At 32.7% G+C, this 72,089-nt stretch overlaps 1 protein-coding gene and 3 long non-coding RNA genes across 4 annotated transcripts; 1 reads left to right on the top strand and 3 right to left on the bottom strand.

The window, feature by feature from the left end:
- Positions 1–17,944: 17,944 nt before the first annotated feature.
- On the bottom strand, positions 17,945–18,785 carry LOC105775879 (uncharacterized). The gene is made up of 2 exons (XR_001127762.2): positions 18,502–18,785; positions 17,945–18,402 (listed from the first exon to the last, which is right to left on the bottom strand). It is a non-coding gene; the product is annotated as an uncharacterized LOC105775879 (long non-coding RNA).
- An 8,178-nt stretch (positions 18,786–26,963) lies between these two features.
- LOC128033913 (uncharacterized) lies at positions 26,964–27,536 on the top strand. The gene is made up of 2 exons (XM_052622414.1): positions 26,964–27,214; positions 27,356–27,536. The coding sequence occupies exons 1-2, from the start codon at positions 26,964–26,966 to the stop codon at positions 27,534–27,536; spliced, it is 432 nt and encodes a 143-aa protein (XP_052478374.1).
- A 16,348-nt stretch (positions 27,537–43,884) lies between these two features.
- LOC128033604 (uncharacterized) lies at positions 43,885–44,502 on the bottom strand. Its single transcript, XR_008189573.1, has 2 exons — positions 44,292–44,502; positions 43,885–44,191 (listed from the first exon to the last, which is right to left on the bottom strand). It is a non-coding gene; the product is annotated as an uncharacterized LOC128033604 (long non-coding RNA).
- A 13,070-nt stretch (positions 44,503–57,572) lies between these two features.
- LOC128033698 (uncharacterized) lies at positions 57,573–58,378 on the bottom strand. The gene is made up of 2 exons (XR_008189677.1): positions 58,266–58,378; positions 57,573–57,938 (listed from the first exon to the last, which is right to left on the bottom strand). It is a non-coding gene; the product is annotated as an uncharacterized LOC128033698 (long non-coding RNA).
- Between the last annotated feature and the right edge of the window lie 13,711 nt (positions 58,379–72,089).

The raw sequence follows: 72,089 nt of genomic DNA, 5'->3' as shown, positions 1-72,089 counted from the left end.
CATGAAGGTATGGAAAAGACCACATTCGTAACCATGTGGGGAACATTTTGCTAGAAAGTAATGCCATTTGTACTGAAAAATGCAGGAGCAACGTATTAAAGAGCCACGGTAACTTTGTTTCATTATATGATGTAGAAATAAATTGAGGTTTATGTTGACGATATGATTGCAAAATCCTGAATAGAAAAAGAGCATATACAAGTCCTGAGGAAATTGTTCTTGAGGTTGAGAAAATTTAAATTAAAGCTTAATCCAGCAAAATGTACCTTTGGGGCTAGGTCGGGAAAATTGCTAGGATTCGTAGTCAGAAAAAAGGGAATCGAGATCGACCCAGACAAAGTCAATGCTATACAGGAGTTGCCTCCATCGCACATTCAAAAGGAGGTTCGGGGTTTCTTATGGAGATTAATCTACTACATCACCCAGTTCATTTCACAACTAACCAAGAAATGCGACCCTATATTCCGTCTCCTTAAGAAACATAATCGAGGTGTATTGGATGAGGAATACTAGAATACTTTTGACAAGGTCAAACATTACTTGTCCAATGCCCCAGTACTGATGCCACCTAGTCTAGATAAGCCACTGATACTGTACTTGGCAGTATTTGGGAATTCTATGGGAAGCGTACTGGGCCAACTTGATGAGTCTGGAAGGAAGGAAAGAGCAATATACTACCTCAGTAAGAAATTCCCTGAATGTGAGACAAGATACTTGGAAATACGAAAATTTATGTGTTTTTACATACCCTTTTTAACTTAAAATCACGCTATTTCAGTTAAATTCTTGTCGAAAAATAATTAAATATTATAAAATAATTAAATTATGTTAAAAATATGGACATGATGAATTTTAATTAATTTTATAGTTAATTTTGATTAATTTTTACTATTTTCGACAGATTCACACAAAGGGCGAAAATTTGCTAGGCAGACAATGCTCGAAGAATAAAACTAAGAAGCAATTTGAAGCATTGAGGAAAATTTATTTCCAGCCTAAGATGGTCCAAAAATATGTGTTAATTCATAATATAATTAATTTTAATTTATTCCCAATTTAATTTGGGATAAATAAATTATTATTAATTAATTATGGAAAACAAGGGTCCAGTTGAATCGCATTGGTTGAATCGAATCTAGTGAACCGAACCAGCCACCAATTCGGCTGCCTAGAACCATCCATATGCTGACACAAATAATCATTTTAACTGACTAAATAAGCTTGCAAAGAAGCCCTTGAAGAACTTTCAACCTTGCATTCAAACCCCTCCAAAAAATGTGGCTTTATGGATTTGCCCTAGGCTATTTTTAGCAAAGTTGAATCTCTCAACTTTGCCATGTGTGTGGCAGGCCAAGGGGGTTCTCTTTGGCTGATGGAATTTTATATTTTTAGCAGTATCAATCAGTTATAAAAGCCACCCCTTGCTGATCATTCAACTCATCCCTCACACTCTCGTTCTCTCTTCTCCTCTCTCATTTTCTCTCAACTTTTCCTTCCCATTTTCCCTTTTGTTCAAGTGCCGATTTCTTCTCTTGGGAAACAGGTCATCATCAGCCATTTTCGAGCATCAATTAAAGTGTTCATAAGCTACCTTGAAAGCTAAGGACAATGGAGAACGAAGAACGGAGCAATCAGTGAAGCCACGGAGAAACACCGAGTTTGCTTCTTGTTCACTATCTCTTTAAATTTTTTTTTTGTTTTGACAAACATGTTTATGAATATTTATGCTATTGAAATGGTTATTTTAATCAATCTAGCTTGAACTTAATCCGTGTTGGGTTGATTATTATTTGTCTGCTTGAATTATTGAAATTGTGTTTGTGCTGTTATAGGCTTCGATAAGATGCTTGATTAAGTAAAATCATGCCTAAGTTATTCTTGCAATATTAATTGTTAGATAACTAATGAATTAATTATTAAATAGTATTGAAATTGTAATTAATCGACACAATACTTAATCAGTGTATGTTTATTCTTCTAAGGTAGCTGAAGTTAATTTAGCATTGTATTTGGCGATACATATGTCTTGCATAACTTGCAAGATTATTCCGAGCTCTACTCCCAATAAATTTCAATCTTGTCCATTGTTATGATTTTTTTCAATCATTTTTCATTGAAATAAAGATTAATGGAAAAATAATATTCAAGTAAAAGGATTTTTGCATATTACTCTGAAAGATACCAGCTAAACAAGAAAGTAGGGTAATGCGTCAGTGATATAACCTTGATGAACAACGAGCAATGTCAACCTAAGCATTAAAAGGGGATCATTCTCGAAAATGACATTCTACATTCATGCAAATATTATTCATACACATCTAGTTAGGAGCATTTGAATCATTCTGATCATATCATCCTAATTGTTTGGCATAAATATAGGCCTATGAAATGGACTCTACAGGTCATGTTCCCTAGAGAACGATGTAACGTATCAGTGAAACCACAAATTTTATAACCCCGAAGTTACAGTGGGACGGATTGAATTCATCATGGAAAATCTTATCTCCCTAAAGTTACAGTGGAGTAGGTTGAAGCCATAATTCTTCTCTCCTTGAATTTGCAGTGGAGCAGATTAAAGTTACAAACCTTATCTCCCTGAAGTTGAAATGAAGCAAATTGAAACTTCAAATATTATCTCCCTAAATTCATAGTGGAGCAGATTAAAGACACAAATCTTATCTCCCTAAGTTGCAATGGAGAAGATTAAAGGCACAAATCTTATCTCCCTGAAGTTGAAGTGGAGCAGATTGAAAAATAGCTACAAATCTTATTTTCCTAGAGTTTCAGTGAAACAAATTAAAGCTACAAGTTACAAATATTATCTCCCTGAAATTACAGTGGAGCAGATTTAAGCTACAAATCATATTTCCCTAAAGTTGCAATGGAACAAATTAAATCTACAAGTTACAAATCTTATCTCCCTGGAGTTGCAGTAGAGCAGATTGAAACTACAAATCTTATTTCCCTGATGTTGCAGTGGGACAGATTAAAGCTACAAGTTGCAAATCTTATCTCCTTAAAGTTACAATTGGTAGATTGAAATAATAAATCCTATACCCCTGAAGTTGCAGTGGGTTAGAATGAAGTTACTTGAAAAAGAAGAGCACCAAAGAGGTTAAGATTCGGCGAAACTGGAGAAAATTGGTCATTCTTAAAAGTCTTTGCTCCATTCTCGTTCATGACAACGAGCAAAGAGGGGTAGCTGTAGAAGCCTAATTTAGCCTGAGACCAAATTACAAAAAAAATTCAAATAAAGTCTAAATTAAAAGCAATCCAGATACAAAAAATATCAGGCCTAAATTTACAAGCCCAAACGATCCAAGTACAAAAACCCTAAGGCCCATGACCTAAAATTTTTCAGAAAACTAAACAAAAACCCTAGCCTCGTTGTTGCTCCTATGCCTTGGCCACGTCAGCACGCTTGTATCCCGAGGTCTATCACTGTCAACTACCTTTGTCCCGTCGTTGACTCCAGGGCCACCTGTAAGAAAGGAAGAAAAGACAAAAAACACAACAACACGTAAGAACAATAGAAAAAAATGTAAAAAGAAATAGTGTATAATGGCTATAAAAGCCATAGGAACAGATTGTAAAAGGAACTTTTTTTGTGAAAAAACTAGAAATTGAAAGCGAAAAGGCCATAAAAATAGAAATCAGATACTAATATTAAGCAAAAAGAAGGTGATTTATTTTCTTTTTATTTTCTTTAGATTCGAAAGTAAAAAATATAATATATATAAAAAAACCTTTTACCTGGCTCTGTTTTGCGCCGCTGTCGGAAGCCTTGTCTTCTCTGATCTCGAGAGCCGTCGAACCCATTAGGTTTTCGTTTTGGGCTTCAATACAGGAATAAAAAAGGCGAATCAGAAAAGAAAAAACTGGAAGCTTTTTTTTACCTTTTTTAGGCTTTTAGCCCTCAGATCTAGACTTCGGAAGCCAAAAGGCCAAAAAAAGGAAACTTTTTACGTTTTCCAGCCACCGGTGATTGGTGATTGGTGGTCGTCATGGGATTTGCTAGACCTCAAAGGCCGGACTGAACAATTGAGAGAAAAAAAAGATGGTTTTCGAATTTTTTTTAAAACAGTAGACATAATGATTTTCTTAAAAGAATTTTTTATTTTTATAAGATGGGTTAAGCAACGCCATTTTGGTTGGCATTTATAAGTCCCAAAACGACGCCGTTCTGGAGACCAACCTGAAATTCGACTCGTTTATTCAGCAGGATTCGTGTGTTTTCGTGAAATGGTCTAATTTCCGCTTGGGTCCTTCAGCTTTTTCACTATTTCTCAATCTCGTCCTACTGCTGTTTATTATTTCTTTTAATTTCACCCTTTTATCCTGGTTTTTGTGCAATTTAATCCCCCCCGTTTGTTGAACCCCTGGGGAAGGACACGTGTCTAGGAGCTTTAGGATAATTTCCCATTTAGTCATTGCTTATTTTAGCGTGTTTCATTTTGGTCCCCTATTCTTTTTTTTATTACGCCCCTAAATTTCATTTACATTTTGATCTAGTTCTTATTTATTTATTTTATTACAACTTAGCCCATTTATTATTTATTTTATTTTGATTTATCCTTTTAATTTCATTTAAGTTATGATTAAGTCCTTTATTTATTTTAATTCTTTTGTTTATTTATTTACTTATTTACGCATCTATTATTCCTTCATTTTTTAGTTTCTTTTTATCGAAGTATTTTTTCTTTTTCTTTTATGCCTTTATTATTATTATTATTTATTTATTACTCTTTATATATTTAAAATAGATGGTTTATGCCTTTTATTTACTCATTTGTTGTTATTGTATTATTGTTATTATTATTATCGTTATTATTATTATTTATTTTTCCTATTATTATTTAATTAGTATTAGAATTGGTGATCATAATAAGATTATTGCCATTGTTATTATTTGGTGTTTTATTATTATGGTTATATTATCATCATTTAGTAGTATGATACTTTTATTTTTCGTATATCATCGTTTCAATTTTATGTGTTATCATTTTATTTTATTTTACTGTAACCATGTTGTGAATCATGTTTAAACATACTTACACATTTTTGTACTATGTCCAAACAAGCTAAATACACATTACTTTAAATATTGTGTTCGTCTTTGCACGGTGCAATTTTTTTTTAAATCAAGATAATGTTCATTATTTTGGAATTAGGAAAGTCGTGTTCTTAACTTACAGAATATGACTTCTTTCTAAAACTGAGATAGTCAAATATCTACTTTAAAATTAGTATAAAAACAAGATTTTGGCATTCATTCTTGTTCTCGAGGATCTAGGGCATTGTGTCCTAACATACGAGACATGATCCTTTCTTCTCGATTAACTTAAAATAAACCCCTTTTCGTGAAAATTAATTTAGTTAAGTAATGTCTTAATAAGGGATCGTATTTTAAAATCTCTTCAAAATTTCAATTTTCGACATTAAAGACATCAAGTTATCAATTAGATACCAATTTTGGGCGTAACGAGCGTGCTAATCCTTCCTCGTGTGTAACCTACTCCCGAACCCATTTTTGGATTTTTGTAAACTGAAAATCATTGTTTTAGTAAATTAAACCTTTTATTAAAACGGTCAAATTAAGAGGTGATCCGATCACACCTCATAAAAAGAATTGGTGGTGACTCCCTTTTTCATTTTCAAAATATAAGTAAATTTTAAAGAAAAGGTTTCGACAAAAATCATATACAGCTATTTTACAATATATAATTTTTATTGCATGAAAATTTCTATTGCATGAATTAATGGGTTTTTTAATGTTTAACTGATTTAATTGCATGAAAACTTTTAAACTTTCCATTTTTTAATGTTTAAATTGTTTAATTGCATTAATTAATGTGATTTAATTACCATAAAAATTTCATTCCAAATTCTTCAATTCCTTAAATTTTTAATTCCCACATACAACATTTTTTTAGATAATAAAATATCTTTTATTTTTCCTTTTCTTCTCTTCTTTTCATTTTTCCTTTTCTTCTCTTCTTTTCATTTTTCCTTAGCTTTCTTTCTTTCTCTCTTTTTTTCATCGATTCCAGCAATCAGAGCACGCTGAAATTTTTTTTCAAAAACCACACCAATGCCGACAAAGAGAACATTGGCACCAAAAAAGTAAAAAAAAATCAAGTTTTTAAAAATTTGAACCAGTGAAAGCAATGAGTACACCGACACCTATTTTTTTCTTTTTTTTAATCTTGGAATATTGATATTTTTATGTGTAATTGAAAAAAAATACATACTAGTACTGACGAACATAGTGCTGATACAAAAAAATAATTTTTTTATAGACTTGGCAATCATCAAGCAATCATTAAGGGATGATGAAGGGTGGTGTTGGTGATAAGATGGTCAGCACCAACATGCACTGTAAAAAACATGTCATTTTCATAAATAATCAATTTATTTGAGTCTGATATGACAAAACTCTCTTTTCTAAAAAGAGAAAGAATTTATCATAATAAAAAATGGAAAAGAAAACAAATAGTTATTAAGTGTTAGATGTGTCAATATATTATTGGTTTGAGAATGCTAGCTCATCAAAATTTAAACCGTGTTAGCATTTTTGGTTTAAGTGTTTAATAGTTTGTAAGTATTTATATTATGTAGAAAGTCTTTTAATGAATTAGTAGTACTCATCAATTGGATCTTAACCTAGTTAGGGAATTACCAAAAACTAATTTATTTGTAAAATAAGTTATATAATTATGTGGATGCTTTTGACTTTTATATTTTTATAAATAAATAAAAAATTGTTCATAGTGAGATTTGAACCAGGACATCATTCATATAAAACTTTTTTATCAATTAAACTAAAGAAATTTTAATATTTATCTGAAACTTTAATAAAAATGATGTCCACTAAACTAACTAATAAATTGACTAAAGCAAGTGCACCTATCAATTAATAGTATAGTTATTATGAGCACAAATATCGTTCCTTCGAGGATCTGTAATTACTAGAAATTATCACATTTACATTATTTAACCTAATAATTTAAAAGATGGTTAAAATTAATTCAAACTATCTAAATTAACTAACAAAATGCACCAAAGAATAATACTCAAGAACAATCAAATATCAACCAAGTGACAAAACAATACCTAGGTAAAAATCCACCTAAGTTTCATCTATAATTCTCAATCTAATTTATGCAATTTCTTTTCTTAGCTCTTTGATCCGTAGAAATCTCTAATTTATGCTAATATCTCTTTCGAGCATAAGAGCAACTAACCCTAGATTGATTAATTAAAATTTCTTTCTAATTAAAACTCCTATTATTGCATTAATCCGCTCTATAGTTCCCCCTATTAGATTTGAATCTTATTCGGTAAAGTTATGTTATCCTATTTCTAGGATTGCATGCAACTTCATTCAATTATGCATAAACTAATCACAAAAAGGATCTATTCAACCTTAGACTTATGAACATCAAACATGAATCGACACTCTAGAATTATTAACCCAAGAACAATTAACCACTCATAATTGAAAATAAAGAGTAAGGTTTTATTGCATAAAACTAGAAATCAAATAATAAAATCCATCCTAGGGTTCATCTCCCCTAGATATTAAGAGAATTAGTTCATAATTGCAAGAAGAAGCACGAAAAATACAATATGACCACTAAAATAAAAGAAATCCACAATATCTCGCTTGGAAATCAGCTTGGACTCTGGAATCTTGATGGAGAATTGCTTTGAAATAAGCTTCAATGGTGTTATTTGAGTAATTTTCGTGCTATCCTTTGACGACTGCTTTCCTCCTATTTTATTTCCTTATTTTTACCATCTTAAAGTGCCAAAAAAAAATCCTAAAAATCATCACTTCTGGTTGTTAGTGCACATGGCTCCCGAAATCCACACGCCCTGGACACATGCCTATGTGGGTCACATGGCCTTGTGGTTTGCCCGTATGAAAGTCCACTACATGTGTTCAACTTTCGGACTGCTCCAATGTTCTAATTTCCACCCGTTTTTCACTCCTATTACTCCCAAACACTATATTAAGCATCCAAATATGATTATAAATGATTATGAGTATATTATTCACAATTAATACAACATAATCATCCCAAAATACACTAAAAGTGAGGCTAAAATATGTTTATTTTGACACTTACCAAAAAACATTTGTTATATATTTGCATGTTATTTTAATCGACCTCTGTATTTTAAATATGTGGTTTTCACTGCTGATAAATAATTAACAAAGTGGACATATGAAATATATGATAATTATTTGAATAATATATTGTTAAAGGTCCTTATTAATTTCCATGCAAAATTACATAAATAATTAACAAAGTGAAAAAAAACAACAATATTATTAGTTAAATTAATACCGTTGTTAGTTATTATTTGATATAAAAAATTATTAACTGTAAATGTGAAATATGTTACAAAATTGGATGATGTGCATATAAGAATATTAATGCATGACCGGGACCAATCAGCAAGACATATAAGAAGAGAAGCGGCGTACAAGTATAATAATTACTATGGATTATAGTCATTAGAGCTACTAATACATTATACGATTATAGTTAACCAGAAAAAGAAGGATTTTCTTTTCTTCTTTTTTACGGAAAAGGAAAAATTATATAATAAGAAGATTTTGACTCTACTAAACATTAATTATGACCTTTGCCCGAGTCAAGTTTTCCTTCTCGCTATAATCAGCAGCAGCAGGGGGTTCGGGTGTACCACCTCCTCCTGGGCCTATGCCTACCAGATTTCTCCGAATCTCTTGCTTCACCTTGTTTCCTATAGTAGTAACCCAACAATAAAAAACAAAACACTGAAAATTAAACCAAATAGATGTGTATATATAAGTAATTAAGAAGGCTTCAGGCGGGCTTACCAATTAAGTGGGTGTTTTTGGTTGAAATTAGAGGTAAGAGTAGCGAAAGTGATAACATTAGAACAAGTATTGACAGCACAGGGATCGTCTTACACCCCATGTTTGGTTGAAGTCAATGTTTGGAAGCTTTGATCTGATACGGGTACTTAGTGATTGTCTTAGAAGGGGATTCTTAGTGCTTACTGCACAATATGTTTAGAGTTTCATCCACCAATCATGAACCACAAAAATTTGATCCCATTTGTGCTTTTCAACAACCGGAGTGTCGTTGAAAGCATAAAAAATAACCTATCCCTATGAGATAACGAAAAGAATAGTAAAAAAGTAGGGCCAGATCCTCAAGGTTTGGATTGCTACAATTTCTTGTTACTCGAAATCCTAGGCATAGTTGTGCCCAAGAAAAATGGCGTACTTGGAAAAATAAAAAAGACAAAATTAAAAATATGGAAAAATGGAAAGTGTGAACCGAAATTGAAATTGTAAAAAGAAACAGAATTGAGGAAAATAATTCTTCAGTTTAAGGGATTCCAGCCTCCGGTTGTCTCAATCCTCCTTGGATTCACTCCTTGGCTTTTAGATGATCCTTCTCATAACAGAATAAGCCAGTAGTGAAAGAGGACACCTACGACCACCAGCTCCACTTAGATTTTAGAGTTACGATTTAGAGGAACTTGACTCTAGCCAACCATCACTTTTGTGGGACCGTCTTATACTAGATCATTATTTCTCAATGGCGAATGTCATGCCATTTCATCTCCTAGGCTCGACAACCACTAACACAGTAAGTTAGCGAACCGACTATACAACCTTCCCAAAACATACAAAGCGGTCGTTCCTTTCACAAGATGAAAAGATCACTTTTGGAAGGACATGGACGGAAGCGTTTGTCCTGTAATGCGGAGAAATGATGAATACTCATTGAGAAGGCTAAGTGTGGGTTTTAAGCCTCATGAACCTGTTCTGGGGAATCTCGATAACCTTTGGCTAGATGAGTTTATTGGCTCATGCTTTTCGGAAAAAAAACAAATATGTTTAACAAAATGAAATTTTATTGAAAAATAAGAGGAACAAAAAGCTAATAGCTTTAGGGAGAAGGAGTTTTTACAGAAAAGATGAGTGCGTATTCAGGTTACTCTTTCCCGTATTTATAGTATATAGAAAACCTAGTTTGTTCCTATTTAAACTCTAAAATATAAATAAAGATATAATCTAAAATTAAATCTAAATAATATCATAATAATCCTAACAATAATCCTAAAAATAAAGTTCGAATTTAAATAGAGTCTTCTGTTCATAACTATCTTATTTGAATTTTTGTCCCAAGTCTTTTGCACTTTGTATTTTCAGCACCATTTCTTCCTTATGTCGCATGCTGATCCATTTTGTCTTTAAATTCATGCTTTTTCCCCCAAACTTTCTTTTGCCTTCAATTTAGTCCCTACAAGATAAAAACCCATAAAAGCCCAAATTAATAGGATCATACTCAAAATATATATGCAATTAACACATAAAAGTATGTCATTTTAGAGTATTACCATATTCCCCATACTTAGCCCATGCTTGCGGTCAAGTATGGTTCCTAACCCACTGTGTAATTTAGATTTTACCATGAAAGAAGTATCACTTAAAAGTTTTATAAAAATTAGGCATAATGCATATGAAAATAAAGAGAACCTTTAGCTTGCTCTAAGTAAAACGAACAAGTACTCCAATTGAAACATACAAAAGTTAAACCGACTTGGATTATCTCATGAAAATTAGGTAATTTACTAAATCTACCAAGACACCCTATTTGTTCCACCCTTAGCCCCCCAGTGCAATTCTTTATTATATTTTTTACTTGTTTTTCCTTCTTTTTTTTTTTCCTTTTTTTTCTTAAGAATGTATTGAACCTTTTGACACGAAGAGGGATGACAATCAAGCACCCCACCCCGGTTACTCAGCCTAACATACTCCTAATTTATTATTTAAGAATGTAGCGGCCTTTTTGACGCGAAGTGGAATGACAACCCAAACACCCCACCCTGGTAACTCAGCCCAACACACTATTAAATTTTATTTTTGTTTAATTCTCGTCAGCAGAGTTTTACCTAACAGGCCACACAACCTTTTAACACGAACAGGGATGACAACCAATCACCCCACCCCGATTACTCAGTCAGTTACGTTTTAAGCTATGCTCATAACCACGGAAGCATCAAAATTTATTATTATTATTATCATGAAACATAATTATAATTTTGGAGGACTAGAAAAAAATACAATCAAGTGTCAAAAATAAGTTTTGGAAATTATCTATCAGTCGTGAAAATAAATTTAGCATACATTCGTATTAAGTGTCCTATTTGCATTTAGACTTAATCAATTCTACTACAAGCAAGTTAAGGTTAACTTCACTAATCAAAATTATTTTAGCCTAATAGAAATAAAATAGTAGAGATGAAATCAATATAGCAAAATCATAACTAACTCAGTAAACAAGAATCATGCTCGTAAGTCAAACAGTGGGCAATAAATCTTCGGCATGAAAAGAGGCAGGATATACTAAAACAAATAAATGTAGGCAAAAACAAGCACAAGGCAGCAAGAACAATAGCACAACAGTAAAAACAGTAGATAAAACAATAGAAATAATGAAGAATGTCTCCCTCCTACTTAAATCACATTTCCCTCAATGTGAAAAATAATATTAACAAATATGATGAAAAAGAAAGGGTTTAGAACACTCCCCATGTAGTTTTCGTTATTGTTTTCACTGCTCATTTCCAAATTTAATATTTTGTTTCCTCGATTCTCCTAAACATAAGAAGAAAGATAAAATTTATTAACATGCAAAAAAATAAAGAAAATAAAATAGAAAATAAAAATATAATATAATATAAAATATATAAAAGAATAAAATTAGGTTGCCTTCCAACAAGTGCTTGTTTAATGTCGTTAGCTTGATGCCCCAACTAGTATTGGGGCTGTTACAGGTGAATTCTTTCAATCGTATGGGCTCAAAAATTCTCATTTTTTACCACATCCAACATATTTGGGTTCAATCGTCTTTGCACCTCTTTCTTTGGTTTCGTCTTTTCCTCCAAGAAAATCTTATGTGTGCATGTCAAGGGGTTAATCCCTTTTAAATGGTCTCATCATTCTCCAAAAATGTGCACTTGAAATGCTCAGGAAGTGGTTTTAATTCCAGATTTGGTGCCTGCACAACAGAAGGTAGAACTTTAGTGTTCATAAAAGCCGATAATTCATTATCAGATTTGCAAATAGCTCTTGAATCGAAATTATCATCAAACAATATTTCAAGTCTAACTTAATAAGGTGACTCAAAAGTTTCTTCTGCTAATGAGTCAATTATGTCGACACAGTTTATGTTCAAGATTTCACTCGGGTGACTAATAGCGTCATAAACATTAAACTTCATGGTCTCTCCATCAAACTCCATCGTGAGGGTTCCGCTACACACTTCAATCTTAGTATTTGCAGTACTAAGGAAATGTCAGCCCAACAAGATATTTGAAGACCTAGGAGCGTTATCCTTTTCCATTTTTATCACATAAAAGTCTGTAGGAAAGATAAGTCCATTGGCTTTCACTAATACGTCCTCAAGAACTTCTTAGGGATGCATAATAGACCTATCTTCTAATTGAATGATAACATCTATTTTCCTCAAAAAACCCACGTTAAGTGATTCATAAATAGAAAAAAACATTACATTTATGGAGGCCCCTAAATCACACATAGCTTTTTTAATTCCTAAGTGGCCTATTTTGCATGGTATTGCAAACATGCCCCTGTCTTTACATTTTATTGGCATCCTTCTTTGTAACACTATAGATACATTATCACCAACACCTACTCTTTCATTTCCAGTGAATTTTTGCTTGTTGGTGCAAAGCTCCATAAGGAACTTAGCATATCGCGATTTTTTTTTGATGGCATCCAACAATGGTATGTTGATCTCAACGTTTCTGAATGTTTCAAGAATCTCTTTTTCCTCCTTACCTCTTCAATGTTGGTTTAACCATCCTGGAAATGGAGGTTGAATTATAGGCAATGGAAGTTTCGTTCAGACCTGTTCATCAGTCTCCTACTTTTTCTACGCAGAATCTTGATTAGGATTCTTGCTAAGATTTGGTTCAAGTATTTTTTCCACTTCGCAATGTCACTACATTTTCGTGTTGTCTTGGGATAGGTTCCGTCTATGACGACAACTTTCCTTGTGAGTTCATTTTCTTAATTGATGTGGTCAGCTCTCTTATAGACGCTTCAGTTTTCTGTTGAAAATCTTTTGTTTCATTTTGGAAATTAATAGTTTGCAATTGTATTTACTGTTGGAAATCAAGAATATTAGCTACTAATTTATTGACCATTATTGACCATGGTTGCCAGAGAGGTACATGAATCTCGCGTTTGTTGTGAAAACTAGTTTTGGTATGACTGGTTACTGTAGGTTAGCCCCATAACTTAAGTTAGGATGGTCTTTCTATCTTGGGTTATATGTATTTAAATAAGGGTCATATCACCTTTGGGCCATCCAAATAGGTCATAGTATCATCACACAAACGACGGCATGCATCAATTGTATGTTCAGGTGTTGCACAAATTTTGCACGGTCGGGCTGATCTTATTTTTACTGTAAAAAGAGAATTCATTATATTAGTAAGTCTATCAACTTTATCTTCTAAAGTTTAATTACTTAACTGGTGAACCCTTCTAGTGGGTTCAGGATTGGCTCAGAATTATTGTGTATTTGCAGCCATCGTAGAGATTAAGTCACTTGCTTGTTGGGGGGTCATGTTGACTAAAGACCCTCCACTAGTGGCATGTATTATATTAATTTATATGGGCTTTAAGCCTTAATAGAAGTATTGGATCAGAGACTGTTATGTTATCCCATGTTGCAGGCAACTTGCGCACAACTTCTTAGAATGCTACACGCGATGCTGGGAAACATCCGTTGAAAAATAAACGGGAAAGATCAGTCCAAGTTGTGATAGATTGATGAGGCAGATAAAAAATCATTCCCTAGCATACTCTGTTAGGGAAAAAGGGAACGCACGTAATTTGATTTGATCCTCAGTTACACCCTGAGGTTTTATACTAAGACAAACCATATGAAACTCTTTCAAATGTTTGTATGAATTTTCATTTTTCAATCCATGAAAAGTCGACAGTAACTGGATTAATCCTGACTTCAGTTCAAAATTAGTATTCATAGTAGGATACGCAATGAATAATGGTTGTTGTTCTATAGGAGCTTCGGCCATTTGCCAAATCGTTTGAGCCATATGTTGTTGTGCTAGATTTGGGTTTTTGTTAACCCTAGCGTTAGGCACATCTTCTAGTGGATCGACTCCTATTCTTTTGTTCTCTAGTGTTTGAGTGGGGTTCTCGTTAACCCTAGACTCAACTTCGTCACCTGCTTCTATTTATGGCAGTGGGTTACTCTGATTCCCTACCACCTCTGACCGTTTTTTTCTTAGCTTCGTTTCCTTGTGATTAGCTCTCGCAGTATTTTCTATTTCTGAATTAAACGTAAGATTTCCTGGAGCAAATCTGGTCATTAAAAAAAGAAAGAAGTTTAGTACGTTACCAGTCCCTAGTAACGGCGCCAAAATTTAGTGTGTCGTTGAAAGCACAAAAAATAACCTATCCCTATTAAATAATGAAAAGAATAGTATAAAGGAAGTAGGGTCAAATCCTAAGGGATTGGATTGCTACAACTTCTATTCCTCGAAATCCTAGGCACAGTCGTGCCCAAGAAAAATGACATACCTGGAAAAATAAAAATGACAAAATGAAATGTATGAACGAATTGAAAGTGTATGAATTGAAATTTAAATTGTAAAAAGAAACAAAATTGAGGAAAGAGATTCTTCGATTTAAGGGATTCCAGCCTCCGGTTGTCTCGATCCTCGTTGGTTCAATCCTAAGCTTTTAAGTGATCCTTCTCATAACAGAATAAGCCAGTTATAGTGGAAGAGGAAGCCTATGACCACTAGCTCAACTTAGATTTTAGAGTTACGATTTAGAGGAACTTGACTCTAGCCAATCGTCACTTTTATGGGACCATCTTACACTAGATCATCATTTCTCAATGGCAAATGCCACACCATTTCGTCTCTTGGGCTCGACTACCACTGATGCAGTAAGTTAGCAAACCGACTGTATAACCTTCCCAAAACATTCAGAGTGGTTGTTCCTTGTACAAGATGAAAAGATCACTTTTGGAAGGAAATGGACAAAAGCATCAGTCCCATAATGTAGAGAAACAGTGAATACTTGTTGAGAAGGCTAAGTGCAGGTTCTAAGGCTCATGATCCTTTTTTGGGGAATCTCGATAAACTTTGGCTATATGAGTTTAGTGGCTCATGCTTTTCAGGAAAAAAACAAATATGTTTAATAAAATGGAATTTTATTGAAAAATAAAAGGAACAAAAAGCTAAGAGTTTTAGGGAGAGGGAGTTTTTATAGAAAAGATGAGTGAGTATTCATGTCACTTTATCCCTTATTTATAGTACATAAAAAACATAGTTTGTTCCTATTTAAACTCGAAAAGATAAATAAAGATATAATCTAAAATTAAATCTAAATAATATCATAATAATCCTAACAATAATCCTAAAGTTAAAATTCTAATTTAAATAGAGTCTTCTGTTCATAAATCACTTCTTTGAATTTTTCCCCAAGTCTTTTGCACTTTGTATTTTCAACACCATTTCTTCCCTATTTTACATGCTGACCCATTTTGTCTTTAAATTCACGCTTTTTACCCCCAAACTTTCTTTTTCCTTCAATTTAGTCCCTACAAGATAAAAACCCATAAAAAAGCCAAAATTAGTAAGATCATACTCAAAATATATATGCAATTAACACATAAAAGTATGTCATTTTAGAGTATTATCAACAATATAATTGCTTAGTGCTTACAGTATCAGATATTTTGGGTCCCATAGACCAATCATAAAGCACAAAATTTTATCCCATTTGTGTTTTTCAACAAAGCTAATCGATCAGCGTTGTTTTTTTTTCTCCACTCTTTGAAAATTCATAGTGACTATGGCTACAGTGATTGACATATGGTAGATATCGATTATATAAGTGTGGAATTTTTTATACACACACTGAATTTCAGGATTAACACTTAAAATTGTAAAAATTTATAGTGTACACATACTTTGCTTATTTTTTTTATCAACGATATAAACTTATAGGGATATAGGCCATTTGGAAGAAAAATGACATGTCGACTTTGCAAGAGAAAGTGAAATTAGGTTTAGGAACCTTTCTAGTATTAGTGATAGTAGGAGTTTGCTAGTGGGTAGAGAACGTCATGCCCTTTCATTAATAGATATAATGTAGGTTTTTATCCTAGCCTTTCTATAGGGATAATTACCATATTCAAACATAAAGGGACGGGTAATTGAAGAATCTTTCTTTGTCAACAAACAACACCACCAAGATTCAACATTAAATTTATTAAGTTTTATTTTGATACCAATGGTTGTTACCTACAGTTGTTGTTTGCTTAATATGAAAATTGTAAACGAAAGTGTTTAACTATAGTGGCTACTATGGTTTGGCACTGCAAAAACTATGCTAACAAAAATTAAATAACAGCAATGATTTGTTTACGTAGTTTGGTTTCCCTACGTCTGCGAAACCTAACTCTATTAGTAATTTCACTATATTTAATCACAAATACAACAACTGAATCACACTTTATCACTCCCCAAGTATAGATATCTCAATTTCTTACTTAAATACAAGAACACTAACCTTTAAATCTTCCCCCTGAGAACTTGAATAGTAAACACTCAACAATTTTTATAATATAGTTTGCACTCTCTCACAAAAATAGTTTCTTAATGAATAGTTTAAAGTTTTCTCAATAAGCTTTCTTACATAACCCAGACAAGCCTAATATATATATAAACTTTGGCTTGCTAACATAAAGTCCAAGTGAATACAAAGTAACTCTTTGAAAAAAGCTATTACAGCATCAATAATCAAAGCACAATCAATCGAAGATATGCTCTCCGAAATCAGCAATGTAATCTCGATCAAATATTCACATTCTAAGGGTTGAATTGATTCAATTGTATCCAATACAATCTCCAAAAGCCAAGTATTGGTTTTCATAGTGTATTTAATATAACAACACATTAGCATGTCTAAAAATTTTCTTCATTAAATTGTCAACCCAAATATAATAAAGAATTAATTTTCGTAGTGACAGTCTACAGTAAACACTTCCAAATGCTACTCAACTTCTATCTTCATATCTTGCCTCAATAGATTCAAACTCTTTAATAATAATAATAATAATAATAATAATAATAATAATAATAATAATAATAATAACAACAACCAACTACTACAAGAGAGGAGAAGCAAATTTATAAGGCACCCTTTATTTATTTCATTTTACATTTGTCCCTTTCAAACCTAACATTTTTAAGTTAATAAGGAAAATGGATATAAAGTAGACAGTTGAAATTTATGAGAATAACTTTGGATCTAAGGGTTAGGTGAACTCTTTTATTTTTTTCTTTATTGAATATGAGGTTAGGTGAAACTTAATAAACCATTGGTTAAGTTAAACTCATCTATTCACCCGATTCAAACTGACTTTTCTAAATCTTTGTTTGTTTAGAGAAATGTGACTTTTGTAAGTTAAAAATTATTAATATTTTAATAATTAAATCATCATATTTCATTTTCTATTCATGTAGATCATATATGTTATGTTTGGAGTAAAAATTATTTTATTATTTTTAGTTAAAAGGTTTTCTAACCCTTAAATATATATTAATATAAAAATATTTTAGAGCGATGTAATATGGATATCGAATCAATTAAAAAATTACATGCATGATAAATACAATTATATTGATAAATTTAACTGTTAAATTGTTAAATTAACAATAATAGAAAAATTATGAAATAGTGTAAAATCATGATAGTTTTACATTGATATAAATGGATCTCTCTCATAATACCATTTTAGTTTTAATTGATAAAATATCATTATTAACTGTAAATGTGAAATATGTAACACAAAAGGAAAAATATATAGGAAGAAGATTTTGATATGAAATACAGAGAATGAATTGTATAAAACTATGATTCCGTGTCATTCTTATTTCAATAGGAGAATGATAAATTGGATTTTCCTCCAAATTTTCAGCTTAATTTTTCCTCTTGAAAAAAAATCAAATCCAACTAAAAATGCTAAAAATTAGGAGAAAAAATCTGATTTGTCATTATTCTATTAGAAAGAGATAAGAATGACGTGAAATCACAATTTCATTTAATCCCTTCTCGTCAAATACAACAGTAGAAATATGACACAAATACAACCTACTGAGTACCGAGCATTAATAATGAGCCTGAGTAAAGTTTTCCCTCTCGCTATTATCAGCAGCAGCGATCAGGACCTCGGGGTACATAACCACTTGGTCCATGACCACCTGGTCCTGGGTTTACACCTATCAGATTTCTCCGACTCTCTTGCTTCACCTTGTTTCCTACAGTATTAACTCCAGCAATAAAAACAAAACACTGAAAAGTAAACCAAATAGATATGTGTATATATAAGTAATTAACAAGGTTGTAGCTGGACTTACCAATTAAGTGACTGCCTGTGGTTAAAGATGGAGGCAAGAATAGTGAAAATGATAACAGTAGAACAAGTATTGGCAGCACAGGGATCATCTTACACGCCATGTTGGGTTGAAGCCGATGGCTTCTTTGATATGAATTATGATAGGGTTAACTAGTGATTGTTTTAAAGGGGAGAAAGGGTTATATATAACGCTTAGTGCCTACTCTATAAGATATTTTTTTGGGTTTTTCTACAATTCCCTCTGGAAGCTTGTGGGCCTTGTTTTTGCTTTGAAAATTCATAGCGATTAATCTGCCTGCAAGTTTTGACATATAGTAGATATCAATTAAATTAATTTGGAATTTCCTTCTACAAACAATTTGCACTCTAAAAGCTTAATGAAATAAAAATTATATTATCAATCTATCAAATACTAATTTTTATTTTATATATATTTATGTATAGGAAAAGTTTGGTGCACTGTAGATAGTGTTCCTAGACTCTACAAATAATATGAATGAATTGACAATTGTCCTATAAAATAAAATTAAATATTTTTAAAAGTAATAATTTTTAAATAAAATAAAAATATATTATTAACATATCAAATACTAACCTTTATATATGAAAGGGTGGAAATGGTTCAGAATATATCTAGAACCGTTATAAATTTTGGCCGTTGAAATCAAGCGGCATCTAACGGCTGATTTTAAATGGTGTTTAAAATAATTTGAATTATTTGGCTAAAGAGTTGTGCCTTTCCAGTGCAGTTTTGAAAATGAAAAATTATGTTTTTTTTTTTTTTGAAGACAGCCACAAAGCCAACGATTCATGGCCTATAAATGATAAATCTGTTGTCGTTAATCTAGTTTTTTTTTTGTAAATTTGTATTTTGAAATAAATTAGTTTAATAAAATATTCATTAATTACATTAATATTTTTTTGTATATTGTTTTTAACTAATTTTGCATGAAAAGTAAAATGGAAACAAATATTAGCTCATTGATTATCTAACATTTAATTAATACTGAGTGGTATTACGTAGTCAGATCGTAATACGGAAGACAACTAATATTAGTAGATAATCTACATGGCCTTAGTCTAATAGAAAATAAGTAAACTGATTGAAAGATTAATGTGTCGTCTATCAAGTCCAATTGTGAAGATGCTTTGTCTTGGGCAATATACCAAATGACTCCCAGAAAATAGAGATATAGATGTGACTGACTGGATTAATAGTAGATCGGATAAGATCCAAGTAGAATAGATCCTAAATCCGTTAATAAATATATTCACTTGTGACATTCATAGTGTGACATATCTTCATCTTGAGTAGATGATGAACTATGTATGTGTGACTTGTATACTTTGATGTAAGTGAAAGTCTGAGTTCAAATAGATAAGGAACTTAAAGCTGGTACGTTGGGTATACTATTTTTGTAGTATGTAGCATCATTCCTCAATAGTGAAATTCATAGCCCAACTAAAGGGTAAATGATATCATCTCATCGATATTACATGATAGATGAAAAGTAAACATGGTCATATCTCATTTGTTTTTGTGATAAATTATTTAATTCCTATTTGATAGTAATTGACTTTTCATGAAGGAAGATGCAACGGTTACCGTGAGATAAAATAAGATCACATTGGGAGAATGAATTTATCTCAAAGAGATTAAGGATATCCTATGAGGTAACACACTTATGACATGGTCGTTGGGCGGGCACTTATTAAGTTGCTTTCGTAATGATATATAATAAGGGAGAGCTCAGTCACGATATTATAGTGGAATACTTTGTGACTAAATAAGTTTATAATTAATATGTCAAAAGCTAGAACTTAATTATAAATTGTTGGAGCCCTTATTATATATGTCCAACCAGTCCCTTCGCTAGCTCGTTGAAACCAAAAATGAATTGCATGTAGAACCAAATGAATAGAAATGAATGAAAACAATGAATTATGAGAAATAGATTGCATCAATAGTGAATGTTTTTTCTCGCTAAGTACAAAAATCACTTGAGAATTAATTTAAGGGTTTTTAAATTATTATTTAATAAATTATAATCAAATAATTAAAGTTTGTAAATTAAATTAAATAAATAACTCATTATGAATTAGTTGAATAAGGAAATTAAATATATTTCCTTATTGGTTCTTTTACGATAAAGTTGTCATGAAATTAATGAAATTAGAATTGGATTAAGAAAATGATTTAATAGATAATTCAATTTAGTTAATTAAATTAATTGAATAAATAATATTTATTTTGGTAAAAAATAAATATTGGATTGATTTAAATTATAAAGTGTTTGGTCAAAAGTCAATGATGCATATATAATTGAACCTAAGACATGAGAGGCCCAACTTAGCCCTTGTGTGAACACAATTGTCGACAACCCTAGTAATATTATCAAGGGTGTGTCACCCCTTCCTACTCTAGTTAGAGTGGGAGTGTATTTTCTATTTGAATAGTATCATTTATCAAGTGCTTGTTTAACTAGGATTCTTGTACCTTTCCCTATAATAGAGAACACTAACTGATTTTAAAAGACAAGTCATAAATTATTGAAATATCGTTATTCTACCAGAAAGTAGTTACCGATTTTTATAGAGAGAACTTACTTTCCTATTGGAAGTAAGTAAATCATTTTCTTTCTTGTGTTTTGGTTAGTGTTGCTCGAGTCCACACTCGATGGAATTCGTGGTATGAGGATAACAGATAAGGTTGTTTAGATGAAAGCTAGGATCGACTAAATCTATCTCACACAAAGCACAAATACTATTTCGGTGTAGGGTTTATGTTAGATCCAGTGCCCTAAGTGTAGTATTTTTGTCTATGTAAACTTGTAATATTTTCGAACAAATTGGTTTAATAAAATTATTCATGAATTACATTAATACCCTTTATATATTGTCCTCAATGGTTTTTGCATGAAAAGTAAAAAGGAAGTAAATATTAACTCATTAGTTATCTAATGTTTAACTAATACTAAACGGTATTACGTATCAGATCATAATACGAAAAGACAGATTGTATTAGTAGATGAACTAAAAGATGTCCTTAGTTTAATCAGAAATGAGAAAATCGATTCAAAGACTAATATGCCGTCTATCAAGTCAAATAGAGGAGGTGCTTTGTATTGTGCATCAAAGTGGATGACCCCTAGAAGATACAGACAAAGATGTGACTGGCTAGATTGGCAGTACATCGTATAGGACCCAAGTAGAATAGATCCTGAACCCGTTTATGGATCTATTCACTTGTGATGTTCATAATGTGGCATACTTTAATCTTGAGTAGATGATGGACTATGTATGTGTGACATGTATACTTTGATGTAAGTAAAAGCCTGAGTTTGAATAGATAATAAATCAAAAGATGGTGCGTTGGGTATGCGACTTCTGTAGTATGTAACATCATTAAGAATAGTGGATTTCATAGCCTAGGACATGGATAAATGATATCCTCCCATTGGAATTACATGATAGAGCGTGACCACGAGTCGTTTGTTCTTGTGATGAATGACTTAATTATTATTTGATAGTAGTTGACTTTTCATGAATGAAAATATAATGGCTACCATGAGATAAAATATGATTATATTGGGAGAGAGAATTTATCCCAAAGAGATTAAGGATATTCGATGAGGGTAACACACTTATAATAAGGTCATTGGATGAGCACTAATTAAGTGGCTTTCATAATGATATGTTATAAGGAAGAGCTTATTCACGATACTATAGTGGAATGAATTCATGATTAAATGAGTTTATGATTAATAGGCAAGAAGTTGGAACTTAATTATAAATCATTTAAGCCCTAATTAAATATGTCTAATCGATCCCTCCCCTAGCTCGTTGAAACCAAAAAATGAATTGCATGTTGAATAAAATGCAAAAAAATGATAGAAATGATAAAGTGAGAGAAATGAGTTGTAACACCCTAAAATGTTATTTTTTGAATAGTTAAAAATTGTTAAAGTGATTAATTTGGTTCAGTGGTTAAGAGTTTTGGGAATGTGCTTGAGATCCTATGTTCAAATCCTTGTCCCTTTAAATTTTGTTAATTTTTGCCCAACCCTTGATTTTGGATATTAGAGTTATATATTATTTTCGCTCAACTGATGTTAGAATGAGCTTGCTGGTTTAGTAGTAAGGCTTCAGCTTACCTTTTGGTCTTGTATTTGAATCTGTATGTGTGCAAACGAGAATATTTTTTCTACTTTTGTGCTTGTGTTGTCCATGTGGTAGTGTTTGGGTGGAATTTGAATTCTGAGAGAATCTAATAAGGATAGAGTCCAGATTTGTAAGGAAAGTGGGTAGTTTTAAAATTCTTTTTTTTAAAATTTCTAAATTTTTTCCCAAAATCTCTCCCATCCTTCTCACATTTCTTCCTTCTTTCCCAAAACTACCATCACTTTTCTACTCCTCTTCCACATTGCCGTTCCAAGTTTTTCCCCTGTTCTTTTGTTTTCACGTTTCTTCTTTTTGCTTTTTACTTTGAATTTCTATTAGGAGAAGGATGTGAGGCATACGACATCTCTCCAGCAACCTAGGCATTGTTTAGGCTGCTATTTTCTAGAGGTAAGTGACTAGTTTGAAGTTTAGTGTCAAATACCGGTATTAGGATTGTGTTGTTGATGTTTGTGACTGAGTTAGAGACTCAAAATTTTAGTTTATTACTATCAATTCTCATGTTTTTGTTATCACTTTAAGTACTGAAATTTTGATTGTGGTGTGGGAATTGAAAAATGATCAGGTGTGTAACGAAAAACCTAAAAAATAGAAAACGAGACGATGTCAAAAAGTGGACTGTCGACTCCACACGGGCTGGACCAATTAGGAAATGTTCTTGTGTGGGCCCATTTTTTGAAAATTTTCCTTAGGGCATTAATTTTTTTTGCAAACTAAAGTTATAAATATGACTTAAAAACATGAAACCTGATATTCTGGCTACTGCGTGAGAAATGGATAAAGCATGTGTATCATTTCCTAGCATGACAAAAATGTGAAATTTGTATATGTTTTGTATTCTGATTATTTTGATAGCATGTTCTTACATGAAAAACATGCATGACATACGCGCATTTGTTATATGTTAGTATCTACATGAGCATTGGGGTAGGAATATGAATTGATGGATGAAGTATTGGCAGTTTAACAATCTGCCTTATCTGGTGGTTAAAACCACATATATCTGTCTGGTGGCTTGACCACATATATCTAAATCTAGCGGTTTACCGCATTATATCTGAAAACTTGATTGCATTGTTCTAAAAAGTGACATACGCTCACTTATAGGTGTGTGGGGTTGGATGCGTATTAATTATCCTAACCGGTGTGTAGGGATGGACGGAGATGGTTTGTAACGGATGGAGGTCGGATCTATATATGTTTCTGAAGATGCATACATGTATATCAAATTTGCATCTGTTTCTGAAACTACATCTGTAGCTGAATTTGATTCTGTATCTCTGTTTGATCTATTTGTTGGGTTGAGTTATACACTGAGCTCGTAGCTAACCCTTTTGCTTGTTTTCTTCCCATGTAATTAGTAAACCTAGGATCAGATAGGGCGTGGGACCTCAAAATTTGTTTTTGGTAAAAATGGTTAAATTAATGACTTTTTGTTAAATTTGGACTGTTCGAGACTTTTGGGCTGTAAATGGTTTTGGAGTTTATTTCTCAATTTTGGATTGTTTTACGGTACTTAAAACGAAAATATATTTCAAACTGCAACATTATTGGGGTACAAATCAAAACACAAATTTCAAAGTTTTATAACTTAAAGAAATTCTACTGCAAACTGAAACGATAACTTAAATGGTTTTCCAAAATAATAATATAAATGATTTTAACGAGGATTTTACCTTAAAATTGGAAAAAAAATTATCAAAGTTAACACTGTTTTACCTTATGTTTTTAAATTAGATTTTTGGGATTTTCTAGGTTTTCAAATGAATTAGTGTAACTTCTCCAAATTTGGCGACAACGTCCAGGTTGGGTGTGAGGTGTTACATTTGGTGGTATCAGATCCTAGGTTCAAAACTCTGGATGTGATTTTTGGGTTCAAATTTTTTTTAAAAAGTGTTTTAAACAATTTATATTTTTGATTAATTTTGATAATTGTGTTTGCAAAAAGTGAATCTAAGTCTCTAACATCGATTCAAGCAAGTATTTTAGTCACTGTAGTTAAATGAAAACTATAGAGACTGTACAGTAGAAACTCCTTTGCTTTAGAAAAGAGATTACGATAATTAAGACTTAGGGTTTTTAATAATGAACCTAAGCTAATGCCTAAAACTCTGAATTGTAGATAATTAAGCATAATGAGCATGCAAGGAACTCATGGACATGGTACTTGTGGGCGTGGTGGACATCGTAGAGGGGCTCGAGCTAAGCCATCTCGTACAACAGCATGCCCAATTTAGAGACTAGTGAAACTATTGGGACACCTACTACTTAGGCTAAGTCCTAAACTCATATTGTAGGGGACGACGCACTCTCCCAAGCTATGTTGAAGGTACTTTAGAGGGTTGTTAGGGCCTAAGTTGGATCTGGGAGCGGGGGGTTAGTAACTAAATGACTTCGGTTGAATGAGGAAAAGTTGTTTGGAGGTGACGCTGGGGTCACCCCAACTGTGGCTGAGTATTGGTTGGGTGCCGCCAAGAGGATATAAACAACTTACACTGCACCCATGAGTAGAAACTAAAGGGCGCGGTGCCTTTTCTTCGCGATGAGGCATACTAGTGGTGGCAATCTGTTGAGCGAGGTACCCAGCCTGAACGAGAGACTTGGGTTTTCTTTTAAAGCGCCTTCCAGAAAAAGTATGTGGGAGCAAGATATATTGAGGCCCGTAGGCTTGACTTCATTGGGCTGACTCAAGGCAAGAGATCTATGACCGAGTATAAGGCCAAATTCCTGAGCAGGTATGCTTAGAGTTTGGTAGTGGTAGACTATGATAAGAGTTTCTGATATGAGGATAGGCTGAGTTATGATATTAAGGTGCTGGTAGCTCCGCTGTAAGAACGAGTTTTCAAAACATTAATAGAGAAGATAAAGATTACCAAGAAGATTAAGTGCGTGAAGCACGAAATGAGGGATCACGAAAGAGGTCGAAATAAGAACAAGAGGGATGAGTGTCATTTTAGTTTAGTTCACCAGCCCAAGAAACAGGCCAAGTTTGATAGGCCTTAGCAGCTTGAGGCAATTGCGGGTACTGTTGGTATTCTGATTTTAAGGATTATGGAAGAAGCCATTCGGATACGTGTTGGAGCAGGTTGGGAGCTTATCTTCGGTGCGTGTGTATGGAGCACCGTATTTGGGATTGTCCATATAAAGTAGATCATATGCAAGCTCTAGTTCAGGGTTTGATTTAGCTATAGAGGGTAGTACAGTGACCACCTAGGGGATGTGGTCAGGCTAGGGGTGGTAAAGATTTGAGTCGTGGAGAAAGGGCACCAGGCAGAGGTGATAATCAAATTGAGGCTAGACAACCTGCATTAGTGTATGCGGCTAGGCACCGTGAGGACAGAGATTCAAGCTAATGTGATAGCCGATATGTTTTCTATCCATTCTCTTCTTTATTTCGCATTGATTGATATTGGCTCGACACATTCATATATAGCTAGTTCTATTTCTATTAATCTGGGAATTCCTGGTAAGAGTATTTCTTGGGAACTGAAAGTGTGGTACTACTTGGGACAACTCCAGCGTCCATTATTCTCTACCGCATGGCACCGAAAGAGCTGATGGAATTAAAAGCTCAATTTTTAGAACTTCTTGGTAGAGGGTTTATCAAACCCAGTGTGTCTCCATGGGGAGCACCAGTGCTCTTTGTAAAGAAGAAAGATGGCACAATGAGAATGTGTGTGGATTATTAATAATTGAATAAGTTTAGGTAAAGAATAAGTACACACTTTTGAGGATTGATGATTTGTTTGATCAATTCCATGGGGCATCAGTTTTTTCCAAGATTGATCTTTGTTCTGGGTACCATCAATTGAGGCTGAGCACCAACTACCTTCAGGTTTGCTTCAACCCATTAAGGTTCCATTGTAGAAATAGGAATAGATAACTACAAACTTCGTTAATGGGTTACCCTTAACACCTACTAAGAAGGATTCTATTTAGGTCATCGTAGATCGATTGACCAGGTCTACTCTTTGATTATTCTCTACAAAAGTTCTCGAAGTTGTATATCTCTGAGATAGTAAGACTTCATGGGGTTCCTATGATTATCTTAGATCGAAACTCATGATTTATATCTCAACTTTGGAAGAAACTGTATGAGGCTTTGGGTACTCGAATAAACTTTAGTGCAGTGTTCCATCCATAGACTGATGGAAAGTCAGAGAGGGTGATTTAGGTATTGGAGGATATGCTACAGAGTAATGTTACCGATTTCCATGGTAGTTGGGAGGAGTTTCTGCCACTGACTGATTTTTTTATAATAATAAGTTTTAGCCCAATATTCAAATGACACCGTATGAGGCTTTCTATGGTCATAAGTGTTGCACTCTTCTGTGTTGGGCTGAGTTGGGTGAGAGGAGGATTATGGGGTTAGATTTGGTTTTTAAGACTGAAGATAAGGTTAGACTGATTCGGGATTGCCTTAAGGCAGCATCTGATAGACAGAAGTCTTATGCAGACCTAAAGAGGAAAGACATAATGTTTGTTGCACGAAATCAAATTTTCATTAAAGTATCTTCGTGGAAGAAAGTTCTCCGGTTTGGTCATAAAGTCAAGTTGAGCCCTAGATTCGTTGGGCCTTATTGGGTTTTGAAATGGGTGGGGTCAATCGCCTATCAGTGAGAGTTACCTCTGTAGTTAGACCATATACATGATGTTTTTCACGTCTCTATGTTTAGACGGTATCATTTTGATCCATCTCACATTGTGCCCATTGAAGAGATTGAGGTGAGGGCAGATTTGACGTTCGAGGAAGAACCAATTCAGATTTTGGATCAAAAGGTTAATGTCTTGAGAAAGAAGACTATTTCATTAGTTAAGGTCTTGTTGCAGAATCATGGTATAAACAATGCCACATAGGAATATGGGGACTCGATTCGACAATGATACCCATAGTTGTTCGAATCAAGTAAATTTTGAGGCCAAAATTTCTTTTAGGCGGAGTTGTAACTGTTAGAGTATGCCCAAAGATGAATCATGAGATGGTTGTAATAACTTGCTTGATTTATCATGCTTATTAATATAAGGTGTTACCATTATTGTTTCAGTTTCTTTTCTGCGTGTATAAATAAATTGTTTTATAATAATGTCCGGAGAATAATATGATTATTCTTAAAAAGTCATTAGTCAAGATTATTGTTGGATAGGACAACGATAATGCATTAAGACTAACATGTAGTTGATTGATGATAAAGAGTTGTCATTGATATGGAGTGTCAGAATCGATGCATGAATATGGTTGTTAGAGAACAACATATTGGACTGACCCATTATGAGTATGTTTATTAGATTATTATGTAATTGCACGGCATTACTCATGGTGATTAATATGTATATGATCCTCAGACTTGAGATCATCATAATCCAAAAATCGTGAGTTGTATAACTTGATACAGTCAAACGTACACCATAACTGGTTGTTCTATAAAGGCTGATGTTGGATATACCACAATCTATGTATAGGGATATGGTTGATCAATATAGGATAAGTCCCTCCTACATAATGGGAGTAATATCTTAGGCCACTTGATTGAATGAGACTAGAAATGCATGACAGTGCTCAAATAAACTGATATGAGATGTCATATTTATTTGTATATCATAGTCTACTTAAGATATCAAGGAACATGGAATGGACTATACAAGTGTGACTATTCCATGACTTGTGTTGAATCCAGAGATAAAGGACTTAAGGATTAGTGCATGAAAAGATTAATCATAAAAAGGTTATGTCGAATCATGATTTCTTGTGACTTAGGTAGCAATGATGCATTGCTAGGTGCCACTCATTATTTGTAACATTGGAATCGTTCTAACATTACTGCTAATGTTATAAGAACCTACAGGGTCACACCTTATAGTTGAAATTAACGGAATAAAACATAATTTGTATTGTGTTTGGTTGTCGCATGAATTAAATTAATTATAGAATTAATTTAATTGGGTAATCAAATATCGAACACATTATATGTACAAGGTTGTTGTACATATAATGAGAATATGATTTTGGTTCGTATATAAATAAATATAGTTTACCAAAATCTTTATTATAATTAATGTAATTATAATTTTTGGTTTTTTTAAACATTATTATATTTATTTAATTTTGAGAAACCCTAAAAAATAATAAGATATAAAATCCCATTTTTCTTTGCTTGGTGAGTCTAGCGGCCGTCACAGCAAAGTCTTCTCCAAAACTATTTGGGGATTCAGTTAACTGGGTGGATTACGTAGAGGTCGGAGTTATCAAGAATTACGGCTTGGTTCAATAGTAGATTAGATTACTCATTGTCGAGGCATCGATGTCTACTCAGAATCACCATTTGGTAATTTCAAAACCCTTTTTCACCCCGATTAGTTCCTCACACATGGATTTATGGTTAGGATGTGTTTTATTTTTCCACTGTGCCGTAGGGGTGCTGGTGTTCCAACAATGGTATCAGAGCCACTTGTGTGATACGAACTCAGGTTTAAATACTTGGGTGATGCAATTGTATGAGATGCATGCTTTAATTTTAGTAATTTTTTGACTGTTTAAATCGTTCAAGAGTAACTTGTTAACCGTTTTTTTTGAGAATGGATTAAATGTTAATCAAGACTATCCATTCAAATTTTGTTGTCAAAATATTGATTGAACAAAACGACAAGTTATCATGTTGGTGATAAAGCTTCAATGAACAAGCAAGCAACGATCACCGAGTGATAAGAAGAGGTTTTCTCGAAAAATAAAATTTTACAATTGTGCATAAACATTTGATACGACACCTTGGGAATGGTGTAAGGTCAAAGAGATTCACACCCTGCATCTTTGAATTACAGCAAGAGAGGATTGAGAAAGAGCCAGATCTTATGCTCTTAAATTACAGTGGGAGGAGGATGGTTCAAATTTTATGTCCCGAGATTACAGTGGATTAAACCTTGAAGATTATAGTGGGGGCAATCCGGTGAAGTAAGATATGAGTGTTACTAGCCGAACAAGATGACTTTCTGACGTGCTGGTAATAAAGCCTTAATGAATAACGAGCAATAACATCTCAAACATTAAGGGATCATTTTCATGACATTTTACATTCATGCATACGCATTTAGTTAGGAGATTTTGATTCATTCTGATCATAACATCCTAATCACTAAGCATAAATAGGCCAATGAAATGAATTATATAGGTCATGTTCCCTAGAATAGATCGATGAAACCACAAATCCTATACCACTGAAGTTGCAATGGAATGGATTGAAGAAGATAGCAGATCTTGTCTTCCTATACTGGCAGCGAAGTAGATCGAATACACCAGCTTGACCTCCCTGAGTTTGCAGCGGAGCAGACTGAAGATAACCGATCTTGTCTTCCTGTACTGGAAGCGAAGCAGATCGAAGATACCAGCCTGACCTCCCTGAGTTTGCAGCGAAGCAGACAGAAGATAACAAATTTTGTCTTCCTGTATTGGCAGCGAAGCGGATTGAAGACACCAACCTTGCCTCCCTGAGTTTGCAACAAAGCAGACTGAAAACAACAAATCTTTTCTTCCTGTACTGGTAGTGAAGCATATCGAAAACACCAGCCTTGCCTCTCTGAGTTTGCAGTGGAGTAGGTTGAAGATTGTAGATCCTGTCTCCCTAAGTAGTAGTGGAGCAGATCAAAGACGGCGTCTTATCTTTCCAAGGTAGTAGGGAAGCAGGTTTAAGCCACCAGTCCCATCTGCCTAAGCAGTAGTGGAGTAGGTTGAAGATTGTAGATCCTGTCTCCCTAAACAGTAGTGAAGCAGATTGAAGCCTCTAGCCTTATCTCCCTAAAATTGCAGCAGAGCAGACTGAAGATAGCGAATCTTATTTCCCTGGCATTGCAGTGGAATAGATTAAAGCTACAAGTTATGGTGAATCTTATCTTCCTGAAGTTGTAGTGGAGCAGATTGAAGCCACCAGCCTTATCTCCCTGTTGCGAAGGAGCGACTAAAGTCGTGAATCTTATTTCCTGGCGCTGCGAAGGAGCAGATTAAAGCTACAAATTATGGCGGAGCTTATCTTCCTAAAGTTGCAGTGAAGCAGATTAAAGCCACCAGCCTTATCTCCCTGAAGTTACAGAGGAGCAGACTGAAGAAACGAATCTTATTTCCTTGAAGATTGCAGTGGAACAGATTGAAGCTACAAATTATGGCGGATCTTATCTTCTTGAAGTTACAGTGCAGCAAATAGAAAAAACCAATCCTATCTCCCTGAAGTTGCAGTGGAGCGAATTAAAATGATGGATCTTATCTCTCTGAAGTTATGGTAGATCAGATCACATCAGATCTTATTTCCTTGAAGTTACATCGAAACCAATTGAAGCTATAAGCCTTATCTCCCTGAGGTTGCAGTGGAGCTGACCGAAGATAGCAGATTCTGTTGAGAAACTACAAGTTACAAATCCTATTTCCTTGATGTCGTAGTGGAGTGGATTGAAGCACCAGTTTCTATACCCCTGAACATGCAGTGGGTTAGAACAAGACTACTTGAAAAAGAGAAGCACCAAAGAAGTCGAGGCTCGGTAAGACTAGGCACAATTGGGCTTTTTAGTCTTTTCTCCGTTCTCGTTACACGACAACAAACAAAGAGGGCCAGCTATAATATCCCATTTTGCCTAGGCCCAATTAAAACCCAATAAAAATAAAACCAAATTAAAAGTCCATTTACATAATAAAAGTCCATGTCCAGATTATAGCAAAATTAACAGGGCCCAGTAAACTAAATGTAACATCCTGATTTTGATCCTAATCAGACATAGTGGTTTTGGAACAACAAAACCGAGTCAAAAAATATTTTAATATTATTTTGTGTGTTTATTATGTGTGAATTTGATTGTGTGAACTTTCTATGTTTAAATTTTATCGTTTGAATGATCGGTTAAGTAAAATGAGAGGTTTACTTAAAATGAAAATTTAGGGGTTAGATCTAAAAGCACCTAATTGTTTTTGTCTCTTTGAATGAGAGGTTTAAAGGTTCAATAAGACCAAAAATAAGGTAGTGAGTGGCAATAGTCAACATTGCCCTTATATTATATGTTTATTAAATTAATTAATAAAGGTTAAATAAGTAAAATAACAAATAAATAATATATGTTATGTTAAAATATAAAAAATGGCCATTTTCATCATCTTTCTTAGTCGAAATGAACAAAGAAGAAAACCATTAAAACTTATTAGGGATTCGACACTTTACAAGCTTGATTAAGGTATGAAATTGTTTCTGTTTTTGATAATTTTTACGTTTTTTAGATCGTTGCTTTGAATACTTCAAAACCCATGTCTTAATTTGGTGAATTGTTGATGATTTTGAAATGTTCCATTGATGAATGCTTCAGCTTTGTGATGTTAGTTGATGAAATATGAAAGTTAGGTGTTAGATTAATACGTTTTATCTCTGAATTTTTGGTGAAATTAAGTAAATAGGGTTAAATTGTGAAAATAAATTCTTGAAGGATTAAAATGTAAAATAAAAGAAATGTGTAGATTTGTATAAAGTATATGAACATTCGGCCCGAGCATAGTGTGCGCAAATTTTGTGTATTTTGTGTTTTATGCAATAAGGACTAAATTGCAAAAAGTGTAAATGTCAGGGGTAAAATGGTAAATTTCCCATTTATGTGTTTTTGGACTAAATTGAATGTGATAATGATTAAACTAGTTTTGAATATATTTAGATCGAGAACCAAAGAAATCGAAGTTAGATCGGGGAAAGGCCAAAGTAGTCGAATAATCGTCCGACTTAGATTTTTCATTGTCCGAGGTAAGTCTATTAGCAATTTAATGTTTTTAAATCAGCATATATACATGTATATGATTTATATTCTTAATAAGTTGTGATGAAAAAAAATAAGTATAGGTTGAATTTAATTAAAGTATGAAAGGTATATGTATGAATTTATATATTGTTCGAATATATATGTATACATATATATTGGTTCTTGATTTTATTTGAAGTATGGGAGTTATAAATATATCTTTGAAGTCTCAATATATATATGTATATACTTGAATAATTTTTTTGGAATTTATTTAAGGTATGTATATTATATTGTATATGTGAGTCTCGATTATATATATATATACAAGTATAGTTTTGAGTTAAATTAAAGTCATTAAATATATACATGAAAATGTATGAAGCTAAACATAGTTGTATGTATGTATAAATTCCTCAAATGAATTTAAGGTATGAACTATATATTTTTGGATGAATGTGGTTCAAATGGATATAAATGTATATATAAAATTATTGAGTTGAGCTAAAAGTATGGATTGTAAGTACAGATGTGATTCAGTTATGGTTTGCCAATTTCTTGAAAGTGTGGATAATGTTACATGAATTATACACATATGTTTTGAATATGTGTAATGCTAGTAAGTGTTATATTGGACATTAGTTTCGTAATTGTGATATTCAGGTCCTGTGCCTAGCAGGCTTAATGCCGGTGACCTTTATAGACTTAATGTTTAGCAGGCTTAATGCCGGTGAACTTTACAGACTTAATGTCTAGCAGGCTTAGTGCCGGTGAACTTTACAGACTTAATGTCTAGTAGGCTTAATGCCGGTAAACTTTACAGACTTAATGTCTAGCAGGCTTAATGCCGGTGTTCTGATTCAAGCTTCAAGCTTAACAGACTATATGATGATGAATCATTTTGAATAAGTGATATTTATGTCTTAATTGGAATTAGATAATCACATTGATAAATTGTAATAAATTATAAAAATATGGTTGTGAGTATTTGGTTCTATATTTTGTTGCTTATTTGCATACGGCTAAAAGTATTTGATAGGTACATATGTTTTCGGTTTTATATATATATATACCTTGGATCAAGATATACATTGAATATAAGAGTTTGATGAGTTTATTTATGCATTTGGACATATGAGTTGATTTGAACATAAATTAGTTTAAATATATTTGTGGGAAACATATATACATTCGGTTATATGTTCTTGATGAACATAAATATTTGGTTATAAGCATTCAAGGAATTTCTAAATATATATATAAACAAATTGGCTTGTAAAATGTTATAATTCTTTAATTTAATTGTTAAAAACCTACTAAGCTATCAATGGCTTACTGTTTATGTTTGTTTATGTTTATTTTCCTAGACTTATAGATTTTTTTGAAGTGGTTCAAGATTGGGGATCGTCAGAAAAGCTTATTTTACACTATCGATAGATAATGCTATTTTAGGTTGAAGTTCCTTTTGAGTCTATGGCATGTATAGTCTAAGACTAGATGAAATTGTTATTTTGCTAGTAAATCTGTATTAAAGCCTTGTAAATGTGGCTAAATTAGTTGTTTTATTTGGTTTTGGTTTGAATGATAAATTAGTCATATTTTGGTTTTGATTTATTAGAGTTAGATTTATATGATTATGTATATAGGTATATATATATTATAGTTATAAATGGAAGTATTTATGCGAAATTTTAGAAATATTTTACTAGCATGTTATAAGTAGATTAAATGAATGTTCAATTCTATAAAAGTTTGAATTGTTGGAGTTGAGTTTGATTACGGTTATACTATTGGGAAGCTAAACTCATAGGATTAGAAGTTTGAATTTATATAATAGTATATATGTTTAAAACGTGCCATGAAATACGTTGTTACATGGTAATAAAATGAAAGACTTTTGTAAATTAATTTAGGTATAATAATTTTCAAATTATATATATAAGGTTTTGGTAATTATAAATAAAATTGATAAATAAAATTTGGTTTTGTGTTTATAGTATTTGAGATTAAAATGATGATTGACTTTGCATTTTCGAATGATGTATTTTATGAAGTAAATTATATATTTATTTCTATAAACTACTTTGTGAATTATGCATTTATTTTAATTGTATTCAATTGTGTTATGTTTGTTAATATCTCGTAAACCTAATCTGGTGACGGATATGGGTTAGGGGTGTTACATTTATTTGGTATCAGAGCTACAGCTTAGTCGATTCTAGCTATACATGCCATATTTTATGCTGCGATAGTGTGATGACTTCTGACATCTGCAAATGTGATTTTCTATTGTAATGGATCCCGATCGAGCTGTAGCCAATGATGTTTAGAGTATAGCGGCTACTCCCGTGCAAGGGACAGAGCCGGTAGATTCTAGACCGACCTCGAGTAATCAGGAGGAAAAGGCTAAACAAGCTTTTTACCAAATGATGAATGGTTGGTTTACTCAATATATCTAGACTAATCCGGTTGCACAACAACCTCCACCCCCAATTAATCCATCTTTGATTCCTGTTATACCTTAAGTGAGTGATCCATTGAGATTACTTAAGCCTTCTGTTGATAAAATTTGAAAACACGGGGCCGAAGAATTCAGGGCTACAGTTAATGATGATGCTAAGCGGGCTGAATTTTGGCTCAATAACACTATCCGTGTATTCGAAGAATTGTCATGTACGCCCGACGAGTGTTTGAAATGGGCCATGTCTTTGTTACGCGATTCTGCCTATCATTGGTGGAACACTTTAGTGTCGGTTGTGCCAAAAGAATGGGTCACCTGAGAATTCTTCCAGATTGAATTCCGCAAGAAATATATCAGTCAGAGATTCATTCATCAGAAATGTAAAGAATTTCTTGAACTGAAATAGGGTCGCATGACTGTAACTGAATACGAGCGGGAATTCGTGAGACTTAGCAGATATGCCCGAGAGTGTGTTTCGACTGAAGCTATAATGTGTAAATGATCTGAATATGGGCTGAATGAAGACATTAAATTGTTAGTTAGCATACTTGAGATAAAAGAGTTTGTGGTTCTTGTTGAACAAGCATGCAAAACCGAAGAACTCGGAAAGAGAAGAAAAAAGCTGACTTTGAAGCTAGAGATTCCCGTAAAAGAACATTCAGTAAATCATTCCAGTTGACCTCAAAGAAATTTAGAGAGGATCGTAGTCGATCTAAAGCTACTGCAAGGTTTTCTAGACGAGATCGAGATCAACCTTCTGTGAGTTCACGAGCCCCTTCAGTTGCTAGTGTTGACAATGTTTGACAGAATAGATCAGAGTGCAAGCATTGTGGTAAATGGCATCCTGAAGATTGCAGATTGCATGATCGGTCTTGTTTTAAGTGTGGATCAGAGGATCATTTTATTCGGGAGTGTCTGATGTTAGCCGAGCAAAACACTGTTCAGAGTACTAGACCGAGTAATGTGTCAATCAAGGTTGACCAACCAGACACACGGGTAATGCAAATGGTAGTCAGAGAGGGAGAAAAGACACGGCAGTTCAATCTGAAGCTCGTACGCCTGCCAAAGCATATGCTATATGCACTTGTGAGGAGGCTTCTTCCCTAGATGTCATTATTGGTACTTTTACTCTTTATGATACTAATGTTATTCCATTGATTGATCCTGGTTCGACTCATTCATATGTGTATGAGACTTTAGTACTCAGTAAGACTTTGCTTGTTGAGTCTACTGAGTTTGTGATTAGAGTATCAAGCCCCCTAGGCCGGTGTGTTTTGGTTGACAAACTGTGTAAGAATTGTCCATTGATGATTCAAGATTCATTTTTTCCTGCTGATTTGATGTTGTTGCCATTTGATGAGTTTAATATTATTCTGGGTATGGATTGACTGACTTTACATGATGTTGTGGTAAATTGTAAAAGAATGACTACTGATTTGAGATGTCAGAATAATAAGTTTATTCGTGTTGAATCTAATGATTTGAATGGTTTACCAGCTGTGATATCTTCGATGTTAGCTCAAAAATATGTGAGAAAGGGCTGCCAAGCTTACTTAGCATATGTGATTGATAGTAAAGTGACTGACAAGATGATTGAATCAGTACCAGTTGTGTGTGAATATCCGGATGTATTTCCTGAAGAATTTTCAGGGTTGCCGCCGATTAGAGAGGTAGAGTTTGGGATTGAGTTAGTACTAGGGACGACTCTGATATGCATAGCTCCGTATAGAATGGCACCTACAGAATTAAAGGAATTAAAAGTTCAGTTACAAGAGTTGATAGATAAGGGTTTTGCGAGACCGAGTTTCTCTCCTTGGGGAGCACCAGTTTTGTTTGTGAAGAAGAAATATGGAATTATGAGAATGTGTATCGACTACAGACAGCTTAATAAGGTGACCATAAAGAATAAATATCCATTGCCACGGATTAATGATTCGTTCGATCAGTTAAAAGGGGCCATTGTGTTTTCAAAGATAGATCTGAGGTTAGGCTATTATCAATTGCGAGTTAAAGACTCTGATGTGCCAAAGACTGCTTTCAGAACGAGATATGGACATTATGAGTTTCTGGTTATGCCTTTTAGACTTACTAATGCACCCGCAGTTTTCATTGATTTGATGAATTGTATCTTCAGACAGTATCTGGATCGGTTTGTGGTAGTGTTCATAGATGATATTTTGATCTACTCCGTGATGAGATCAAGCATGTTGAACATTTGAGAATTGTGTTGTAGAGCTTACGAGATAAACAGTTGTATGCAAAGTTTAGGAAATGTGAGTTTTGGTTATGTGAAGTCAGTTTTCTGGGTCATGTTGTATCAGCATCTGGTATTAGGGTTGATCTGAGTAAAGTTTCCGCTATACTTGATTGGAAACCTCCGAGAAATGTCTTTGAAGTTTGGAGCTTTCTGGGACTCACTAGTTGCTATAGACGGTTTGTGAAAGGTTTTTCTATGATTGTGACCCCAATGATGAAGTTGCTACAGTAAGATATTAAGTTCGAGTGGTCAGAAAAGTGTCAGAAAAGCTTTGATCAGTTGAAATCCCTTTTAATTGAAGCTCCAATACTAGTTCAGCCAGAGATGGATAAAGAATTTGTTATTTTTAGTGATGCATCTTTGAACGGTTTAGCTTGTGTTTTGATGCAGGAAGGCAAAGTTCTAGCTTATGCCTCGAGACAATTAAAGCAACATGAAAAGAATTATTCGACGCATGATCTCGAATTGGCCGCTATTGTTTTTGCTTTGAAAATATGGCGCCACTATTTATTTCGTGAAAAATGTCATGTTTATTCTGATCACAAAAGCTTGAAATATTTGATGACTTAGAAGGATCTGATTTTGAGGCAGGGACGGTGGTTAGAGTTGCTAAAAGACTACGAGCTTGTAATTGACTATCATCTGGGAAAGGCTAACGTTTTTGTTGATGCCCTAAGTCGAAAATCATTGTTTGCTTTGCGTGCAATGAACGCGCATATAATTATGTCTGATGATGGTGCAATAGTAGCTAAGTTGAAAGCAAAATCGTTATTTGTTTAACAGATTTGTGAAGCTCAGAAAGCCGATAATGATTTAATTGCAAAACGGGCTTAGTGTAACTTGAATGTTGATTCAGAGTTTCTAGTTGATGCTGAAGATTGTTTGAGATTTAGAAACCGATTATGTGTTTCGAAAAATTAAGAGTTAATTGTGATGATATTGAAGGAAGCTCATAATAGTCGATTATCTATTCACCCGGGTAGTACGAAAATGTAAAACAATCTGTAACAACAATATTGGTGGCACAGTATGAAACGAGACATTTTTGACTTTGTTTCGAAATGTTTAATATGTCAGCAAGTAAAAGCTGAGCATCAGGTACCTTTTGGATTGCTTCAGCCGATCATGATACCTGAATGGAAATGGGACCGAGTCACAATGGATTTTGTATCCGGTTTACCGTTGACACCGAGCAAGAAAAATACAATTTGGGTTATTGTTGATAGATTGACAAAATCGACTCACTTTGTTTCGGTCCTATTTCTCAGATTGTGAGGTTGCACGGGGTACCTATTTCTATTATTTCGAACAGAGACCCGAGGTTCACATCGCAATTTTGGACGAAATTGCAAGATGCTTTAGGTACGAAACTACACTTTAGCACAGCTTTCTATCTGCAAATAGATGGTCAGTCCGAACGAATCATTCAGGTACTCGAGGATGTGTTAAGATGTTGCATTCTCGAGTTTGAAGGTATATGGGAACGATACTTGCCTTTGATTGAATTTGCATATAATAATAGTTTTCAGTCTAGTTTTAAAATGACACCCTACGAGGCTTTATACGATCATAAATTTCGTACACCATTGTATTGGACCGAGCTCAGTGAAAATAAGATACACGGGGTCGATTTGAATAAAGAGACTAAACGTAAAGTGAAAATGATTCGGGATAGTCCGAGATCAGCATTGGATCATCAGAAATCATATGCAGACTTGAAAAGAAAGGATATAGAATTTCAGATCAGGGGCAAAGTGTTTTTAAAAGTCTCACCGTGGAAGAAAATACTCAGATTTGGTTTCAAAGGCAAGTTAAGTCCGAGATTCATTGGACCGTATGAGATTATAGAGTGTGTCGGGCCGGTTGCTTATAAATTGTTGTTGCCACTTGAGTTAGAAAAGATTCGCAATGTATTCCATGTTTCGATGCTTCATATATACCGATACGATCTTTCGCATGTGATCAGTCCGACTTAGATTGAAATTAAGTCTGATATGTCATATGAAGCAGAACCGATTAGCATTCTAGATCGTGAGGTTAAAGAATTACGAAATAAGAAAATTCAATTAGTCAAAGTACTGTGGCATAAACACAGAGTTGAGGGAGCAACCTGGGAGCCAGAGGATGCAATGAAAGAGCGTTGTCCACACCTATTCACCGGTACGATTTTCGGGGACGAAAATTCCTTTACAGGGGAAGAGTTGTAACAGCCCGATTTTGATCCTAATCGGACATAGTGGTTTTGGGACCACGAAACTGAGACGAAAAAATATTTTAATATTTTTTTGTGTTTATTATGTGTGAATTTGATTGTGTGAAATTTTTGTGTTTAAATTTTATCGTTTGAATGACCGATTAAGTAAAATGACTTAATCGCGTAAAATGAAAATTTAGGGGTCAGATCCAAAAGCACCTAATTGTTGTTGTCTTTTTAAATGGGAGGTTTAAAGGTGCAATAAGACCAAAAATATGATAGTGGGTGGCAATAGCAACATTGCCCTTATATTATATGTTTATTAAATTAATTAATAAAGGTTAAATAAGTAAAATAACAAATAAATAATATATGTTATGTTAAAACATAAAAAAATTGGCCATTTTCATCATCTTTCTTAGCCAAAATGAACAAAGAAGAAAATCATTAAAGCTTATTAGGGATTCGACACCTTACTAGCTTGATTAAGGTATGAAATTGTTTCTGTTTTTGATAATTTTTACGTTTTTTAGATTGTTGCTTTGAATACTTCAAAACCCATGTCTTAATTTGGTGAATTTTTGATGATTTTGAAATGTGCCATTGATGAATGCTTCAGCTTTGTGATGTTAGTTGATGAAATATGAAAGTTAGGTGTTTGAGTAATATTTTTATCTTTGAATTTTTGGAGAAATTGAGTAAATAGGGTTAAATTGTGAAAATAAATTTTTGAAGGATTAAAATGTGAAATAAAAGAAATGTGTGGATTTGTATGAAGTATATGAACATTCGGCCCTATCATAGTGTGGGCAAATTTTGTGTATTTTATGTTTTATGCAATAGGGACTAAATTGCAAAAAGTGTAAATGTCAGGGGAAAAATGATAAATTTCCCATTTATGTGTTTTTGGACTAAATTGAATGTGATAATGATTAAAATAGCTCATTTTGAATATATTTAGATCGAGAACTAAATAAATCAAAGTTAGATCGGGGAAAAGCCAAAGTAGTCGAATAATCCTTCGACTTCGATTTTTCATCGTTTGAGGTAAGTCTATTAGCAATTTAATGTTTTTAAATTAGCATATATACGTGTATATGATTTATATTCTAAATGAGCTGTGATAAACAAATAAATATAGGTTGAATTTAATTAAAGTATGAAAGGTATATGTATGAATATATATATTGTTAGAATATATATGTATACATATATATAGGTTCTTGATTTTATTTGAAGTATGGGAGTTATAAATATATATTTGAAGTCTCAATATATATATGTATATACGTGAATAATTTTTTTGGAATTTATTTAAGGTATGTATATTATATTGTATATGTGAGTTTCGATTATATGTATATATATACAAGTATAGTTTTGAGTTAAATTAAAGTTGTGAAATATATACATGAAAATGTATGAAGTGAACATAGTTGTACATGTATGTATAAATTCCTCAAATGAATTTAAGGTATGAACTATATATTTTTGGATGAATGTGGTTCAAATGTATATAAATGTATATATAAAATTATTGAGTTGAGCTAAAAGTATGGATTGTAAGTACAAATGTAATTCAGTTATGGTTCGCCAATTTCTTGAAAGTGTTGATTCTGATGGTGTTCTTCAAGTGTTTTCTTTGATCTTCTCTAATGGCTCCCTTATGTCTTCTTCTAATGGGTATTTATAAACTTTAGAATGCTCAGAAAGCTTAAAAATTGAGTTTTTCCACGTATTTGGGAAGCAGGGTGTGAAATCGACATGGGTTGGCACATGGGTGTGTGTCCAGCCACCGTGTGGCTCACACAGGCGTGTACCCAGCCCGTGTGGCTCCTAAAAACATCTTTATTTGTCCGATTTTGGCTCTTTTTCGCTTCTTTCGCTCCCAAATGCTCTCAGAAGTTTAGAAACACGAATTTAAAGGATCAGGAGCATCAAATTCACTAATTTGCATAATTAATCATCTAAAAATGTATTAAGAATAAGATTAAAATATGTTACTTCTATATCTTATCATAAAATAAGTTATTGTAATTCATTATTAATATTTTGATATATGAAGTATATTAATCTTAAATGCTTGTAAGTAATTAATGTCAATTATTCGTAAAATTTATTTTGAATATATAAAAATGTGTTAGATATTAAAATATAACAATTACAAATTCAAAAATGTAATATTATATATTTGAAACAAATTTCAAAAGAAAATTAATTATATATTTAATAAAAATATTGAAAAAAAGTAGATAGGATGATAAAAGATATTTTTCTTTTAAATGTCATTTTAACTCCAAAGTAGTTTTTCAAATAAAAAGTTATAATTTGTAACTTATGTGTTTAAGGACGAAAGTAATTTTGTCTTTAAAAGTTATTTGTTTAACATTACTTATGGTTCTAAAAGTATTTTTAGCTTAAAAGTAGAGGTAATTCTAAAAGTATTTTTAGCCTAAAAGTAGAGGAGTAGGCAAAATATTAAATGTGAAATATGTTTATAGTGAAATAATTTTTTTTAAATATTCTTAACATGTTAGTTAGATATAATCAATTATGATCCACATGGTACATATGCCAACAGTAAGGATTGCAAAGTTCTTTCAATCGCACTAGAGCTCTCAATTGCACCCATCCAATGGTCAAATTTATAGTTTAAATCGAATACTTTATCTATATTTATTTGAAAGGATTATATCGAAAGTTCATTGAATTTGCAAGTTAGCTGCACGTGTAGTTGCAGCTATAGATGAACAACTAGAAGAGTAAAAATAAAAATAGACACAAGAATTGGCTATGGGTGAGTGATCATCATGACTATGTTTTAAGGCTCTTTTTACTTAGTTAAATTATAACTAATATTAGACTATATTTATTATGAAAGTGATTTTATTTTTCTTACTTTTACAATATTTAAATAAAATAATCAAAATAATTTATCCAAGGATTGAACTCATGTTAGCAAAATTTAGACACAAATTTTTGCTACTTCACAATTGTTGAATAAACTTTTAAAAGAATATTTTCCACATGAAGTGTTTCCTTTCACCATGACATGGGAATGGCATAATCTAATAGTTTATTATATATGGTTTAAATATATTTTATTTTATGAATTCTGTAAAATAAAATATATTTTAACATCACATTATACATTTTGGTATGTTTAAATAATATCTAAATATGAATTAAATACATTATATTTTATTTATTATATATTATCATAATAATTGCTACATCAAATAAAATTGAATTTTGCTATAACAATTTTTGTTAATATTGATAGAATTTTGGTTTGTAAATTTTAAATCAAAATTTTGAAGAGCTACCAAAGTTCCTATCCGATACAAAAATTTTAACCAAGTACCAATAACCAAAATTTCTAAGAGCATTTTGTTAAATATTTTGGTGTCTGTTAAAAATTTTGGTATTTGATTAGAATTTTTAGTATATCAAAATAACTAATGAGAAGTTGTTAGAAGTATTGGGATCCCATTAAAACTTTTGGTATTAGGTTACAAATATTAGTATCACTTTAGAAATTCTGGTATCACTTAAAATTTTAGCTTCGCATTAATTAAAAATATGGACATCCCATTAGAATTATAGTATTGCATTAGACCTTTGCTATAATTTAGCCAAAAATATATTTGTTTTTTCTTTTATTGGAATAATTAATTACAAATAAAATTATATGAAAACTTTTGGAAAATGTATATTAAAAAGCGTAGGCTGGCATTTTGGAAGTTTATGAAGCACCGCTTTAGTTTTATTATTATTATTTTTTTTTAATATTTGTCTTTGTCAAACCTAACATGAGTACTCCAATGACGCAAGGAAAGTGAAGAAATTTCTGAGAATGATTGCGGATAGAGGGTTAGGTGAAACTTAATAAATCTTTGATTTAGTTGATTTTTACATAGTTGAGATTCGAATTTAATTGTAAAATTATAAAATGTTCATTTCTTTTATAAAGTAATACATTATTTTTAATAATCAAATTATAAAAAGTGCTTTTTTAGAAAACAATATTTTTTTTCAAGATTCATAATTGATTTATTAGCAGAATTAATCAGAATACTGATACATTGATCCAATCGGTTCAACTAAAAAATCATTAGAAGTTGATAAAAATAATAAAAAAAGATTAAAAAATCTAGTTCAACCAGTTTATACCGGTTCATGGGTCAATCAGTCAACTTCTTATTTCAGACCGATACCTGACAGATTTTGTAAACTATTTATTTTGAGGTTATTTATGTCTTTTTATATTATTTCTTTCATAAATTTTAAAAAAATGCTTTCACATAAGAGAATAATAAGGTTTGAACTTACAACATAATGCTCTTTACTATCTTAACTTTATTGTTTCAACAAAAGTCATACTTGATTTTTATATCAATTTTAATAATTTTATTACAATAAAACTTTTCATTTACATTGTGAATATGTCATAATTTATTATTTAATTAATTAAATAGGTGCTTATTATTTGGTATAATATAATTATTAACTGTAAATGTTAAATATGTGGCACAAAAAGAAAAGAAATATAAGATGGTATTGATATGAAATACTAAAGTAGAAATACGGTACAAATACGACCTACAAAACGTTAACTATAACCCTAGGTTTGGCTTGTTCTAGTAAAGTTTTCTTTTTTGCTACCAACGTCTTTTTAACTTAATGATAAAAGTATTATATTGTGAAGTATAAGTTTTCTTCTCTATACTATCAGCCGCAGCCACCACGAGGACCTCGGCATACATTACCACTGCTTGGATGATCATGTCCTCCTTTTGGTCCTCCATATATCAAATTTCTCCGGATCTCTCGGTTCCCCATCTTTCCTATAGTAACCCCAACAATAAAAAACAAAACAAAACACAGAAAATCAAACCAAAGAGATATGTATATACAAGAAATTAACAAGGTTTTAGCTGGACTTACCAACGCGAGTGCTGGTGGTTGAAGATGCAAGCAAGAGTAGTGAAAGTGACAGAAGTAGAACAAGTATCGAAAGCATAGAGATCATCTTACAACCCATGTTTGGTTGAAGCCAATGTTTGGCAGCTTTGATCTGATTGGGCTACTTAGTGATTGCTTTTGAAGGAGATTAAAGGTTATTTATAATTGCGTAGTGCTTACTGTATAATGTATGTTCGGGTCTCATCCACTGAGCAAAAAGCACAAAATTTGATCCCATGTGTTTTTCAACAATTTCCCAGTGGAAGCTAGCCGGCCCTACATATATTTTATCACATAATAGTTAAAACTAATTATTAATTAATAATGGGAAATATAACAAATTTGTTGAGGATCAACTCGTATAAACAAGAAGATAGTGAAAGTGGAGAAAAGTGAACACAAATATTTTACGTGGAAAACCCTCGAAGAGGGAAAAACCATAGGTAAAGTGGTGTTGGTTTTTCATTAAATGAGTAAACAAACGAGAGTGCAATATGGAGAAAATAAATCTAAATGTACTAAACACACAATCTCAAACCCTGAAAACAAAGTTCTAACTCCGGAATAAAATTCTCTCCATAGTTACCACGAAACTCTCACAAACACATATGCGACTACATCTTCTCACTCTCAAAGAAAAGCCTTTGCTAATTTGCGTCTCTAAATCAGTGTTACAAAGGCCCTTTAAATATGCTAAGATTAGAGCCCAAATCAGATTAAACTAAACTTGAAGTAATCAGAGTCCAACTGAGAGAAGAAGTCTTGTTTGAAGTCCTGCTTGAAGTCTAAAACATAGTTGCTCATGTGGAGAATATGTTGCGTCACCGAGACGTCCCATGCATGCTTGTCACGACGTCACTGCTGCCTTAAGTTGGGAGTTCATCGCATCTTCCCGATGTCAACACTACAACAAAACAGGCTTTTAGTGGCGTTTTTTAAGCATATAGCGCTTTCCCTAGCGTCGAAAAAAATGCCGCTATAGACTATGTTGCTATTTTTTGGCAGATTTCCAACACCCAATTTCCATCCATATGCAACCCTTCCTATTAAATGAAACCAACCAAAAACAAAAAAATTTAAATGATACTTCAAATTCAATGAATGATATATGATATAATTTGATAAATGAAGTATAATTCAATTTATTCTTACAATAATGTTAAAAAAATGTTAAAAATATTCATACAATAGTCTAAGATGGCGGATTTTGCGACTGCTGAAACATCTTCATCATATTCTGAAGCTGTAGTTGGAGTACATTGTACTTTCTGCTCTGCTCTACTTCCCTTGCTGCTACCTCTGCTTCCCTTGCTGCTGCCTCTGCTTTAAGTTGTAGCTGGAGTTCTTCATATTTTCTTTGAACCTCAGCTTCTCTCGATGCTGCCTCCGCTTTAAGTTGAGTAATTTTCTCAACTATGCTCGCTTGTATCTGATCCATCTGGTCTCTTAACCTCAGAACTTCAACTTGAGCTTGACTCCCCGAAGGCATGTATTGTTTGGAGCTGGATCCAAAATATTAGGTTGGGTTAACAAAAATCCTTGAAATCGAACCCTACCATACCTTTTAGGACTCAAAACTTCAGTGTCGTCAACATTAACAGAACTATCACTAGAAGCAATCGCTTCGTACTCCGCCTTTTTATCCTTTAGTTTCTCCTAATAAATTAATCAAAGAGTTAGAAACGAAATATATAATAAAAAAATGCAACATAACTTAACATTATTTGCATTACAAACGACGAATTAAACCATTATAATTAAACGCTAAAAATATTTAAAATAATTCAAATTTTATTAAGTAAACATACCATAATTTCTGCAGCTTCAGAAGTCATAGGAGATCCATCTTTCTTCCTATGTGTAATGTCAAAAAGCTGAAGGCATCCAACTTTTTGGCCAGACGACAGTTCTTACAATATAGTAGTAAAAATATTATTTAATGGAAAGTAATAAGTATTTGACACTATTAATAAATTCAAAATACCTCGGCCTCAGCTACACAAGCAAAACTTTTCGACCCAACTGTGTGAGTGAATTTCTGTTTTTGCCTACTACTTGTTCCAACTCGTTCACGATCCTACATTATGAAATTATTATTACGTATATAGTAAATACTATAAACTGAAATAATTATAAGAGTTTGGAAGTACGTAATACCTCTCCTTTATTTGAATTCCAAAATCTAACCGCATCTTCCCATTGGTACCTCAGCATTCCCGGCGGGACATTTAGCAATTTCTCTTCGAGGGTTGTTTTTGTTTGAAATATTCTTTCTTTAAAGTACTTTTATGGTCTCTCTACCTTTTTCCCAATTCCTTCTTGACATAATTATCCAAGACCTCTAAAGCAAACCTCGCCTACAAAAAACACAAGTTTAGAAAGTAAATATAAATGAAACTTAAACCAAAGTATTATAAATTACATTAAGGTTTTGTTACCTTAATATTGTCGAGAGCTTGATTTTTATTACTATCAGGCATTTGATGCCATGACTCATAGTTGATAGGCAACATATTAGCATTTCGTGCTATAATGCCCAAATATCCTGCTAAAAGTCGAGCTTCTGATCTAACAGGCTGACCAAAACTGTTTCTACATACTTTGACACGCTCGATAGGATCTAACTTGTATAAATCTTTAAGTAGCGTACGTCCTCGACCTTTGCGCGTCCCACCACTTTCAGCTGAAAAATGGTATATTATAGTATAAGAATTTGAAAAAGAAATAAATAATAAAAGTCAACACACATGTAAATTAAATGTAACATTATTTTGAATTTTTACAGGTTCGTCAGGTGTATTCGGAACATTCGAAGATCCAATAGCAGTCTGTTGTTCACTATTTGTTTCTTCCGAGTTTGAAGTATTTTGAACAATACTTAGATCTCGCAATCTTCTTCTAGGCATTTTATCTACAATACACATAAAATAGTTGAAATTTTAGTAACTAATTACAACAATAACAGCACATATAAAATAGTTGAAATATTTAATAAGACTAAGATTTAAATTATGATATTACATATAATTGAAAAATCGTAAAATCTTACTACATCATAATTCGTAAATATCTTCATCAACATCCAGGCGAACCCATTGAAATTGTGTACTAGTACTAGGGATATTTTCATTTAAGTTTTGTTCTGAAAAAGGAAAAGTTTCTGATCTGTCATCGATGTCTTCTCTACTTCCATTGCCCATGTCAAACAAGTCTCTAGGGATGTTATGGAGTACAACGTACCAACCCTCATCAGTTGGATCTTTTGAGTAAAAAACATGTTTCACTTGAAAAGAAAATACATACGGCTCATCTATCAATTGTTGTCCAGTGTGAATCAATCGAGAGAAGTTCACCATTGTAAAACCAAATTGATCTTGTTTTATTCCGCGAGCAGTATTAACATCAACCCAATCACCTCGAAATAAGACAACTTTCCATTTTCCATAGTAATCTAACTCAATTATGTCAGTATGAAGTCCGTAATACTCCACATTTCCCTCAACAGGATTACTGTCCCTAGCACTAGCATAACTTGTAATTGAAAAATTAACAACTATTCCACAATTTTGAGTTCACCTTAATCTCCCGCAATATTTTGTATGAAATCTGAATCCATTGATGAGGAAGTCACTATATCTTTTAACTACTCTATTCGGACCTTGGAAAAGCCATTTAACTTCGTCATTTACTTCCTTCCCACTCCAAACCTATTGAATCGAAAGTAAACTGAGTAATTAAAAATGTTATGAGAAAATATTATTATTTGTCAATGAAAGTTTCAATTGCATACCGTTTGGCTTAACCATTCATGAAAAGATTCTGTGAACAACTTATTGATCTCTCGATGTTGTAATCTTTGGAAGCGCGAACGAGATCTCAAGATTTGTTTGTACTCACTATGTTAGAAAGAGGTTTACTTTGTTAGAAGATAAACAAATTATAATTGATGAATATTTATCAAATTCTAGAACTTACTTGCGTAAAGGTTCCATTGAATCGTGGTGAAATAGAACATATCGATCTGCTTGTACCCACGATCAATCATCTAATTCTGCAATTTCAACTTTGTCGATTGGTTCTCCATAACTTTGAAATAAATAAGTTTCAGCGAAGTTATGATCAGTGAGCCCAGCATTTCTACTTGGTTTGTTTAGTCTTGTTTCAACATCTTCCAAATATCTTGAACAGAAAGTCATGCATTCCTCTGCCAAGTAGCCTTCAGCAATTGATCCTTCTGGATAACGCTTATTACAGCAGTAAAACTTCAATTTGGATAAGAACCTAAACACGATATACAACATTATCAAAAGTTGTAACTAATGGCATAGAGGTGAATGAAGGAATAATTTACAAATAAATTAACACCTTTTTATAGGATACATCCATCGATAGAAAATGGGTCCACCAAGTATTGCTTCATGAGGGAGATGGATTAGCAAGTGCACCATAATAGTGAAAAATAAAGGTGAGAAGATCCTCTCTAAATTGTATAAATTCAATGCGGCTCGATCTTGTAGTGTCTCAAGTTCTTGAACATCCAAAACTTTGCTACAAATGGATTTCATTGTATTTGATAGTTCAAATATACAAGAAGTTACATTTTTTGACATACAACACCGCATAGCAACTGGCAGTAAATCTTGCATCAAGATGTGATAGTCATGTGATTTTAAGGCATATAGTTTTCGATCTTTAAGACTCACACATCGAGAAAGATTTGATGCATACGCATCCGGGACCTTTATATCCTTCAACACCATGTAGAACAATTCTTTCTCCGTCTTCGATGAAAAAATAGAAGGTGGCAACCGATATTTCCCATTCGGAAGTGCTTGGGGATGAAGATCACGCCGAATTCCCATTTGGACTAAATCAAGTTAACTCTGAAGATTGTCTTTCGATTTCTCATCAACATTCAAAATTGTCCCAATGATCTTTTCGTAGACATTTTTCTCAATGTGCATGACATCAAGATTATGTCGTAAAATGTGATGCTCCCAATAAGGCAATTAAAAAATACTTCTTTTTTTCCACAAGTCTGCCTCATTAGGATCATCCTCTTCATCGAATTCATCATCAGATTCATCCCTTGATCTTCTGTTTCCTTGCGTGTTGGGCTGTTGATTCATCTTCCCATAACTGAAATTCATATCTTTCAACATTAACAAGATTTCAGATCCACTGATCTGCGAATGAGCTTCTCTCAACTCTTCAGTACCGTCAAACAGAGTACTCTGAAATCTAAATCTATGATTTCCCGGTAACCACCGACGATGCCCCATGTAAGAGAACTTCTTCCTATTATATAACCATTACGAACATGTTTGTGCAACACAACAAGGGCAAGCATAACGTCCCTTGGTACTCCAACTAGATAAATTGGCATAAGCCGGGAAGTCATTAATAGTCCACATCAAAGCTGCACGTAAATTAAAGTTCTCCTTTCTCAGTACATCATATGTCTCAACACCAGCCCATAATTGTTTTAGCTCTTCAATAAGTGGCAGCAAATAAATGTCAATATCATTTCCGAAACCTTTCTCTCCAGGGATAATCATAGATAAGATAAAGGAAGATTGTTTCATGCAAATTCATGGAGGCAAATTGTAAGGAACAAGCACTACCGGCCAAGTACTATACGCAGTGCTCATGATTTTGTAAGGATTAAATCCATCAGATGCTAGCCCGAGCCTCACACTCTGAGGATCGCTTGTAAAGCTTGAAAATTTACTATCAAACTATTTCCAAGCTAAAGAATCCGCAAGATGCCTTAACAATCCATCATCGGTTCGTCCATCATGGTGCCACGTCATAGACTCGGCTGTCTTCGACGACATGAAAAGCCTTTGAAGCCTTGGTATTAGCAAAAAATACCACAAAATATTAATTGGCTTCTTCCTTAACTGTGCATCATTTTCATCCTCGTTACCATTTTCTATATTTCTATTCATCCAACGGGATTGACCGCATACATGACAGCACTGTTGGTTTTTCCGATCGCCCCAATACAACATGCTGTCATTTGGGAAACTATGAATTTTGTTGTACCTAATGCCTAAATATTTTATCAGTTTCTTCATATCTTTGCATGAATGGGAGATTTTTGCAAACAGAAACATCTCTCTTAAAAACTCTAACAACGTTGTCAAAGAGTTTCTGGTCCACCCTCCCAAACACTTTAACTGAAAAAGACGAATACGGAATGACATTTTTGAAAATTTTGATCCCTCATAAATTTCTTCATTCATTTCATTAAGTAGTGTGTAGAACTTCGCCGCTTCTCCATTCGGCTCTTCATCAGGTAAACTTCTTCCCGTTTTGGTAAAAGCATTTCCACCGATATTACAATCATCGGATGCAACAAAGTTGGGTGGAAACGATTGCCAATCATGACTATGCATATTAAATGCATCCCGTAACATACCTTCCATGTCATCTTCTTTAACAGACCGATGGTAAGCACTACGAGGATAAGCCGGATTAATCGTTGAAAATGAAGTACTAGGTGTGCATTCTCCATGGAAAATCCATTTTTTATACCCTCGAATAAACCCATCGACAATTAGATGCTTGTAGAAAACTTCACGAAAATGCCAATTGATGTTGCCACACTTCTTACACGGGCAAAGAATCATATTCTCTTGGCTTGCATTTTGAAATGAAAAATTTAGAAAAAAATTGTAATCCATTACGATAGTCGTTGCTTACCCTTGACAAATTCATGACCGGTCCATTTCGTTGTTCTTGAAGTCTAAAGTTGACAATAAATTACACGGGTAATCATGGTTATTTATAAGTATAATTAAATTATGTCACTTATGATATGTTATATATTTATGTATTATGCAAGTTATGTAAGTTATGATATGATATACATAAGTTATTAAGTTATGTAAGTTATGTGAGTTATGTAAGTTATGATATGATATATAGAAGTTATTAAGTTATGGTATGATATATATAAGTTATTAAGTTATGTAAGTTATGTGAGTTATTTAAGTTATTGTATGATATATATAAGTTATTAAGTTAAGTAAGTTATGTGAGTTATTTAAGTTGTGGTATGATATATATAAGTTATTAAGTTAAGTAAGTTCTATGAGTTATTTAAGTTATGGTATGATATATGTAAGTTAATAAGTTATGTAAGTTATGTAAATTATGTATGATATATATAAGTTATTAAGAAAGTTATGTGAGTTATTTAAGTTATGGTACGATATATATAAGAATCATATTAAGCTATGTAAATTATGTAAGTTAAGTAAGTTTTGATATAGCAACCATTTTTACTCATAACTTTTCAGAAAAATAGGTTTTATAGCAACCATTTTCATTAAGCATAATCCTTTAAGTCCTTCCACAAATTTGATGTTGATGGACTATAGTGACAATTTTGTCTTTATTCGGACATAATCTTTTAGGTTTTCGTGAGCAATAACACATTATGTTTTGTAAACTTATGCATTATTTAATCATTTGAAAGTATATAATTACAACGAACCCAAATCAAATCTGAACCTGAAACAAATTCGATTCATAAAAACTTTAAATCAATTCATTTCACAAGTTGATAAACCAAAATTATTAAGTTAAAATTTAAAATTAAAAACTTTCACAAACTTAAAATAAAAACTTCATATTTAAATGAGTGAAAATAACTTTAATATAAAAAAATAGTTTTAAAGAAATTATGTATTTATTGATGAACCAAACCAATTCAAACCAGTGAAAGGTTCAGTTCAATTTGATTTCAATTTGGATCTTTAAAAACCAAAATACTGTATAATAATTACAAATATATTCCATAACCGAAATTAATTCAAACACTTAGTAGAAAATGGAGCAAAAAACAACTTGCAGCAACATTAGCCAGCAACATTAACCAGAACTTGTGGCTAAAAAGAACTTGCAGCAACATTAACCAAATTCCTAAATAAAACAGTCCCAACTACAAATATACCAAATTCAAACGTAAATTAAAAAAAAAAGGATTAACTAACCTTCTGGTTATCTAGGCTTTTTGTGTATTGCTTCAAACCAGTTAAACGTACCAAATTTGCAGACTAAATTGCTAAAACTAAATTGCTACAATCAAAATGGAAAGAAAAAACTAAAAAAAAAAAATACTACTCTTCCTCTGCCTGACTAAATTGCTAAAACTGCATGAGAAAGCAGCCAATAATGCACTAACGATATATTTTAAAATAAACCTACAGAAAAATCATCATGCCAGCGGAAAATTAAAAATTAAATGATTGCACTAACGATAACAAATAAGATAAACATCTAAGGCAACACTTAGTAGAACTTGCAGAAATTAATTCAGACAACACTTAGTAGAACTTGCAGAAATTAATTTAGACAACCTAAATAAAACAGTCCCAACTACAAATACCAAATAAAACAATCCCAACTACAAATATACCGAAATTAATTCAGACAACACTTGGTAGAACTTGCAGAAATTAATTCACACAACCTAAATAAAACAGTCCCAACTACAAATATACCAAATTAAAACGTAAATTTAAAAACGAAAAAAAAAGAAAATAAAGGATTAGCGAAAAAAAGAAAATGAAAATTTGAGATACCAACTTGTTCAATAAAACAAATTTACAAGAACTTAAGTGAATAATAAACTTTCAAAGTATCTAAATGAAAATATTATAAATGCTAATTTTATATATAAAAATTTCTTATATTATATTAGTACTAACTCTATAATATATTATATTGATTAAACCGCAAATAGAAAGACAAAACAAAGGTCCTGATTCCCACTCTGCTTTGCACAGGTCAAGCTGGCCATGAATTTATAGCAATTAAATTTAAAAATTAAAGAATTTTATTAAGATAAAATTGAATTAAGATAAAATTGAATTTTACTTAGATAAAATTGAATTTTACTTAGATATAATAATGAATCTGAATTTAGTCCCAGTTAGAATATATCTCATTAACAAGTTTAGAATATGCTTTCAAATCGTTTTTAAGTTTGAAAATTACTTTAACCACAAACAAATTAAAAATATATATCAATACAAAATAGATTCAGGCATTCGAAAGCATACATTTTATGGCCAAAATGTAACACAGTAAATGGTTAAAACCCTAAACAGACTAAATTGCTAAAACTAGAATTAAGAGAGAAGAAAACAATACCTTTAGGAAGATGAAGAGAAATTAAATCAGTTCGGAACAGATTTCACGAGTAAATTCCAAAATGCGAATGTTTTATGTGTTCGGAAACCCTAAAATCAAAGACGAATTGACTGGATTTCAGGGTCAATAACTTTGAAATAAACAAAGAATTCACACAAACAAGAATAACCCAAACCCTAAACACATAAAGAAAAGGAAATGAAACTGGTTCAAGCTTACCCAAAAAACAGAATGTCATCTACTTTGTCTTCGTCTAAATGTTGTGAAGAAACCGAAGCAAATGCTCCCAATAAGTAAATCGACGAAATGAAGAATCAAATAAACAAAAATAAAATCAATGCTAGTTCTGCAGGTTCGACTCTGTGAATGACTAGAATTAGGGATTTGGAAGAGATTTCGAAGGGGAATTAGGGATTTGGAAGGGAATTAGGGGCTGGGTGCGGGAAAGGGGAAGAAAACTGCTAAGCTAAGCAAAACGACGACGTTTTGAACAATTTTTAAGTTCTTGAAATGAAACGGTGACGTTCTGAACAATTTTTAATACACTGTTGCGGCGTTTTAAGCCAAAACACCGCTAAAGCTTACAATTTGCGGCGATTCTGAGAAAAACGCCACTAAAAAGTGAAAATCATTTAAGCAAACGACGCCATTTTCATACACTTTTTGATACATTGTTGTGCCATTTTTATAAAAAAAATGCCGCTATTGCATACCTTTTGCGGCGTTCTGGAGAAAATCGCCACTAAAAATAAAATTCCTATAACCAAACGGCGCCTCTTTGTATAACTTTTAAGACATTGTTGCGGCATTTTTGGTCCAAACACCACTATTGTTAAAATTTTTCAAATATTTAATAGTTTTATAAAATTAAATTTTGATACATTAATATGACATTATTTTTAATTGTTAAATTTTTAAAATTTTAATATGACAGTATTTAATTGTTCAATTTTAAAACTGAATATAATGATGGAAGACAATTCTTCCTCTACTATTAAAAATAATTTAATTTGGGTATCTTAAAATTTTAATAATTCTATTAATTATTTTAAAATTAGTCTTTTTAAAATGCAAAGATTAAATTCTAATGAATTAAAGTAAAAGCTTAACTTTTTTTCATAAAATAGAAGGTTGAAATTCATAATTAGCCAAAAAGAAATCCTAAACCTTAAACCCTAAACCCTAAACTCAATACCATAAACACTCGTAACCTTAAAACCCATAAACCATAAAATTTAAACTTTAAAACCCTAAACCATAAACTCTAAATCATAATCCCTAATCCCTAATCCCCTAAACCCTAAACCCATAAACCTTTACAGTATTAATTAAACTCTAAACCCTAAAACTCTAGACCCTAAACTTTAAACCCCAAACCATAAACATACACCCTAAACCCTAAATATAAATATTACAGAGGACAAAAGTAATTAAAAAGGAATTTTAAATCCTAAACCCTAAACCCCAAACCCCAAACTCTAAACCATAAACGCAAAACTCAAAATTCTAATCCGAAAATAATAAACATTATATCATAAACCCTAAACCCTGAACCATACACATTAAACCTTAAATACTAACCCCTAAACTCTAAACCCTAATATCATAAACCTTAAATCAAAAAGTGAATAAAACAATTTTTTGCGGCGTTTCTTAAAAAGTGCCGCTAATGCTAAACAAAAAAAAAATTTGTTTTGCTCATTTTTTTGCGACGTTTCCCAAAAAGCGCCGCTAATACCTGATCTGTAGCGGCGTTTCGAAAAAAGTCCCGCTAATTCTCGATCTATTACGACATTTGTTAAAATGCGCCGCTAATACCACTAAATCTAAAAATAGAAAACAATGTCGTTTTCTCAACTTCTTTGCGGTGTTTTTCGTAAAGCACCGCAAATGTTTGACCTTTAGCGACGTTTTTCATGATGCGCCGCTAATTCTTGATCTTTAGCGGTGTTTTTAGAAAAGCACCGCTAATTCTAGGTTTTTTACGGCGTTTGTTAAATATCGCTGCTAATGGTACTGAAGCTCAAAAAGGAAAATGGTGTCGTTTTTCCCAAGTTTTTTGCGGCGTTTTTATATAAGCGGCCCTAATGCTTGATTATTTGCAGCGTTTTTGAAAAAGCACCACTATTGCTTACATATTGCAGCATTTGTTAGAATTCGATGCTAATGCTCGATTTTCTGTGGCGCTTTTCATTCAAACGCTGCTAAAAACCTGTTTTGCTATAGTGCAAGGACCTTTTTGTCCCAACGTCAAGCCTATTTTAGCTCTTCTTCGATAAATCGTCGTACATCTTCTTAAGTGCCTATAAAATATTTGATAAATTCAAAGCACACCCCACAAATTGCTCAATTTTTTACCTCAAGAGTATATATATTAGATTTGTGGCACATAATCCTAAAGGTGTATTTGGAAAGTATTTGAACACATAAATATTAAGGTTGAAGTTTTTGAAGCGACATTGCAATTCAAACAAAATACAAATAAATGAATATATCAAAATACATATCATATAAAATTTTAACCTCCTAAATTTATTTAAAATATATAAAGCCTTCTAAGCAGGATTGGAAATATGAAAATATAAAAATACAAAATCACTAGTAATCATGTCGAATAATCATTCATTTGAATTGCTCTAGTAACGCAATTTCCTTCTAGCTATCATCAATGTGAAGCAGGAGGAAGATTACTATGTGCATCACAAGCAGTATCAAGTGGAGGACATGAAGGTGGTTTTCCTCCGCCTAGATTTCTATGTATCACTTCATTCCTCTCCTTAACTACAATTTTAATCCCAAATATCAACACAAAGTATTCAATAAAACATATAAGAAATGAAGAACAAGTTCTATATATAGTTTTAATTCAACTTACTAGTTAAGTCAGTGTTTGTTGTTGAAGATGGAGGTAAGAGTAGAGAAAATGATAGCAGTAGGACTAGTATCAAACGCATCGCTGATTTCTTGTACAGCATTTTTGGTTCCTAAGAATCTGATTTTTGTGCTGATGTTTATGGCTGTTTCATCTAACTTGGTGGTGATTATTTATTCATTTTGGAGGACAAACAAGACTTTGAAAGTCTATTATTATTATTATTATTATTATTATTATTATTCAATGGCTTTTGTAGGAGAAGACTTTGGAACTCAATTAGTTTATTATTATTACTTTTTTGACAATTCCTCATTGAAATATCATTGGTCTTAGTTTAAATTTTTTTTATTTTTAATGTTGTTTTCAAAGTTCCACTACACCAAAATAGGCTTTTAGCGGCGCTTTTTTAGGCCTTTAGCGGCGCTTCGACAAGCGCCACAAAAAACGCCGCTATTGACAGCGTCGCTAACTTTTGCGGCGTTTTTAGAAATAAACGCCAGTAAAGGTCATAACCTTTAGCGGCATTTTTCCCACAAACGCTGCTATAGACCATGACCTTTAGCGGCACTTTTCCCACAAACGCCACTATAGGTCATGGTCTATAGCGGTGTTTGTGAAAAAAGCGTCGCTATAGACCAGGACCTTTAGTGGCGCTTTTATAACAAATGCCGCTATAGATCATGACCTATAGCGGCATTTGTGGGCCGCTATAGATCATGACCTTTAGCGGCGCTTTTATCACAAACGCCGCGGCGCTTTTCCCCCAAACGCCGCTATAGGCCATGATCTTTAGCGGCGCTTTTTTCACAAATGATGCCATGACCTTTAGCGGCGCTTTTATCACAAACGCTGCTATAGATCATGACCTTTAGCGGCGCTTTTATCACAAATGCCGCTAAAGACCATGACCTTTAGTGGCGCTTTTCTCACAAACGCCGCTATAGGCCATGATATTTAGCGGCTCTTCTTGCAAAAACGCCGCTAAAAACATAACCTTTAAAAAAATTATTTTAATCAAATAATATTTATTTTTATGATAAATATTATATTATGTTTTATTTTTTAAAATTGAACTTTAAATATAAATTTAAGGAGAAATAAAAAAAATTATTTAAATTAAATTTTCTATGAAAATTTTAACTTTAAAACTAAATATAAAAATTAATGAGTTTAGTTTTAGAATTTAAAATAATAAATTAATAACACAATTAAAATCCAAAAGCTAGAACTCAAGTTGTTGTAAATATTAAAGTAAAAATAAAAATTTAGAATCAAAACTAAAATAAATAATACATATGAGAAACGACTAGTTGAACCTGCCTATGACTATACACATCGCAAGAGAATTGAGTTGAAGCTCTATCAGCAACATCTAATTTCATTGGCGTTGCAATTGGCACTCTTTTCCACCTCAAGATTGGAGGCAAAGTCTATGTCGTCTAGGACTTTGGTGAAGAATCAGAAATTCCAGAGTCTGCACAAGGCTTTTGCACTTCTATTGCAGATGAAAACCAAGGTATACCCTTTTCAGCATAGAGCAAAATGTAGGCTTCCTGGGACAGCACAACTTCTTCTTCAACACAAGTAACCTAGAAAAGGCAGAACATGACCATTATGCACTATTATTCTAAGTAGCATCAAAATGTTATCGAGTATATTACAAGTTGACACTTAAATTTCTAACTTAGGATGGAAATTTGCAATATCAGTGAAATTATCATATCCAAATGCTTGAAGAACAAGCAAAATATTTAAAGCAGTGGGGAAACAGAACCCTCTGTAAGGTATCCTTCATAAGTAAGAAACTTTCAACAAGAAACACATTGTATCCAGTTCAGAAACTGGATATGTTAATAACTATCCTTAATAAAATCCAAAATGCACATTAAAATGTGAACAAATTTATCAACGCTTACCCTTGAATCATTCATCTTATGCCACATATTAAGAGAGGATCGAATGTAGCAAACATAGTGTCCAGAAGTAGGTCTGAATCCGAAATGTTTCACAACTGCAAATAGTTGATACCTCAGTTATTTTAGATAAAAAATGAAATTTGGGCGAAGTTTGGGGTTTTAGGGGGGAAATTTGGAGAAAAATCAGTGCCAAATATTTTAGATAAAAATAAATTTTGTGGCGTTTTTTATAAAAATGCTGTTATTGCTTACCTTTTGCGGTGTTTTTATTAAAAACGCCGCAAAAAAATCATTTTATTTTAAACAAAACGACGTCGTTCCTCTATTAAAAATTCTTTATTTTATTTGTTAAAAATTATTAGTTAAGTGATTTTATTTATTTATCAATATTTTTAAAATCTAATATTTCAATATAACAATTGGTTTAGATTAAATATTTTTAAATATAAAACATTAACGATTGTATAAAATTTTAACATTTAACAAATCTCAAGTAAACCTTAAATCCTAAACCATTTAATATATATAAAATTTATCTATTATCTCTTAAATAATTAAAACTATAATCATATTTTTAATATATTAAAATTAAAATTATTTATTTTACAATTATATAAGAATGTAATTAATATATAAATTAAGAAACACCAATTAATCTAAACCCTAAACCCTAACCTCTATCTCTTAAACCTTAAATCATAAAACATAAAACATAAATCTTAAACCCATAACCCTAATCCTCTTTTACAATTATATAAGAACTTAATTAATATATAAATTAAAAAATACTAATTAATCTAAACCTTAAACCCTAACCCGACCCCAAATCTCTAAATCCTAAATCACTAACTCTTAACCTCTAACCCCTAACCCCTAACTATTAACCTCTAAACTTTATTTAATATATAAATTAAAAAAACACTAATTAATCTAAACCATAAACCCTAACCTAACATCAAATCCATAAACCCTAAATCCTTAACTCTTGATCTCAAACCCCTAACCCCAAAATCACAACCCGTAAACCAGAATCCCTAATCCATAATCCCTAATTTCATAATTTATAAACCTTAAAACTGTAACTCCTAAACCGGCCTTAAATCCTAAATTAACCATATACCGTAAACCATATATATTAAACCCTAAACTATAATGAAAATTAATTAAATATTTTAAAATTAATACTATCGTATCTTTTACAATTATATATGAAATTATTTAATATATAAATTAAAAATCAATCACCATGTACCCAAAATTTTTAAAATTATTTTAAATAATAGTATTTTAATTTATCTATTTTTAACAAATATTTTTCTATGTTTTTTATTTCAAATTATTTCTACGTGTCATTATTTCAACTTTATCCATTTTAACAAATATTAAATTAAAAATAAATTGAAATTTAATTAATTAATATAAATAAACAAATTAAATAGTAAATAGACAGGTAAAATGTTTTTGCGGCGCTTTATCAAAAACGCCGCTAAAGCTCTGAGCATTAGCGGCGCTTTTTTTAAAACGCCGCTAAAAGCCTGAGCATTAGCGGCGCGTTTTGAAAAACGCCGCTGAAAGCCTGAGCATTAGCGGCGCTTTTTGAAAAACGGCACTAAAAGCCTGAGCATTAGCGGCGCTTTTTCAAAAACGCCGCTAAAGCCCAAAAATGTCACAAAACGATGTCGTTGGGCTTAGGTTTTTTGTGGCATTTTTCCAAAAAACGCCGCTAATGCTCATTTTTAGCGGCGCTTTCCTAAAAGCGCCGCTAATGCTCGATCTTTAGCGGCGTTTTATGTAAAGCGCCGCTAATGCTCGATTTTTAGCGGTGTTTTTTTGTCCAAACACCACTAAAAGTGCCGCTAAAAGCCTGTTTTGGTGTAGTGTTCCTAATTACTCCTCAAATAATATTATTTCTAAAATTTGAACCTCAGTTTTTTAAGTATAATATATTTTATAATTCCATTATTTCTAAAAAAACAATCTTATTATTTGAATAAAATTAGAGACTATCTATATATAAACTTATATATTTATATTGAACCACATAATAATTCTTAACATTCATTAGGAAACCTATCAAATAAATATATAGAGATATATTAATTAAGTGTGAGTGTATAAATTTATACGCTAATGTGTATTTAAATATAAAGACAATGAGACCTTTGTTAGTAATAAGATATTTTAAGGAAAAATTTTCTTGTAGTTCTTTTATACATGATTTAATCTATAAAATTGAAGTCCTTAAAAGTATAAAATAATAATAATACCGCTTTTCTCTTAGTCTCTTTTTATTCGCATGCTCATCCGTTATCATTAATTTTTTATTTTCTCTAGTATTTTCAGTCACTATCTTCTAACAATGCTTCTACCTCTAGGGTAAATTATGCTTAAAGTCACTAAATTATTGGTAAATTTACATTTTAGTCACTCAATTTCTAAAAGTTACAAAATTATTATTGAATTATTCAAAAGTTTTCATTTAAGTTACTAGGTTGTTAAAATTGTTGATGTATGATATTTTCTATTTGCATCGCTTGTACTAATGGAAAGCTCTTATTCTTTTTTTCTTTTACAGTTTAGTATTTTTTCATAAAACAACTTTGAACGTCAAGATTCTCCTAACCAAAATCCAAACACCTTTCTTCTTCGATCTCCAACATTGACTATTAGATCGGCTTAGATTTAATGTATGTTATTTTACTAATCAACGGGTACTAATCCACCATACCAATCGTTGAATAGTGACTTGAAGCTCGCTAACTAGACTTTTTTGTATAAAAAAAATAACTTTTGAATAGCTCAATGACCATTTTATATCCTTTTAAAGTTAAGTGGCCAAATCGTAAACTTACTAAAGTTTAACGACCATGGGTATAATTTACCCTAACTTTTATTATCAGATTAATTGGTTTCTTTAATTTTTTCATATATATATTTTCATTTTTTCATTTATTTAATAATATAATATATACAATCAACCCTCTTTATGATAGTCTCATTTGTCTATAAAGATTTTGTTTATTATAGAGAAATAATTGGTATATGCCTATAACATCATTTGAATTTTATATAGAGGTGGTTGTTATGCATTTACTTTCTCCATCTTATAAAATATAAAAGGGATAAATATCAAATATATACATGAATTTCGATCCAATGGGTAATTTTATGCAAGAAACTTGAACTATGGTCCAAAGTGATTTAGGCTAGTTTAGCATTGCTTTTGAAAATGGTTGTGGAAAAGTGTTTTGAAAAATTAGATTTAAGGTTTAAGCACTCAATGTTAGGCTAAATTTGATACAAAAAGCTATATTTAAAAAAATTTAGGGTTTTGGATCGATTTCTAGGATATTTAGGAAAATAGGTCGATTTTGGAGAGAGAAGTGAAAATGCATCCAGCCCAATTTTTCCACTAGTAAAATTGCAATGGTCGCAAAACCCAACGACTAGTTTATTTTCTATATAAACCCTAACCATTTTCTCCATTTTGCATTCAAATCCAATTCTATCAATTCTCTTAAATCTCTAAAGTTTTTAGTTCTCGATTTTTCATTAAAGTTCTCTAAAATTCTTGTTGTTTTAATTATCTATTTCATATTTTATTCGTTTTAATTTTATTTTTATAATGGCAAATACTCTTATTCGTTTCGATAACAACCACATTTTCAGTGTCCAATTACAAATGGTAAGAAAATATTTCAAAATTTTTAACTTTAATTAAGTTCATTATTAAGTTGTTAATATTATTAAATTTAACTTTTAGTATATACAAGCCAAAGATTAGATTTTGGAGACATACATACACAATCTATTATCGAGGGCACCGCATGTAATTGAATGATTTTTTGTATATTCAGGCCGAAGATAAGATTTTGGAGACATACATACGTAATTTATTTTCGAGGGCACCGCATGTAATTGAATGATATTTGCAAAAGGTGAGATTCTTGCATGTGTCTCATATGTTAGGGGGTGTAGATTGGATCCCACACTTATTAGCGCACTGGTGGAAAGATGGAGACTTGAGACATATACATTTCATCTTGCATGCGGTGAGTGTACAATCACACTTGAGGATGTAGCTTTACAACTCAACTTACTAGTAGATGGGCCAAACGTAACAGGATCAGTGGTTGTTGGCAGTTGGAGCAACATTTGCGAGCAACTATTAGGCAAGATGCCAGGCAAGTTTTTTGGTAGCCGGATAGAGATGAAACAATTAGAAGATAATTTCGGTTATCTCGACGACACCTCGAGTGCCCTTGAAAGAGAACATTCATCCTCAGGTTAATCGGTGGTGCTCTAATGCCAGATAAATCTCGAAATCTGGTACATTTAAGGTGGCTACTACAACCCGTTGACTTGAAAGAAGTGGGTCGACTCAGTTAGGGATCAGTCGTGTTGGTCACGTTGTATTGAGAGATGTGACAGGTGACGCAACCAAAAAAATATAAAATCGGTGGTTACATACTCCTGTAGTCTTAGGGATGGTACCGGCTACCATTTTTATGTCCCCGAATTGACGCCTCATATACTTTCCTACTTGTAACAAGGTAAAATTCATTTGATAATATAGTTATCTTAATATTTTTTTTCCATTATTATATTTTTCAAATAACATATTATTTGAGTAGGTGGAACAATCGTACGAGTCATGTAGGACTACCGGAGGAGCTTGAAGATATTTGATTGCTATTATTTACCTAAAGATCTGAAATTTAATATTATGTAGATAATAAAATTTATTATTTCATACTATATTTTGAATGGATGCCATATGTCGACCCGATAATTTGAGCATACATCCAGGTAGAATATTTGACGAATCCCAATATCTTGCATGTGAAGGTGTCATTGGTAGTTTATGCAATGGTAGAGACGCACAAATCCGGTTGAGTGATGAGAAAATTTGAGTTTAGGCAAACTATTTCGCTGTCACCCCAAGACATCGTACCACTACACAAGGTCGACTTGTGGGCAAGAATCAACGAAGATTGGCCTAAATTCCATGGGCAATATATCAACATTTGGGGAGCATAGGTACAATTTCTTACGTAGTCGTGAACCATTTCTTACTCCAAAATTAACGACCTCTCCGGACTACATGTCATGGTTTAGACATCACGGAAAGTCATATCTTCTATCTAAGTAGGCAAAGACTAGGCAACATCGTACTAGGAGGCCAAGACGACCCCACATCAATCCTAGATTTGGAGTGCATGCCCCAACAGAGTCATCCTCAACTCTAACCTAACACGAGGCACCAAAGGTTGCACCACATCCTGATTAGTATGGTTCATATTGTTTTGGTGCTTTCACTAACCTCGTTATTTTTACACAAGAACCACACTATGCACCACTGTACCTACTTCAACATATTTTGCAAGTATGTTTTTTGTACCACTTCTGTCCCCAGCACCATAATACACGCCAATGCCAACAACATCACCAATGTATTCACCACCTCTAAAAATTCTCACATTTTATCTACAACTGGGTTATGCGACACCATATGCTTATCCATCGATAGTGTCACAAACACCCTCGACATCATTGTTCTACTGAGTTGGCTCATCTTCACAATGACTTACTGGTGGAGCGAAGGATATACGATGGCAACGTAAGAGGACACCACACTCAACCATGAAGGAAAGAGATGAATATGAAGAATGAGGAGCTTGAAGTGAAGACGAACACGAAAAAGATGAGAATTTGAAATCCCTACTTGTACAAAAAAAAATTGTCTTGCAATCGACACCCACTAGGTTGTGGCACACATTCGGCTCGACGACACCGATTTTTTTTACAGATTTGTCATGTAAATCATCATTTACTTTGCTAACTTTTAATTTGTATTGTATACAAATTTTTCCAGAAAATAATGTATTTGATATAAAATATATATACTTATTTTTTTTTTCAATCTATGAAAAAATAGAAAATTGATTATAGTTTTCTATTTTTTACATTAATAATATATCAATATTTACAATTTACGAAAAAAAGAAAAGAAATGAAAAGAATGAATATATATGTGTTAATGAGGTATTTTCCTCAATGTTTACCCAAAGTGTGGACATGTTGGCCACGTATGCCCTGGCTCCCTATAAGAACTGCATAACCTCGATTGGTCTATCCTCTTCTGAATATCCTTAGTGTCGCGTGTTCGAGTAGAATTTGACTGTCCTTTTGGCTTGCGATGTAACAAAATATTTGGTAACTATTCGAATGGAGCGTCTGATATAGGCAGCCACATACTTTCATTTTGGACCGGTGGGAATTTAGATTTTCATACGTTATACATGCGTTCTAGTTTGTACACTTCGTCATGCCGAGGCACATGCAACAACTACATATGTGCATGGAAAACAAAATTTTTGAAATCTCTCACAGTCGCAAGTTCATCATCTCAAGTATACACGGTACGCTCCCTCGATAATACCTAGCTTGGGTCTATTGAAATCCATAACCCAAAATGATAGGTTTGGATGCGAGTGACACACAACAAACATGTAGTTCATTCTTTCTGCATTTTCTCTAATTTATTTTCATCACATCCTTGCACCAAACATAACCACCCTTTATATATCCGACATATTTTTCCGCTTTCTTTGGGATTAAGGTTGCCAGAAAATATGTCTCTTTGACTACTGAAGTTATCGACAAATGATGTGTCCCATTCAATATAGATTTATGCATTCCACAAGGTTAGTTGTCATGTGTCTGTATCGTAGACCTCCATTATACGATTGAGTCCACTGCTCGAATGGTATGTTTTTGAGGTACTCTGCACCGCATTTGTTGATAAACTGCAATGTCTCCAATATTTCATGAAATTGATGATGGACGAGCTCGTACCGTGTTGAAGAAAAAAATAGTATGCCCATGAATGCAAACATTGTTTCATAATTAACAATGAAATAAGAAATAGTGGCAACTACATACCCATGTTAATAACTTGTACCTGTTGTGCATCTGAATGGTATCGAAACATGTAGCTAGACCCTATATGTCGTAGACAATACATATGGTGTGTATGGTTCCAAAGGTTTTCATGTCGTTCACTTGCAACCTGTATTCTGAGTCTCTTATCGAAAATGCCACACATATTGGGTTGCAGCACAACATGTCTTCTCAAGTGAGTAAAGAAGAAATCCCAATCACCTGTGAATTCTCCCAACGTTATTGCAAAAGCTATTGGCAAGATTTTACGATTACCATCATGTGCAACAATAAACAACAGCTGATGCTCATCTCTACCATACATGAACGTACTGCTAATTTGTACCAGTGGTTTCCAGTATAATAATTATGTTCTGCATTTCTTGAAAGTCTAGAAAAATGATGGAAAAATCTTTTCCTATGGACCAAGCGGTCATAGAAACATACAGGCTCTATTTGTAGATCAAACTAGTATATACCATTCCAGTACCTGACACCTTTACCACAAATCATTATATGATTTCTCCCACCCATATGCATATTTTCCGTGGCCTTCTGTTTCCTCAGCCACACCTTGTAGTGTGATGTTGTGTAATCGTACTGACTACAAATATTGACATTTAAAATCAATACAAAAGTCTTTGGACTCATTTACACAATAGGTAATATTATGTCGGAGATCATGTCATAATCTAACTTGGGATGATCCTGTGTCATACATGCAAGAAAATGAGTTTTTCAAAATGAAAATGTCAATATCATACATGAGGCTTAAATAAAATCTCGAATGGCCATGTCACGTATTAGCGACAACACAAGTATGTAGAGCGTTATATTTCTTAAGTCTAAAACCCCTCGTCTTCTTTCTCATAGATACCATGAGTTTCTATGAATATCTATTGTCACGCATTGCACACTTGGCCTCGAATTTCTTCGATCGAGAATTTGTAACGTAAAAGTTTACCATGTCCTTTATGTTGTACCACTTCATTGCAGCAACAAAAGTATCTTTCGAGGAAAACTCTATGCCAACTTGTAAATCACCGACATCTAACAAAGAACTCATCTGGCTCAAGGTTGAAATTATACATGTGGTTCGGAGGTGCACAAGCCTTAAATTTTGAATGGGTTTTGGCCGCCTCGCCAGCCTCTAAAGCGTGAACACCGTGGCTGAGTGAGAAACAACACTAATACAACAATCAAATCAAAATAACTATGTGTGGTGTCTGCAAGTGTGATAGGTTAGTTGTAATATAATTTGTACAATGGGATATAGGAGTACCCTGAGGATCAAACCCAAAAGAGTCAACGATTGAGTGAATTTTAGCTAAAAACATGCAAATAAAGAGTCTAAACAACTACTCGCTAGATAGCATAGTATGATAGGCCATTGAATGAGAGTATTTAAACTAATTAACTAGCTAATTAACAAAAGGACTAAATCGTAAAGCATGCAAAGTTATAAAATTATCCAATCAAATACGAATGGTGGTTGGTTAAATTCAATGTGGTTCTTTAATCATTGAATGAGGGATCTAAATATATTACACTCCTAAAATAGCTCCATTTTACCTCTCGGTCTCAATTTTACTAAGTTAGACAAATTAGTCTAGTTTATCTCTCGATCTCACCCAACTAACTAGAACTAATGAATTGGTTCCCAATAAGATTACCTTTCGATCTCACTTATCTTTATTTTCCCTTACAGGCATCAATCCTATGTTTTCAGGTTCATTCAATTTTGTCTAATTTATTACAATTTAGTCCCTGACCCAAAAATTTTGTTACCTCATATCTCTATCAACCAACCACCACGAGGTTTAGTTACCCATCACCATTTCTAAGCTAACAAACATAAAAGAAACACACATGAAATCCATTGACATAAAACTCAATAAAAGGATGAAAAACATTAAACTAAGCTACAGTGGTAAGTAACTTAACTAACACTAAGAATGCAAAGAAAGAACAAGGAAATTGCATAAAATTAAAATCCTAAGCTATGGAAGAGAAGAACTAAAACCCTAAAATTGAGAGAAAACTAAAAAAATGAACTAAAATTGTGTCTAATGCCTCCTTTCTCTCTCCAGCCAAATTTGGCTTTTTTTAACAGTTATTCTGACCCTTTTTTCTTGACCAAAATACCCCTCAACGTGTCTTTTTTTATTGGTGTTTCAGTTAGACAAAGACTACCCTTGATGTTAATTTTCCCTCCACAACGGTGATATCACGATACTCATAATTCGGATATCATGATTGTCGAAACCAATTTTTTGAAAAATAATAAAGTTTGTTTTCGACTTAAAAATGAAAATTAGGAGTCGCCACCGATCCTTTATCGAGGTGTGACCGATTCACCAAAAAAAATAATTTTAGGTCTGCGAATTTTGAGAAAACAGGTTCGGGAGTCGGTTACGCACGAGGAAGGGTTAGCACCCTCGTGACACCCAAAATTGGTACCGAATTGATTGTTTAATGTCTTAATGTCAAAATTTTGAAAATATTTTAAAATACGATCCTTTTAACTTGAATAAATTGAATAATAAAACACTCTTATTTCAAAGAAATAAAATGTCACACCCAGTGAGTTAGGGTGCAACATTTTTAATCTTCAAAATTAAGTTTATCTTTTAACTTTTAAAACCTATGCATTTTTGAGAAGGATATCCGATTATTTAGGTCAAACGGCAAATTAAAACCCAATAAGCTAGGGTTTAATTTCTCAAAATTCTTAAACATCAAATATTGCCTTTATTTTAAAATCAAGATAACAAAATGTCATATCCAGTAAGTTAGGATCCGACATCTAGAAATCTCAAAAAATTTATTTTGAAATTGAATGGTTTTAACAAAATAAGTACTTGGCCATCTAAATTCATGGAAAAGAATTGAAACCCAGTAAGTTAGGGCACAATCCAATCGAAAACGATGAACACCAAGCCTTTCTTTTGAAGATTATGAAATAGCATGATTGTAGCATAAATGATGGGAGTAATAACAATGAAAATAAATTAGATAAAAGGATAAACCAATAACATACAAAATAACAATGCATTTAAGGAAATAAAATTAGAACATTCATTCAAAATAATAATGAAAATAAGTAAAATCATAAAAAAACATATGTGTATGAATACAACAAAGTTTGAAAATAATAAAATATATAAACAAGTAAATAATGATAATGTGTATGTGTATTTGAAAATGTATTCAAAAATATGTGTGTATATATAAATTATAAACTATAAAATATATAAGTATGTACATATATAAATATACACTTACAAAATTAAAAAAGTATGTAGACATAAATATATGCATACATAAATTATAAAATATATAAAAAAATATGAGTATGTGTATATAAGAATATGTACATATAACAAAAATTAAAAAAGTATAAATGGGAAAATGACCATAAAAATAAATGCAATAATAATAATAATAAAATAACGCGACTAAATTGTAAACAAAACAAAATCCTAGGGAGAAAATAAAAATAAAATAAGGTAAAAGGTCAATCCATGACGCGCATAGAGGGAGAGGGACCGATTGGGCAATTACCCCTAGCCATATGCACAACGTTCCACATGGGACTGAAATGAAACAACTATAAAATTATATGGCTAAATTAAAATAAAAGAAATTAAGGAGAAATGGGCTAATTGTAAAACGCTGCAAAAGCGGAGGGACCCCGCGTGAAAATAACCTATTTCATGAAAACGCGCAGATCCCCCTGGAGCGGGTCGGATCGCGCGCGGGTCATGGGGGCTAAAACAGCGCAGTTTAGTTATGTATTAAAGCTAAGAAAAAAACCTAAAAACATTTTAAACAGCTACCGAAAAAAGAAAAGAAAAAAAAAGAGAGCGCATCCTCTGCTCCATGCCACATGAAGTCTGGCCTAGGGCTCCGCCGTTGCGCTGCTTTGTCCCTACCATGCGCGGTGGTTGACGATACGCAAAAGGGCACTTTTAGCCGTGGCTCACAAGATCTTTGAGGGTCAAGCCCTCTTAACCCCTAAGAACCGAAAGGAGGAGGCTCTTGGCGGTCTTTAGATTCGACTCCGACAACGGAGGACTCCTATGGCACGAGAACCACGTGTAAACGGTAAACCTGTTTTCCTTTTTATTTTCTATTTAATGTAAAAAATAAAAAATAAAAAAATGAACTACGAATCTGATGAAGAAAAAAACCTTGGATCTGTTCTTTTATTTCTTGAAATCGTGAAAAGAGGAGATCCCCTTACAGATGTTTGAATGGCTTTATAGCCAAAATTACAGAAAAATGAAAAGAAAAAATAAAATCAATCCCCAAATCCCCTCTGTTGCCCCTTTTCTGTCATTTTTTGCTGTTGTGTGTTTGTTGCTCATTTCTGCTTGTTTGCTGTGTCCTTTTTCTATTTCTTGGCCTCTACTGTTCATTTGTGTGTAGGTACGGCTAGCTGGGAGGAGGACGCGCATGGAGGAAATGAATGCATGCGTTGGCAATGCACGCGCGAGGCCTAGATCTAGGCAGAGATAGGAGCGGCGGCCTTAGGGTTTTCTTATTGAAAAATTTTCAGTTTGTGGGCTGAGGCAGGTTGGGTTTAAGATTGAATGTGCCCTAGCGGATTAGCAATTTGGGCCTGATGTTGGGTAGTTTAGGCATTGGGTTTCTGTTAATTGGACTTTGGGTATGTAATTTTGGTTTTATTTATTTTTAGTGGCCTCGGGTCAAAATTGGGTATTACAGCAATATCGACAGGAGTGTGAAAAATGGGAGTTCCCTTTGAAGGCTGGGTATTGTGATACCCAAGGAGGATATCGCGATACCACTGTAGGTGTCTTCATTCTTCTCTTTATTTTAGGACTATTGAGGATATCGTGATGCTCAATCTTTGATATCACGATACCCCCTCCTTGGTAATATTTTTGCTAAAAAACGGGCCACCATTTAGTTCTTACAAGACTCAATCAATCATTAAGGTCCAATGGCACATTTGGCCAATTTGGGTCTCAAAATGAGTATAGAAACACATTAAACACTTATTAAATAGGAAACTTAAAAACTACGCTAAACTACATAAAATACACTAATTTGCTTGAAAGCAAGCTTCTTAAGTATAATGGGGATGCCTAATTTGATAAGTCAAATTACGACAGATCAAGCATTTATATGATACAACCCATCGAATATATAACTAAGGGAAACAAACTGCTTAGATCCATATATGGACTTAAGTAAGCATCTTGTTCATAGATCAAAGATTTGATCAAGCGGTCAAAGCTTTAGGATTTAAGCAAAAAATTGATAAGTTTGTGTTTATAAATGTGTTAAGGATGGAAATGTGGTCTTTCTCATTTTATATGTCAATGACTTCTTACTCATTGAAAATGATGTGGGGACATTATTATCAATTAAATTGTGGTTAACCTAACAATTTAGCATGAATGACTCAAGAGAAGCTAATTATGTTCTAAGTATTTGAATCGTAAGGGATCGAAAAAACAAAGTGATAGCTTTATCACAAGCTTCATAAATAGACAAGACATTGCAACGTTTTACAATGATTGATTCAAAGAAGGAAACTTAACCCTCTGTATCAAACTTTCATATTGTTTTAGAAGATTGGCCTAAGACAGCGAAAGAAAGAGAATAAATGAGAAAAGTTCCTTATACTTTAGTAATAAGAAGTCTCATGAACACTATTTTATGCACACGTCTAAATAATTGTTTTGCAGTAGGTTTGGTGGGTTGATATCAAGCGAATCTCAGTCCAAGACACTAGCAAGTACTTAAGCCTGTACTCAAGTATTTACTGAGAACAAAGGATTATATGTTTGTGTATTCTAGAGGAGACCTCACTCCTATCGGTTATATCATTTTTGACTTCCAAACATGTTTATATTGATGAAATGAACATTGGGTTGTGTCTTTGTCCTAGGTGACGAGTCCATAGTATGGAGAATTATCAAGTATGGTTTTATTACTGACTCTACTATGGAGGCCGAATATGTGGCTGCATTTGAGACAACAAAAGAAGTAATATGGATTTGAATGTTCCTTGCGGATCTTCAAGTCATTCCTGTATGAAAAAAGCTATCACACAAGAGGACAAAATAGACTGATAGAAAGTATCACATCGTAAGGAAGGTAGTAGCAGATGGAATAGTGGATGTAGTCAAAATTACATAAGAGGATAACCTTTTGGATTCATTTACCAAGACTCTAGTAGCTAGGAGTTTTGAGAAACATGTAGAAGGCATGAGAATGCAAAACATGACTCATCTACTTCACTATGGCAAATAGAAGACTATTGGATCTGGTGCCCTTAGTATATTTTTTTTGTCTATGTATACTTGAATTTTTAAAACAAATTGGTTACAAATATTCATTTATTACATTAATATTCTTTATATATTTTCTTCAATGGGTTTTGCATACAAAGAAGCATTGAAGTAAATATTGGCTCACTGATTATCTAGCATTTAACTAAAAATGAGTTGTATTATGTGGTCAGATCATAATATGGAAAGACAACTTATATTAGTAGATAGTCTAAACATGTCTTTTGTTTAATTGGAAAGAAGCAAATCGATTGAAAAACTAATATGTCATCTATCAAGTCAAATTTTGGAGATGCTTTGTCTTGGGCATTAGAGTGAATGACTCCTAGAAGATAGAGGCATAGATGTGGTTGACTAGACTGATAGTACATTGGATAAGACCCAAGTAGAGAAGATCATAGATCTTCTTATGGATATATTCTCTTATGACATTCATAGTGTGACATACTTTAATCCTGAGTGGATAATGAAATCTATATGTGTGACTCGTATACTTTGATGTAAAGGGAAAGTTGGATTTCAAATAGATAAGGAACCTAAAGCTCATACATGGGGT

The sequence above is a fragment of the Gossypium raimondii genome, chromosome 10 (genome assembly GCF_025698545.1).
Source record: "Gossypium raimondii isolate GPD5lz chromosome 10, ASM2569854v1, whole genome shotgun sequence".
NCBI lineage: Eukaryota > Viridiplantae > Streptophyta > Magnoliopsida > Malvales > Malvaceae > Gossypium > Gossypium raimondii.
This window is presented reverse-complemented; position numbering and strand designations above follow the sequence as displayed.

Bases quoted from the DNA above. Each gene is read 5' to 3' on its own strand.
- LOC128033913 (XM_052622414.1), top strand. From the start codon at position 26,964: ATGACACCGTATGAGGCTTTCTATGGTCATAAGTGTTGCACTCTTCTG. The intron at 27,215-27,355 runs GTTTGGTCATAA...CTCTATGTTTAG, and splicing joins TCGTGGAAGAAAGTTCTCCG to ACGGTATCATTTTGATCCAT.